The following is a 72,089-nucleotide window of genomic DNA, read 5'->3' as shown; positions in this document are numbered from 1 at the left end:
TAACTTAATGACGATCATTGTCCTGTCTCGTGGAAAGTGCGGACTCTCCAAATGTGTCACTCGCTATCTGGTGGCCATGGCAGCTGCGGATCTCCTGGTCGTTATCACTGATCTGATATCGAGGCAGATCCCCATTACTTATCGTTCACAATTCACTTTTCTATACCACATTGACGTGTGCAATATTCACGCCGTCCTGCTTTATACAGTCACGGACTGTTCTGTCTGGTTCACCGTCACTTTCACCTTCGATCGATTTGTGGCCATTTGTTGCCAGAAGCTGAAAACTAAATATTGCACCGAGAAAACGGCGGCTGTGGTTTTAGGAACAGTGACTGTGCTGTTCAGTTTAAGGAACATTTTTTGGTACTTTTTCTATACCGGTGATTATATTTTATACAATAGCCCCTGGTTCTGTGCTGTGGCAAGCGGTGGTCTATATTCGCAAACTTGGATAGGCATTGAATTCCTTCATTATCTTCTCACTCCGGTTGTCCCATTTGTTCTGATTTTGCTGCTCAACACTTTAGCTGTCAGACACATTTTAGTGGCCAGCAGAGCCCGCAGGAGACTCCGGGATCACAGCAATAGGCAGAGTGCCAGTGACCCAGAGATGGAGAACCGCAGGAAATCCATCATTCTACTGTTTGTTATCTCGGGGAATTTTATCCTGTTATGGGCGCTGTTCCTGGTGTTTGTAGTTTCTGAGCGAATGTTTTTGATGGGGGATTCCTCTGTATATCTCCCCACATTCGGAGAAGAAATGGGATTCATGCTTCAGCTTCTGAGCTGTTGCACAAACACCTGTATTTATGTAATAACACAAACTAAATTCAGAGAGCATTTGAAGAATGTGGTGAAATATCCATTCATTGTGATTGTCAGATTAATTAAATAATTTACAGTGCGGAAGAATTCCTGACATTAGATTCTTTCTTGGACGCTATTCGATTCATCCTCTCCCTTGAACATCCATTCTCCCAAAATGACGCAGTGTGGTTACTGTATATACAACCCACATAATGTCCACTTTCATCTTCCCAGGTAACTGGGAGTGGACAATGACGGAGCCTTTTCATCTTCATCCATATTTTGCAGAATTTTTCTTTGAAATGTGGTCTGTTAGGTTGTCCAACCGAATCACTGCGCTCTCTGCGATTACAAATGAACAATGTTCGATATTCCAGGAAGAAGTTTGTAATTATCCGAGAGTCATAGAATCATAGACTCGTGGAATGGTTACAGCACAGAAGGAGGGCATTTGGCCCATCGAGCCGGTGCCAGCTCTTTGTAAGGCCAATCCATTTCGTCCCATTGCCCCGCTATTTCCCTGAGGCCGTTCAAGTGTTTTCCCTTCAATTATTTTCCAGATTCCTTTTTGAAAGTCACGATTGAATCTGCTTCCAACAACCTTCTAGGCAGCGTAATCTCGTTCACAATTACTCGCTGTGTTAAAAAGTTCTTACTCATGACGTCTTTCGTTCTTTTGCCAAACACCTTATATCTGTGGAGTCTGGTTCTCGACCCGTCACCAATGGGAACAGTTTCTTATTATTTCCGTTGTCGAGAAACTTCATGATTTTGAACGCTTCCATCAAATCTCCTCTTAACCTTCCCTGCTCTAAGGCGAATAACCTCAGCTTCTCCAGTCTATCCATATGACTGAAGTCGCTCATTCCTGGAACTTTTCTAGGAAATCTTTTCTGCACCCTCTCTCAGGCCTTCACATCCTCCCTAAACTACAGTGCCCAGAATTGGACACAATACTCAAGTTGTTGCCGAACCAGTGTTTAATAAGGTTTAGCATAAGTTACTTGCTTTTATACTCGAAACTCTACACCTCGATTTATAAAGCCAAGTCTGCTTTATTTAATACTTTCACAGCCTGTCCTGCCGCCTTCAAAGATTTGTGTACATATCACACCAGGCCTCTGCTCCTGCACCCCTTTAGAATTGTAACATTTAGTTTGTATTGCCTCTCCTCATTCTTCCTGCCAAAAAATAATCACCTCGCATATCTCTGCGTTCAATTTCAGCTGCCATGTGTGCGTCCGTTACACCAGCCTGTGTATATCCTCTTGAAGTGTATTACTATCTTCCTCAATGTTTACTGCACGTCCAAGATTTGTGTCATCTGCAATTTGAAATTGTGCCCTGTACACCGAAGTTCAAGTTATTAATATATATCAAGAATCAGGGGTCCGAGTACCAACACCTGGGGAACATCCCCATATACTTTCCTCCAGTGAAAACAACAGTTCACCACAACTCTCTGTTTCCTGTCACTTAGCCAATTTAGTTTCCATGCTGCCCCCGCTCTTTTACAATTTTCAAACGTTGACCAAAGTTAATAATGAGTTCAGGAGACAGGAGAGCAGAGAGCAAATGCAGGTTGGAGCTCACAGTCATTGGAATACTTGGATGAGCACGTCATTTCAGACAGTTCTCTGCCATGCGTTTCATACCATCACTGAATGTGGTTTACGGGGTAGAAAACTCAGTAGTTTGAGTAACAAAGGCATGTTATCAGCAGAAATTAATTTCCGCAATCTGGTCTCAGGGAGTTTATGTCCAGATTAAAAAGGATAAATGCTGGCACTGATGCAAGAGGGAAGCCATTGATTTGGTATCTCCAAAGCGTGCTGCAGCAGGCCGTGTGCACTCTGAAACTTCGGCAGAGGGCCCAGTTTGCAAGTATAAACAAAAAGAGTGATTGAGCACGTTCGGGGAGTGAACATGTGAGTAAACCGGAACAGATGCAGTTCATACGGGCAAAGAGAGAACGAGGACCCGAACCAAATTAGATAATAAGAAGCATTCAGTGAACTGAGCTGGAAAACCTGTAAAGTAGAGGAAGGGGTCTGAATATCATAGTTTCATAGGATCACAGCATGGTACAGCACAGAAGGAGTCCCTTCGACCCATCACGCCTGTGCCAGCTCACTGAAAGTGCTATCCAAATAGTTCCATTCCCCTGCTCTTTCCCCATAGCCTTGTGCATGAATTGCCCTCATGTTTTTATCAAATTCCCTTTGGAAGATATTATTAAATCTGCTTCTACCGCCCCTTCAGACACTACATCCCAGATCATAACAACACTCTGCATAAAAACATGTTTCCTAATATCACCTTTTTTTCTTTTACCAACCACTGGGTCCTCTGGTTACCGACACTTCTGCCACTGGAAACGGTTTCTCCTTATTTACTTTATCAAAACCTTTCATGATTTTGAACAACTCCATCAAATCTCCTCTTTACCTTCTCTTCTCGAAGGAGAACAATCCCAGCCTCTCCAGGGGTCGACGCGTTTTTATTATATATTCATGGGATGTGGGCGTCGCTGGAAAGGCCAACATTTATTGCCCATCCCGAATTGCCCTTGAGAAGGTGGTGGTGAGCCGCCTTCTTGAACCGCTGCAGTGCGTGTGGTGAAGGTTCTCCCACAGTGCTGTTAGGAAGGGAGTTCCAGGATTTTGACCCAACGACGATGAAGGAACGGCGATATATTTCCAAGTCGGGATGGTGTGTGACTTGGAGGGGGACGTGCAGTTGATGTTGTTCCCATGTGCCTGCTGCCCTTGTCCTTCTCGATGGTAGAGGACGCGGGTTTGGGAGGTGCTGTCGAAGAAGCCTTGGCGAGTTGTTGCAGTGCATCTTTTAAATGGCACACTCAGCAGCCACAGTGCGTCGGTGGTGGAGGGAATGAATGTTTAGGGTGGTGGATGGGGTGCCAATCAAGCGGACTGCTTTGTCCTGGATGGCGTCGTGCTTCTTGAGTTTTGTTGGAGCTGCACTCATCCAGGCAAGTGGAGAGTATTCCATCACACTCCTGACTTTTGCCTCGTAAATGGTGGAAATGCTTTGGGGAGTCAGGAGGTGAGTCACTCTCCGCAGAATACCCAGCCGTTGACCTGTTCTTGTAGCCACAGTATTTATATGGCTGGTCCAGTTAAGTTTCTGCTCAATGGTGACACCCAGGATGTTAATGGTCAGGATTTGGCGATGGTAATGCCGTTCAGTGTCAAGGGGAGGTGATTAGACGGTCTCCTGCTGGAGAGTTTCATTGACTTGCAATTGTCTGGTGCGAATATTACTTGCCACTTATCATACCAAGACTGGATGCTGTGCAGGTCTTGTTGCATGCGGGCACGGAGTGCTTCATTATCTGAGGGGTTGCGAATGGAACTGAACAGAGTGCAATCTTCAGCAAACATCCCCACTACTGATCTTATGATGGAGGGAAGTTCATTAATGAAGCAACTGATGATGTTTGGGCCGTGGACACTGCCATGAGGGACTCCTGCAGCGTTGTCCTGGGGCTGAGATGAAGGTGCGTGTTTGTGTCAGTATGTTTAAACTCGTTGTCTCACTGTGCAGGTGTTTGAAGTGTATTGGAGAATGATGTGTGATTGTGTGTATCTTGAAACTCGCTGTCTCACTGTGCAGGCATTTAAAGTGTATTGCAGGATGGTGTGAGTATCTCTGTATCTTGAAACGCCCTATCTCACTGCCCTGGTATTTAAAGTTTATTGGAGGACCGTGTGAGTGTCTCTGTATCTTCAAACTCTCTGTCTCATTGTGGAGGTATTTAAAGTGTATTGGAGAATGATGTGTGATTGTGTGTATCTTTAAACTCTCTGTCTCACTCTGCAGGTATTTAAAGTATATTGTACGATGGTGTGTGATTGTGTTTATCTTTTGACGACCGGTCTCACTGGGCAGGTATTTAAAGCGGTTTGGAGGATGCTGTGTGATTGCGTGTATCTTTAAACTCTCTCTCGAACTGTGCAGGTATTTGAAGTGTATTGGAGGAGAGTATGAGTGCCTCTGTATCTTTGAACTCTCTGTCTCACTGTGCAGGTATTTGAAGTGGATTGGAGGACGGGGTGACTGTCTCTGCATCTTTAAACTCTCGCTCTCACTGTGCAGGTATTTCAAGTGTATTGGAGGACGGGGTGACTGTCTCTGTATCTTTAAACTCTCTCTCACACATTGCAGGTATTTCAAGTGTATTGGAGGACGGGGTGACTGTCTCTCTATCTTTAAACTCTATGTCTCACGGTACAGGTATTTAAAGTTTATTGGACAATGATGTGTAATTGTGTGTGTCTTTCAACTCTCTGTCTCGCTGTGCAGATATTTGAAGTGTTTTGGAGGACCGTGTGAGTGTCTCTGTATTTTAAACGCCCTGACTCACTGTGCAGGTATTTAAAGTGTATTGGAGAATGATGTATGAGTGTGTGCATCATTAAAGGCACTGTCTCACCGCCCTGGTATTTAAAATGTGTTTGAGGATGTTTTGGTTGTCTTTGTATCTTTAAACGCTCTGTTTCACTGTGCAGGTATTTCAAGTGCATTGGAGGATGATGTGATTTAATGGTCCTGTCTCACTGCCATGGTATTTAAAGTGTATTGGTGTACAAAATTATAAGGGGCACAGATAGGATGGATACTAAGGAGCTTTTTCCCTTCGTTGTGGGTACTATAACAAGGGGACATAGGGGACATAGATTCAAGGTAAAAGGCGGGAGGTTCAGAGGGGATTTGAGAAAGAACTTTTTCACCCAGAGGGTGGTTGGAGTCTGGAACTCACTGCCTGAAAGGGTTGTGGAGGCAGGAACCCTCACAACATTCAAGAAGCATTTGGATGAGCACTTGAAATGCCATAGCATACAAGGCTACGGACCAAATGCTGGAATATGGGATTAGAGTAGACAGGGCTGATGGCCGGCGCGGGCACGATGGGCCGAAGGGCCTCTATCCGTGCTGTATATCTCTATGACTCTATGACTCTAACTGTGTGAGTGTCTCTGTAGCATTAAACTCTGTGTCTCACTGTGCAGGTATTCTGAATGTATTGTAAGACGGTGTGTGAGTGTCTGTGTACCTTTAAACTCGCTGTATCACTGTACAGGTATTTAAAGCGTATTGGAGGATGAAGTGTGATTGTGTGTATCTTTAAACACTCTGTATCAATGTACATTTATTTAAAGTGTATTGGAGGATGATGTGTAATTGTGTGTATCTTTTAACTCTCTGTCGCACTGTGCAGATAATAACAGTGTTTTGTAGGACGATGTGAATGCCTCTGTATATTTGAACTCTCCGTCACACTGTTCAGGTATTTCAAGTGTATTGGAGGATGATGTGAGTGTCCCTGAATGTTTAACCTCTCTGTCTCAATGTGCAGGTATTTCAAGTGTATCGGAGGATGATGTGTGAATGTGTGTATCTTTATAATCTCTGTCTCACTGTGCAGGTATTTAAAGTGTATTGGAGGATGATATGTGATTCTGTGTATCTTTATAATCTCTGTCTCACTGTGCAGGTATTTATAGCGTATTGGAGGATGATGTGTGATTGTGCGTATCTTTAATGGCCCCATCTCACTGCCATGGTATTTAAAGTGTATTGGAGGACTGTGTGAGTGTCTCTGCAGCATTGATCTCTCTGTCTCACTGTGCAGATATTTGAAGTGAATTGTAGAATGATGTGTGATTGTGTGTATCTTTAAACTCTCTGTCTCACTTTGCAGCTATTTAAAGTGTATTGGAGGATGACGGTGTGAGTGTCTCTGTACCTTTAAACTCTCTGTCTCACTGCTCAGGCATTTAATGTGTATTGTGTCTATCTTTAAACTCTCTGTCGCACTGTGCAGGTAGTTCAACTGTATTGGATGATGAAGTGTGATTTTTTTTTATCTTGAAAGGCCCTGTCTCACTGCCGTAGTTTTTAAAGTGTAACGAAGGACTCTGTGAGTGTCTCTGTTGCATTAAACTCTCTTTCTCACTGTGCGGGTATTCAAAATGTATTGTAAGATGGCATGTGAGTGTCCCTGTCTCTTCAAACTCTCTGTCTCACTGTGCAGATATTTAAATTGTATTGGAGGATGATGTGGCCTGAAAGTTGCTGTGCGAGGGAGGGGTTTTAATTCCTGATTCAATGGGACCGATTCTGGGAAAGGCGGGACCTGTAGAAGCTGGACGGGTTGCACCCAAGCAGAACCGGGACCAATATCCTCGCGGGGGCATTTGCTAGTTGTGTTGGGGAGGGTTTAAACTAGTATGGAAAAAGGATTGGGAACCAAAGGGCAGGTACAGATAGGAGAAATTCAGACCAGGAGACGGGAAGTCGAAAAGCAGTTAGTGACATTTTTTAGCGACACGGAAAGGCAAAAGAAGCAAAGGTTAAACAGTGTTCAGCACAGGAATTTGACGGGGTTACAGGGTATATACTTCAATGCAAGGAGTATTACAAACAAAGCAGATGAGATAAGGGCACAGATAAGCACATGGCAGCATGGTATCTTTGCTATAACGGAAACTTGGCTGAAAGAGGGGGATAATTGGCAGCTCAATATCCCTGGATATCGAGTTTTTCAGGCAGGATAGAGTGGGTGATAAAAATGGAGGGGGGGGGGGTTACAATATTGGTTGAAGAATCAATTACAGTTGTGAGAAGTGATGATATGCTAAATGGATCATCAATCCATGCCATATGGGTTGAGCTGAGAAATCAAGAAGTTGCAGTCACCCTACTAGGAGTGTACCATAGACCCACCAATAGCGAAATGGAAGTGGAAGAACAAATATGTAAGCAAATTTCTAATAAGAGGGCAATAATAGTAGGGGACTTCAACTACCCTAACATCAACTGGGATTCAAAGAGTGTGAGGGGCACAGAGGGCCCAAAATTCATAATCGGTGTCGAGGAATATTTTTTAGCCAGTACGTGACAAGCCCAACAAGATGGGATGCAATTATAGATTTAGTCCTGGGAAATGAAGATGGGCAAGTGGGTGAAGTGACAGTGTGTGACCATATTGGGGAGCGTTACCACAATTCAGTTAGTTTTAGCATTATTATGGAAAGGGGCAGAGTTAAATCAGGAGTAAACGTTTTAAATTGTGGGAAGGCAAATTTACAGAACTAAGGTGATTTGGCAGAAGTGGACTGGACACAATTACTTGAGTAGTAATCAGTGGCAAGCCAGTGGGAGGCACTAAAAGCGAAATTCTACGGGTACAATGCAGGCATGTCCCCTCAAACAAAAATTGTGGCACTGCCAAATTTAGAGCCCCCTGGGTGTCTTGAAGTATACAGGGCAAGATATCGCAGAAAGGCATGGTTTAATCAGGGATAGTCAGCATGGGTTTGTTCAGGGAAGGTCATGCCTTCCAAATCTGCTTGAATTATTTGAGGAAGTGACAAGGAGGATTGATGAGAGCAGTGCAGTGGATGTTGTCTACATGGATTTTAGTAAGGCATTTGACAAGGTCCCACGTGGCAGACTGGTCAGAAAGGAAAAGAGCCCATGGGATACATGGAAATGTGCCGAATTGGATCCAAAATTGGCTCAGTAACAGGAAGCAAAGGGTAAAATTCGATGGATGTCTTTGCGAATCGAAATCCGTTTCCAGTGTTGTGCCACAGTGCTCAGTGTTTGGTCCCTTGCTGATTGTGGTATATATTAATGATTTAGACCTGAATGTAGGGGGCATGATTGGCAAATTTGCAGATGACACAAAAATTGCCCGTGCAGTTGGTCGTGAAGAGGATAACTGTAGACTCCAATAAGATATCAATGAGTTGGTGGAGCGGGCAGAAAAGTGGCAAATGGAGTTCAACCCGGAGAAGTGTGAGGTAATGCACTTCGGGACGGCAAACAATAAAAGGGAACACGCTGTAAAAGGAAATATATTGAGAGGGGTAGAGAAAGTGAGAGGCCTTGGAGTGCATGTGCACAGGTCCGTGAAGGTGGCAGAATAGGTAATTAAGGTTGTGAAAAGGCATACCGAATGCGCTCCATTATTAGCCGCGGTGTAGAATACAAAAGCAGGGATGTAATGATTGAACTGTATAAAACGCTGGTAAGGCCACAGCTGGAGTATTGTGCGCAGTTCTGGTCACTACATTACAGGAAGCACGTAATTGCTCTGGAGAGAGTGCAGAGAAGATTTACAGGAATGTTGCCAGGGCTTGAAAATTGCAGCGACGAGGAGAGATTCGATAGGCTGCAATTGTTTTTCCTGGAGCAGAGGAGGCTGAGGGGAGACTTGATTGAGGCGTACAAAGTTATGAAGGACGGAAATAGAGTAGACAGGAAGTACCTGTTTCCCCGAGCGGAGAATTCAAGAACTAGAGATCATAGATTTAAGCTGATTGGCGGAAGGATCAGAAGGGACCTGAGGAAAAACTATTTTACCCAGAGGGTGGTGGGTGTATGGAATTCGCTGTCCGAATTGGTGGTAGAGGCAGGGACCCTCAACTCTTTGAAAAGTACCTGGACCTGCACCTAAAGTGCTGTAAGGTGCAGGGCTAAGGAACGGATGCTGGAAGGAGGAATGAAAATGGGCATCTGGTTGTTCTTTGAGCCGGTGCGGACACGATGGGCCGAATGGCCCCCTTCTGTGCTGTATCTTTTCTATGGTTCTATGGTTCTATGGAAATGAGGGAAGGAGGGTGGGTCGCTGAATAATTAGGGAACGGTGTGTTAGGTGGAATACACTTTCCCTTTGGCCGATGTTGTCTTATTGTGCGGAGTGGACGGGTGGAGGAGATCTGTTTACCTCAGACAGCTGGAACAGCCCAGGCTCAGTACTCCACAGGATGGGTTTTGCAGCAAAACTTCGGCCAGGCAATGGGGGTTTTGATTAAATATGATTCACGCTCCCTTTTCAGGCCTTGTTGTGTCGTATTTCCTCCCCCTACCCCTCTTCAAACTCTTCCGAGTTCTTTTCTTTTCAATGCTAAGCAAAAAAGTGCAAGAGAAGATACAGAAAATTGCCCAAAACGCAGACCTCTTCTTCCTCTTCCTGTAATGTGTATATAGATATATCCACCCCCATGCAATCGAGGTTGGGATGAATCAGAATGAGTCAAGTCAATCTAATTCCTTCCAGGTGGATGTATTTTTCCTTCGTCCTTTCCCTTCCCTCTCCTCCAATTTTGAGAGCAAAAAGCCCGCTCTCCTTGAACCCATCTCTTTGACCGAGGTTTTGGCCACCCCTCCTAATATCTCCTCCCTCGGCTTATCTTTTCCCTTGCCCCACCCTGAAGCCCCTCAGGTTGTTTTTTTTCCCACTTTTAAGGCGTTGTATTATACAAGTTGTTGTTGCTGTTATAATAACTAAGCCTGAATGGCTGCACACAGTATTTGGCAGGTCGTGGGAACAGAATCTGGTTGAATTTTGACTGATATCTCCGTGTCAAGGTGCCTTTCACCCTTTTAATGACAGCATCCCTGCTCTGGCCAACTGTTTAACATTTCAACTCACACGCTAAATCTCAAGAAATGCTTAATATTAAGAATGGTCCTTGGAAATTCGCAGTTGCTTGAGTATTGTAATATTAATAGAATATAGTTCATCGATTTAAATATAGTTCTAAAATATTACTTAGCCTCCTCCTCAGCTTTCTTCCATACTCTCGAATTGATCTATTTATCTCTTTCATCTTGTTTTTAGTTGTGTCTGTTCCATCCATTTTAGGCCACATTCCTTTCAATCTCTACCGAACTGGTTGCTTCAGCTGAGCAATCAATGAGCTGATTGGCAGCTTTCTAAAAGAGCTGAGATTGATGGGAATGGTTTCTTTGATTGATATCAGAATGGGTTGCCGTGTGGATCGAGCGCTCGAAGAACTGCGAGGGTGAAGAAGGGTGATTCCAGGGAAGGAGAGTGGTGCAGGATGTGTAAAGCTGATATAAGCCGAGAATAAGTACTGGGAAAATTTGCTCAATTTTGGTTTGGGTGTTGAAGAAAAAAGTTTCAGGCCTCTTGCTCCCCCCTCAAAATAATACCATTGAGATTAGGTGTTGGAGCAACTTCTTTGCTTTTGTATTAATAAAGCCCATATTAATATGGCAAAGTTCCATATGCTTTTTTAACAGACTTCTCAACTTGTCCTTCCACCATCAAAGATTAGTCTACATACTGCTCCAGGTCTCTCTTTTCCTGCACCCACGTTAAAATTGACCCATTTAGTTGATATTGCCTCTCCTCATTGCCCCGACCAAAATCCATCACTTCACACTTCTCTATGTCAAATTTCAGCTGCCATCTGTCTGTCAATTTCCCCAGTCTGTCGATGTCCTCCTGAATCTGTTACGATCCTCGACATTATTTCCTACATTTCCGAGTTTCGTATTCTGCAAACTTTGAACAGATTCGTAAAATAGAAGTGCATGGGATTAAAGGGACGTGGTTACTTTAGCACATTATTGGCTGATGGATAGGTTGCAGAGAGTAACATTGAACGGATGTTGATCTGACTGGAGAGAAGCAGTGGGGTCCCCCAAGCATCGGTATTGGGAAAATTGCTTTTCTTGTTACATGGAAAAAACCTGCACTTGTGTTTCAGTCGCACAATTCCCAAGTCTGCGGGTAATACAGAACTTGGCAACGTAGTATATAGTGTGGACGATAGTAGCAGACATCATGTGGACACAGACAGACTGGTGAAATGGGCAGACACATGGCAGATGCAATTTAATGAGTGTGAAGTGATGCACTTTGGGATTAACAACATGGCGAGGCAGTTTAATCTAAATGGGACTATTTTGAGGAGGGAGCAAGAACAGAGGGACCGGGAGCGGAGAGGAATTCCAAATCTTTGAAGGTGGGAGGGCAAGTTGAAAAGGCAGTTAAGAAAGCGTATGGGATTTTTGGCTTTGTAACTAGAGGCATACAGGAAAAAACAAGGAAGTCAAGCTCAACCTTTATAAATCACTGGTTAGGCCTCAGTTGGAGCATTGTGTCCAATTCTGGGCACCTCACTTTAGGAAGGATGTCAAGGCCTTGGAGAGAGTACAGAGGAGTACAGAGTAGAGAAGCTGGGGTTGTTCTCCTTGGAGCAGAGAAGGTTAAAGGGGAGACAAAACAAAGGCATTCAAAATGATGAAGGGTCTTGATAGAGCAAGTAGGTAGGAGCTGTTTCCTTTGGCAAGTGGGTCAGTAACAAAAGGTCTCAGATTTCAAATAATTGACAAAAGAACGAGAGGAGAAATTAGGAGAATTTTGTCACCAGCTGAAAGGGCGATGGAAACTGGTGCCGGAGGATGTTTGAAAAGGCAATCGGACATGTCGTCGAAGCCAACTAAATTGCTGGGTTCGGTTGTGAGACTAAATTAGACGGCTCTTTCAATGAACAGGCACAGACACGAAGACGCTGAATGGCCTACAGCTCTGCTGTTAGAATCTAAGATTCCATTGTTGTCTGATCACCTCGATAGCCGCCCCATTAACACACTGATCACCGACACCTACAGTCCTGGGTTCTCCTCAACCTCATGATCCATTAACACACTGATCACTGATACCTACAGTCCCGGGATCTCCTCTACCTCCCTCCCCATTAACACACTTATCACCGACGTCTCCAGTCCCGGGATCAACTCTAAACCCGCCCCATTAACACACTGATCACCGACACCGACAATCTCAGGTTCTCCTCAACCTCACGCCCCATGAACAGACTGATCACTGACACCTGCATTCCTGATCTCTCCTCTCCCCCCGCCGCGCCCCCCCCCCCCCCACGCCACAAGCCCCGTAAACAAATTGATCACAGTATGTAAAAATAAAAAGATTCGTGAAGACAAATGTAGATCCCTTACAGTCAGAAACAGGAGAATTTATAATGGGGAGCAAGGAAATGGCAGAGTAATTAAAGAATATGCTTTCGTTCTGTCTTCACGGAAGAGGACACCAATAACTTCCCAGGAATGCGAGGGAACCAAGGGACTGGTGAAAAGAAGGAATTAAAGGAAATTAGTATTTTAAAAAAAAATAGTGCTGGTGAAATTAATGGGACTGAAAGCCGACAAATCCCCAGGGCCTGATAACCTGCGTCCCAGAGTACGAAAAGAATTAGCCATGGAAATAATGGATGCATTAGTTTTCATCTTCCAAAATTCTATAATGTGGAGATGCCGGTGATGGACTGGGGTTGACAATTGTAAACAATTTTACAACACCAAGTGAAAGTCCAGCAATTTTATTTTAAATTCACAAGCTTTCGGAGGCTTCCTCCTTCCTCATGTGAACGTTTGTTGGAAAATGTTCCAACAAACGTTCACTGAGGAAGGAGGAAGCCTCCGAAAGTTTGTGAATTTTAAATAAAATTGCTGGACTATAACTTGGTGCTGTAAAATTGTTTACAAAATTCTATAGATTATGGAACAGTTCCTGCGGATTGGAGGGTGGCAAATGTAACCCCACTATTTAAAAAAGGAGGGAGAGAGAAAACAGGGAAGTGCAGACCGGTGAATCTAACGTCAGTAGTCGGGAAAATGCTACAGTCTGTTATAAAGGATGTGATAACAGCACAGTGAAAACATGCCAACGGGATTAGACAAAGTTAACATAGATTTATGAAAGGGAAATCACGTTAGACAAAACTACTGGAGTTTTTTGAGGTAGAACAGAAAAGGGAGAACCAATGAATGTGCTTTATTTGGATTTTCAGAAGGCCTTTGAAAAAGTCCGAAATAAGAGATTAGTGTCCAAAATTATGCACATGGGATTGGTGGTAATATACTGGCATGGATTGCTAATTGGTTAACAGACAGGAAACAGTGAGCATAAATATATGGGTCTTTTTCGGGGTGGCAGGCAGTGACTATTGGGGTACCGCAGGAATCAGTGCTTGGACCCCAGTTATTCTCAATATATTTCAATGATTTGGACGAGGGAATATTTCCAAGTTTGCGAACGACACAAAACTAGGTGGGATCGTGAGTTGTGAGGAGGATGCAAAGAGGCTTCCAGGCGATTTAGACGAGTTGATTGAGTGGGCAAATACATGGCAGATGCAGTATAATGTGGATAAATATGAAGGAAGTAAAAACAGAAAGGCTGAGTATTATTGAAATGGTGATAGATTGGGAAATATTGTTGTAGAAAGGGACCTGGGTGCCCTTGTACAACAATCACTGAGAGCAAACATGCAGGTTCAGCAAGCGGTTAGGAAGTCAAATGGGATGTTGGCCTTCATTGCAAAAGGATTTGAGTACAGGAGCGAGGATGTCTTCCTGCAGTTATACAGGGCCTTGGTGAGACCATACCTGGAGTATAGTGAGTAGTTTTGGTCTCCTTACCTAAGAAAGTATATACTTGCCATAGAGGGGGTGCAGCGAAGGTTCACCAGACCGATTACTGGGATGGCAGGGCTGTCGAATGAGGAGAGAATGAGTCGACTTGGCCTGTATTCATTCGAGTTTAGAAGAATGAGAGGGGATCTCATTGAAACATATAAAATTCTGACAGGGCTAGACAGACTAGATGCAGGGAGGATGTTTCCCCTGGCTGGTGGGTCCAAAACGAGGGGTCACAGTCTCAGGATACGGGCTGAGATGAGGAGACATGTCTTTAATGTGAGGGTGGTGAACCTGTCGAATTATCAACCGCAGAATGTTGTTGAGGCCAAGTCACTGAATAGATTTAAGAAGGAGCTAAATAGATTTCTGGACAGAAAAGGCATCAAGGGGTACGGAGACAGAGAGTGGGAAAATGGTATTGAAATCGATATTCAGATCAGCCATGATCATATTGAATGGCGGAGCAAGCTCGAAGTGCCGAAAGGCCTTCTCCTGCTCCTGTTTTCTCTGTTTCTCTGTTTCTCCCGCCCCATTCACACACTGACCACCGGGACCTACAGTCCCGGGATTTCGTGTATTTCCCGCCCCATGAACAGACTGACCACCGGCACCAACAGTACCGGGGTCTCCTCTACCTCTCACCCCATTAACACATTGATCACCGACACCAACAGTCATGGGATCTCCTCGACCTCCTGCCCATTCACGCTCTGGTCACCGTCAGCGTGTGTTGCTGTTTACTTAATTACCTTTTAATTTATCCCATATGGAAAAACATTTTTTGCGATAGATGACCACATGTTATTTTACAACTTGTCCTTGCATGTGACACACACTTTGACAAGATCTGTACAATGTGTCTATCAATAGCCTCAGGATATAAACGTTTCAGCACTTACATTGTTGGCTTTTATTGCGAGGGGGATAGAATATAAAAACAGGGAGGTATTGCTGCAGTTATATAAGGTATTGGTGCGACCGCACCTGGAATACTGCATAGAGTTGTGGTCTCCTTCCTTAAGAAAAGACAATACTTGCTCTCGAGGCAGTACAAAGAAGGTTCACTCGGTCAATCCCGGGGATGAGGGGGCGGACATATGAGGAGAGGTTGAGTAGATTGGGACTCTACACTTTGGAGTTCAGAAGAATGAGAAGCGATCTTATTGAAACAATTCAGATTGTGAAGGGGCTTGATCGGGTGGATGCGGTCAGGATGTTCCCAAGGATGGGTGAAACTAGAACGAGGGGGCATAATCTTAGAATAGGGGCTGCTCTTTCAAAACTGAGATGAGGAGAAACTTCTTCACTCAGAGGGTAGTAGATCTGTGGAATTTGCTGCCCCAGGAAGCTGTGAAAGCCACATCATTAAATAACTTTAAAACAGAAATCGACAGTTTCATGGAAGTAAAGGGAATTAGGGTTTACGGGGAGCGGGCACGAAATTGGACATGAATTTAGTTTTGAGGTTAGGATCAGATCAGCCATGATCTTATTGAATGGCGGAGCAGGCTCGAGGGGCCGATTGGCCTACTCCTGCTCCTCTTTCTTATGTTCTTATGTTCTTATGTACATAAATACCCAATGTTTGCAGCACCGCTGCCTTTCGGAATGACACAGATCTCACTCTGAAGTCTTGAGATCTTCGCACTATTTAATTAATTTAACAATTACAGTAAAGGGGTATTTCACCACGTTCTTCAACTGCTCTCTGAATTTAACCTGGGTCACGGCATAAATACAGGTGTTTGTGCAGCAACTCAGGAGCTGGAGCATAAATCCCAGTTCTTGAACAAGTGGATGCAGAATTACAGACGTTCGCGCCAAATACAACAATCGTCGATTGATAGAATACAACTTAAACACCACCCATAACACGATAAAGTTTCCTGATATAACAAACAGTAAAATCATTGATTTCCTGCGACTCTCCATCTCTGGGTCTCTGGGACCGTCCCCACTGCTGTGACTCCGGAGTCTCCTGCGAGCTCTGCTGGCCACTAAAATGTGTCTGACTGTTAAAACATTGAGGAACACAATCAGAATAAATGGGACACACGGGTTGAGGATATAATGAAGGAGTTCGATTGCTGCCCATATCGGTGACGTTGAAACACCCGTTACATCAATACAAAACCAAGGGTTATTGGAAAGCAAATATCGACCTTCGAACATAAAGTACCAGAAAATATTCTTTAAACAGCTCAGCACACTCACTGTTCCCAGAACCAGATTTGCCGTTTTCTCGGTGCAATATTTAGTTTTCAGCTTCTGGCAACAAATGGCCACAAATCGATCCAAGGTAAAAGTTACGGTGAACCAGACAGAACAGTCCGTGACTGCATAAAGCAGGACGGCGTGGATATTACACACGGGAATGTGGCGTAGAAATGCGAACAGTTTACGATAAATAATGGGAATCTGCCTCAATATCAGATCGATGATAACGACCAGTCGATCCGCCGCTGCCATGGGCACCAGGTAGCGAGTGACACATTTGGAGAGACCGCACTTCCCACGAGATAGGATCACCATTGTCAATAAATTAACTGTAATAGGGGAAATAAAGATGGAAATTTTAGATCAAGTTGGGACCCTCTGTAAACAATAATAAAATCTCTGGAACCACCTATAGATACAAGTACAGTCTCTGGATCCCCTGTAAATATTAGTGCAGTCTCTGGATCCCCTGTAAATATTAGTACAGTCTCTGGATCCCATATAATTAATAGTACAGTCTCTAGATGCGCTGTAAATATTAGTACAGCCTGTGGATCCGCTGTAAATATTACTACAATCTCTGGATCCGCTTCAACTATTATCAGTCTCTGGATCCCCTGTCGATATTAGCACCATCGCTGGATCCCCTGTAAATATGAGTATAGTCCCTGGAACCACTGTAAATATAGGTACCGTCTTTGGACCCTCTGTAAATATCAGTACCGACTCTGAATCCCATGTAATTATTTTACAGTCTCCGGATTGTCCGAAATAATAGTATGGGTTGTGGAGCCCTTGCAAACATTTGTCCCATCTCAGGACGCCTGTAAATATTAGTGACATCTCCAGCACACTTTAAATATTAGTACCGTCTCGGGAACACTTGTAAAAAAAAGTACAGCCTAAAAAAACACGTGTAAATATTAGCACCGTCTCTGGGTCACGTGTAAATATTAGCCCCGTCTCTGGAACATGTGTAAATATTAGCCCCGTCTCTGGACCACGTGTAAATATTATTACTGTCTCTGGACCATGTGTAAATATTAGCACCGTCTCTGAAACATGTGTAAATATTAGCCGCGTCTCTGAAACATGTGTAAATATTAGCCCCGTCTCTGAAACATGTGTAAATATTAGCACCGTCTCTGGAACATGTGTAAATATTAGCACCGTCTCTGGAACATGTGTAAATATTAGCACCGTCTCTGGAACATGTGTAATTATTAGTACTGTCTCGGGAACATGTGAAAATATTAGTCCCTCCTCTGAATCCCTTGTAAACATTAATACAGTCTCTGTAATTTCTGTAATTTTAGTATAGTCTCTGGGACCCATGTAAATTTTAGTAAATTCTCTGGATCCCATGTAAATATTAGTACAGTCTTTGGATCTTCTGTAATTATTAGTACAGTCTCTGGATCCCATGTAAATATTAGTACAGTCTCTGGATCTCCTGTAATTATTAGTACGGTCTCTGGGTCCCCTGTAATTATTAGTACAGTCTCTGGATCCCCTTTCAATATTAGTACAGTCTCTGGGTCCCCTGTACATATTAATACCAACTCTGGTTCCCCTGTAAATATTAGTACCATCTCCGGATCCTCTCTAACTGATAACACAGTCTATGGTCCAGCTGCAAAATTGGTATAGTCTCTGGATCACCTGGAAAGAATAGTACCACATCTGAATGCTCTATCAGGACTGTTCCCGGACCCCTGCAAATATTGTACCGTCTCTGGACGACTTTTAATTAGTACCAACTCGAGACCCCTTCCAAATATTAGTACCGTCTCTTCGCCCCCTGTAAATATTAATACCGCCTCGAATAAATTGCAAGTATTGGTACTGAATTTGTGTCCCCTGTAATTATTAGTACCATCGCTGGACCTCCTCTAAATATTAGTACCATCGCTGGAATCCCATGTAAATATTAGTACCGTCTCTGGATCCCCTGTAATTATTTGTAAGTCTCTGGATCCCCTGTAAATATTAATACCAACTCTGGATCCCCACGAAATATTACTACCGTCTCTGAATCCACTGTAAATATTAGTATTGTCTCTGGATCCCCTGAAAATATTACTTTCGTCTCACGAATCCCCTGTCATTAATTGTGTTGTCTCTGGATCCCCTGTAAACATTAGTACAGTCTCTGGACCCCCTGTAAATATTAGTAAAGACTTTGGATCCCTGTATATATTGGCACCGAGACTGGATCCCCCGTAAATATTAGTACAGTCTCTGGATCCCCTGTAATTCTTAGTACAATCTCTGGATCTCCTGTAAATATTAATACAGTCTCTGGATCCACTGTAAATAGTAGTACAGTCCCTCTACGCCTTGTAAATATTAATACAGTATCTGGATCCCCTTTCAATATTGGCACCGTCTCTGGATCCCCTGTAAATATTGTACAGTTCCTGGATCACCTGTAAATATGTGTATAGTCTCTGGATCCCATGTAAATAATGATACAGTCTCTGGATCCCCTGTAAATATTAGCACTGTCTCTGGGTCCCCTGTAAATATCCATACCGTCTCTGGATCCCTGTAATTATTAGCACAATCTTGGATCCCCTGTAAATATTAGTACCGTCTCTGGATCCCCTGGAAGTATTGACAACGTATCTGGATCCCCTGTAAGTAATAATACCATCTCTGCTTCCACTGTAAATATGATTAACGTCATTCCATTCCCTATAAATATTAGCAACACATCTGGAATGTACTTGTAAATATTTGTACAGTCTCTGGATCCTCTGTAGATATTAGAATCGTCTATGAATCCCCCATAAATATTAGCACGTTCTCTGGAATCCTTCAAAATATTTGTACCATCTCCGGATCCCCTGTAAATATTAATACCATCTCTTAATCCCTTGTACTTATTAGTACGAACTCCTGATCCCCTTAAATAATAGCACCATCTCAGGAATCCAGTGTAAATATTAAAACTGTTAGCGGAACCCTTTAGAATATTAGTACAGTCTGTGGATCCCGTGTAAATAGTAGTACCATCCCTGGATCCCCCTGTAAATAATGGTACCATCTCTAAATGCCCGATACATATTAGTACATTCTCTGGATCCCTCTGTAAATATTAATACCAGCTCTGGATACCCCTGTAAATATTAGTACATTCTCTGGATCCCTCTGTAAATATTAATACCAGCTCTGGATACCCCTGTAAATGTTAGTACAATTTCAGGATCCTCTGTGACTATTAGCACAGTCTCTGGATCCCCTGAAAATATTAATACTGCCTCTGGATACCCCTGTAAATATTCGTTCAGTCTCTGGATCCCCCTGTAAATATTAGTACTGTTTCTGGATCCCCCTGTAAATATTAGTACTATCTCTGGTTCCCCTGTAATTATTAGTTGACTCCCTGGATCATCCTGCAAATATTAGTAGCATCTCTGGGCTCCCCTGTAAATACTGACACACCCTAAGGGCCCTGTAAAAACAGGCACATGCTAGGGCTCCCTGAAGATACAAACTCATCCCAGGGACCCATTGTAAATTAACCCTCACACCGAGCAAATCCCCGTAAATATTTTCCTATCCATGTTCCCCTGATCGCTATATTTCCCATACCACGTTCACCCTTTAATTATAAAGGCTTACCGGAAACTCGAAGAGAAGAGATTATTACACAGGGAATGACAAGGAGAGTAATACAGTGGAACACGGTTTATAGAATTAACAGCTGCATATAGAGACTTACCAGGAACACCGACAGCAGCGAGGAGCGGATAGTATATTAATTGTATACTCCGAAGCATAACATGTGTCCGCCCCTCTTGCTGTTTGTGGTCTACATTTATGACTTGGATATGAATGTAAAATGTATGATCAGTAAGTTCGCTGATGATACAAAGATTGGTAGGGTGGTAAATAGCGAGGAGGATAGCCTCAGTCTGCAGGACGATATAGATGGGTTGGTCAGATGGGCGGAACAGTGGCAAATGGAATTTAACCCGGAAAAGTGCGAGGTGATGCACTTTGGAGGGACTAACAAGGCAAGGGAATACACAATGAATGGGAGGACCCTAGGCAAGACAGAGGGTCAGAGGGATCTTGGTGTGCAAGTTCACAGATCCCTGAAGGCGGCGGAACAGGTAGATAAGGTGGTAAAGAAGGCATATGGGATACTTGCCTTTATTAGCCGAGGCATAGAATATAAGAGCAATGAGGTTATGATGGAGCTGTATAAAACACTGGTTAGGCCACAGCTGGAGTACTGTGTGCAGTTCTGGTCGCCACACTACAGGAAGGATGTGATCGCTTTGGAGAGGGTGCAGAGGAGATTCACCAGGATGTTACCAGGGCTGGAGCGCTTCAGCTATGAAGAGAGACTGGGAAGATTGGGTTTGTTTTCCTTGGAGCAGAGGAGGCTGAGGGGGGACATGATTGAGGTGTACAAAATTATGTGGGGCACAGATAGGATGGATACTAAGGAGCTTTTTCCCTTCGTTGAGGGTTCTATAACAAGGGGACATAGATTCAAGGTAAAAGGCGGGAGGTTAAGAGGGGATTTGAGAAAGAACTTTTTCACCCAGAGGGTGGTTGGAGTCTGGAACTCACTGTCTGAAAGGGTTGTGGAGGCAGCAACCCTCACAACATTCAAGAAGCATTTGGATGAGCACTTGAAATGCCATAGCATACAAGGCTACGGACCAAATGCTGGAATATGGGATTAGAGTAGACAGGGCTGATGGCCGGCGCGGACACGATGGGCCGAAGGGCCTCTATCCGTGCTGTATAACTCTATGACTCTATGACATTGAACCATAATATACATGCTGGTATTGAAATACCCAGAATGGACTGTCCCAATCTATTGTTCTAAGATTCCGACCCATTGCTGTAACATTCCAATCTGTTGTTCTAAGATTCTGACCCATTGTTTAACATTCCAATCCATTGTTCCCAGGTTCCGACCGATTCTCTCCCACTCTGCAGAGCCCTGATCCCTGCCTGTTAGTGCCGGAGGTGATGCTCCCATTGACACTATGGGATAATACATTGAAAGTAGTCGCTTATTTACAGCACAGGAAAACATTCCAGTGAGACAATTAGGACCCATGGAGACTGACATTAATTCCAGTCACTGAACAAACAGATTTGGTTAAAACTTTAAACTCAAGGAATAAGACATCAAAACATATATTTAATCAAATATTAGACAGATGGAAAGCCCAAAGCCCAGTATATTATTTTAATAAATAGTTGGAACAACAGAAACTATGAGACCCGCGGTCTGTGAGCATTGAAGCTAGATTATTGCTTCTGTTTGCTGGTACAATTGTACTTGTTTCTTGAAGCTTCCGATACTTGGATAGAATTGCTACAGCGTATAAAGAGCGGGTTGGCAGGTCTTACATTGTTGGTGTTTACAACAGTGCGCTGAACAATATTCCTGTCAGCCATGGGTGGCCTGCTGGGGCTCCCGATGGACATTGAAGACAACTCGGAGCACGCAGAGAGGTCACGCAGAGCAGATCAAGCTGCGAGGAGAGGGAGGAGGAGGAGGTCCAGGGCACTAAGCAGGAGGCCGTATCTCATCAGGGCCATCAGGGAACAATACTCTTACCTCAACATAAGCGGAGATCAATGCATCCGATGGCTGCAGTTCACGAAAGAGTTCGTGACGGAGATTTGTCAACTGCTGCGGCCACAATTGAAGCCTCAGGGCAGGGTAAGGACCGCATGGCCTGTGGTTGTCAAGTTAACCGTGGCGCTGAACCTTTACGGCGCTGGATCCTTTCAGGCCTTTGCTGGCGATATCAGCAACATCTCACAGTTTGCTGTACACTGCTGTATAAGGGACGTCACTGAGGCACTGTCCGAGCTGAATAAAAGGTTCATCACATTCCCTCTTGATAGAGAGAAGCTAAATGAGCGAGAGCGAGGCATTGCTCGCATTGCTCCCCTATGGTGCCATTGACTGCAAGCATATTGCCATGTGTGCTCCAAATATCAACTCGGCCATCTTCATGAACAGAAAGTGGTTCCACTCCTTCAATATACACCAGGTGTGCGACCACACGCAATGCATCATGCAGATCAATGCCCGCTACCCTGGCAGCAGTCATGACGCGGTAGTCCGAACAGCATGGCAGGTCAAAGTCTAGCTATTGGGTGACCAGATCTATCCCTTCATGAAGTGGCTCACGACTCCGGTCAGGAACGCACGCATGCACGCAGAGCAGGCCGACAGAGTGAGCCATGCAGCCACACAACACGTCATGGAGCATACTGTATCTGTCCAAAAGCAAAGCTTCCGCTCCGTGGTCCATACTGGAGCAGCACTCCGTTGATTGGGTGTCAAGATTCGGCGTTGTATGCTGCACAACCTCGCCCTTATATGGGAACAGCCCTGGCCACTACCGATTCGGCGAGAATCTGAGCAGTAGGCAGAGGAAGAGGAGAGAGAGGAGGAAGTGGAGAAATGGAGGAAGAGCCCAAGAGGCAATAAGGTGAACAGGCCATATCTGCCAGGACTCTGCGTGCTCACCTTATTAATGAGTGACATCAGTAACCTCAACAACACGGCCCAAGCCATCAACAAAAGTCATACATTCCCCACCTGTACTCTCACAATCATTCTCCTCATGATGACGCATCGCTTCCACCCGCAGCGCATAAAGCTTGGGCTGATAAGCGGCAAGTAACATTCGCTCCAGACAAGTGCCAGACAATGACCATCTCCAACAAGAGAGGGTCTCACCACCTCGCCTTGACATTCAACGGCATTACCATCGCCAAATCCCCACCATCAACATTCTGGGGATCACCATTGAACAGAAACTTAACTGAGCCGGCCACATAAGTACTGTGGCTACAAGAGCGGGTCAGAGGCTGGTTATTCTGCCGTGAATGACTCACCTCCTGACTCCCCAAAGCCTTTCCACCATCTATAAGGCACAAGTCAGGAGTGTGATGGAATACTCTCCACTTGAATGGATGAGTACAGATCCAAAAACACTCAAGAAGCTCGACACAATCCAGGAAAAAACAGTCCGCTTGATTGGTACCCCATCCACCACCCTAAACATTCACTCCCTTCACCACCGGCGCACTGTGGCTGCAGTGTGTACCATCCCAGGATACACTGCAGCAACTCGCCAATGCTTCTTCGACAGCACTGCCCAAACCCGCGACCTCTACCACCTAGAAGGACAAGGGCAGCAGGCACATGGGAACAACACCAGCTGCACGTTCCCCTCCAAGTCATACACCATCCCGACTTCGAAATATATCGCCGTTCCTTCATCGTCGCTGGGTCAAAATCTGGAACTCCATACCGAACAGCACTGTGGGAGAACCTTCACCACACGGACTGCAGCGGTTCAAAAAGGCGGCTCAACACCACCTTCTCAAGGGTAGTTAGGGATGGGCAATAAATGCTCGCCTTGCCAGCGAAGCCCACATCCCATGACCGAATAAAAAAATACTGCGACTTCAAACACAAATTTATAAACGAACACATGATATCATGTAAACAACATTACCCATGTGCATTATTTCAGTGCCTGTCACTCGTATGCCTTCACCGATCCGAGTGCTCCGACAAGGTGCATCCCTAGAAGCTGGAGCATGGTTGGTAGGAGGCTGCTGACCTTCAATGGAGGAGAGTGCAGATGGCCTTGGAGATCGACCTTGAGCATTTCGGGGTGAGAGGGCCCGGCTTCAGACTGCACCATCCCGGCATGGGCTGCAGCATTCTGGCCTGGTTGGCTGACAGGCAACGGCAAGGGCATTGGCAGAGTGGCAGGGGTGGGAGCAGGAATGCTGTCGCCCGGAGAGCGGACAGCAGTCTTCTTTGGAGAACAGATTATTGGAGTGCTGTAACGCCCTGGAAGTCCTGTTCCACGGTTGTACCCACAGCCTCGATAAGAGCAGTCTGAGCCTTGAACGCTGCAGTCTGGGCTTCTAAAGCAGCAGTCTGAGCTCCAATGCAGACATCCAGCACCGCCAGTTTCCATGGCCGCAGCAACGGCCCATCCAATGATGGCCAGCACTGGCTCCTCCATGGGGGTAAGGACGTATCGGCGTGCTTGTCCTCCTCCAGTTCTTTTTGCTGCGTCCCGAAATGCGCCACCTTCTCCTTCAAGATTGAGGGAAGTGTCTCAGTGAGTGTCCTGCAAAATGTTTGGATAATGTGGCTGTTGTGGATGAATAGTTGGCAAGTGTGTGTGACCTGTGAGTTGGGGGTGTGCGGCTTGCAGCAGTGATCATGTGTGAGGGTGAGAGGAGGATTGGAAGAGTTGACTGCTACTTGAAAGAATGTGTTGGTATGTGGGTGATGAGGGTTTTAGTGTGTTGAACAGTGGATGAGGGAAATTGGACAGTTCATAGAATCATATAAAATAACGGAACAGAAGGAGGCCATTCGGCCAATGCTGTTGGGAGCTGAAGTTGGGTGAAATGATGGGCAGACTCGTTCCTTGTCGTGCCATTATTTCAGTGTTACAGTGCGATAAGCAGGATACAGTCAAGCCGAGGCACGAGCTCTTTAGACAGTACCCCCCAAATCAGCCAATGCGTGGCCCTGGTCCCTTTATGCTACCTTTGCTCACACCTTGGACAGGCCCACCGAAACCCACTTAATACACACAGACTGGGTATCTTTGTCAGCCACTCAACACCACTTAAAAATAACTGGCTTTGGAACAGTCATTTCCCCCACAAAGAACAGTTTGTCTTTGTTCACCTCAATGAGGTATGAGTTTTCTCCCATCAAACTCAATCTTGCCCCAATTGCTGTGTCCTGTTTAGAGTAACGTGTGCCTTCCCTGAATTTGACTGTTCTTTTTTTTCCGAGACTGGTTGTCTCCATTCATCGTTCACCAGGCAGCAACTTCAATCTTATGTATATTTTCCCCAGGCTTTGAGTAATACCAATTTGCATCTGTACAACAGGAAGTCAATTGTTAGGCAAGGACATGGACCCGACTTGACTTTCTTTGGATGGCTGTTCAACCCTTTCAGTCTTCATTGCATCTCTTTCCCTCATTCATGTCTCAACAGTAGTAGACGCCACTTGACAGTTGTCCTCACTCACCTTGACTAGTCGTGTCAAATCATTTAACTTCTTCCTGCACTGCATCCATGTTCTTGGTGCTTCACTCCTGGCATTGACCTCGTTCACTGCTTCCTCCGACTGCTACTTGAGCATATGCCTGGAGGGCCTCTTGACCAACCTCCCACCAACCCAGCGGATACAGGATGACCCTCCTCCTCTTCACCTCTTCCATCAGAGAACCTTGGAACACACTTTCACAGGCGCAGCCATTCACAGTGTCAGCTGGGGCTCAGTGGGTCGCCCTCTCATGAGTCAGAAGGTCGTGGGTTCAAGACCCACTCCAGAAACTTTAGCACCAAATCTAGGCTGACACTCCAGTGCAGTACTGAGGGAGAGCAACATTGTTGGAAGAGCCGTCTTTCGGATGAGACGTAAAACCATGTCCCCGATCTGCCCTCTCAGGTGGACATAAAAGGTTCCATGGCACTATATCGAAGAAGAGCAGAGGAGTTCTCCCCGGTATCCTGGGGCCAATATTTATCCCTCAACCAGCATCACTAAAACATAGATTATGTGGTCATTATCAAATTGCTGCTTGTGGGAGCGTGCTGTGCGCAAATTGGTTGCCAGGTTACCTACATTACAATAGTGACACTTCATTGGCTGTAAAGCGATTTGGTACATCCTGAGGTTGTGAAAAGCGCTATATAAATGCAAGTCTTTTTTTTCCTTCAATATATTCCAGCATAGATTTACTTCCCAATGGGCTTCCACCAATTCCTGCTACCACATTGCACCTTTCCTTTAAGAGGTGCAGGCTGCCTTCAAGTCGAACGAGCCACTCCCGGTATCTGGACACCCTGCTGGTGCCTGCAGCTAATCAACGTAGCAATCATTGAAATCAGAAGGCACCAAGAATGTTAGGTGCTGCCTGCATCGCCACCAACGGGTGCGGGTTAATCGCGCACCGCGTCCGTTTTTGATGGTTATCCAACAAAGGCACCTCTGTGTTTATAAACACCTCAGTGTATTTCACCCAGTGTCCAGAACTGTGAGGTCTCCGCCGATGTGACAGCTTTCTGTGTTTATAAACTTCTGTAGCAATGGCGAGGCCGACGTGCACCAACTTTCTCAGACTACGCACTGGAGGCCTCGGTGTAGGAGATGGACGCATAGAGGGGCTTCCAGCATCCGCAGAGCCGGTGGGGTGGGGGTGGAGGGGGCGGCAAGAGGCCCACCAGACAAATACTGCGCTAGAATTCAATGCCAGGAGCATTGCACCACACACATGGATGCAGTGCAGGAATAAGTTCAACGATTTGACACGAATGGTCAACGTGAGTGAATTCAACTGTCAAATGTCGTCTCCTACCAACTGCACCATTAAACAAGACCATGACAGTCACATCACCCAAACAACTTGCAGGACACTCACTGGACGAGACAGTGCTGGCCATCATTGGACGGGCCGTCGCTGCGGACCTGGCCACTGGGGGTGCTAGAGGCCTCGACGAAGGGGGTCTCGACAATCCATACCTCATGCTCCTTCTCGTTTCCCACTTCTCCCTCACCTCACAAGCTGTTCTGGCTCACGTGCTGCAGATGATGCAAGCACGCACATCTTACTGTCTCCTCTCCCCGCACCACAACTCAACCCGTGTCCCGTTGACATTGTAGATACCCAAGAACCGGAACCTGCCCAGTCGGAGGAGGAAGAGGAAGATGACAGTGATGATGTAGACACATCGTCACTCGATCTTATATTCCCAGCCACCAACTCAAGGACTCACTCTGCGCGTAGCTTAGGGGAGGCATCGGCACATGGTGAGACACCGGGCACAAGTGCACAGGAGCCTGGGCAGGGGGAACGGATACCACAGGTGCCAGATCGCCGGAGGGCACTAGTTCTGCTGCCGAGGAGTCAAATGAGGACTTCAATGGGCCCGGCTACAGAAGGCGGCTGATGGGCGTACAAAACCTATTGCTCGGTGCACTGGAAAGAATGAACACAATATCAAGGGGCATCGAGGAGTCCACTGGAACTTGGAACAGGGCTTTACACAGATCTTGGAGCCCATCCTTTCCTGCAGAGAACGGGTGATCACCTCCAGCAGCACACCTGTGGAACCAACCATGACGCAGAGCCTGTTGACCAATGTCACAGCTTCCACTGCAGCACAAACCAATGTCAAAGGTGTGTTTGCTTCATTTGGAAGCTCAGACTGCTGCGTTACAGGTTATATTCTCCAGCAGATCTCCAGGATTGCTGAGGCGCTTTCAGCATTCGGTGCGCCGGACGCCATCTTGGTAAAGGGTTTCGCGTGCCCGCAGATAACGAAAGCCTGTGACATGAAAGTAGGGACAATATGCGTTAGATCAGTGTGCAACGCGGATTTAAAGTGATGGACAACATTTTGGGACTTAACGCTCAACTCAAAGACCAGACTTAACCCCAACCATCAGCACGTATCTTAGAGTGACTGAAGGACCCCCACCAGCCCTATTTAAAGGGACCATGCAGGATTTAAAGTTTAGTTGCTGGATTATTGCTTCTGGCCACTGATGCATTTGGAGGTCTCCTATAATTGAATACTCGGACATGGGGACATCGCCTAACATTTGGAGACAGGACATGCAGGAGTGAAGTTAGGACTCGCTTCTACACGCAAAGGTTAGGAGAAGTTTGGAACGCTCTTCCGCAAACTGCAGTTGATGCTCGCTCAATTGTGAATTGTCAGTCTGAGATTGATAGATTTCTGTGAACCAAGGATATTAAGGGATATGGGACTAAGACGGGTATATGGAGTTAGGTCAGAGGTCCACCATGATCTCATTGAATGGCGCAACAGGCTCGAGGAGCTAAATGTCACTGCCACTCGCTGTCTCCTGTTATGCATCACCTCCTCTTGCAAGAACGCGAGAATTGTGTCGGTGAGTGTCCTGCAGGATGTCTGGGTGATGTGCCTGGCATGGTTGAATGGCTGCCAGTGTGTGTGACCTTGCAGCAGTGGTAATGTGTGATCGTGAGTGGAAGCATCTGGTAGGAAGAGTTGAATATTGCTTGAAAGAGTTTGTTGGTAGGTGGTTGATGGGGGGTGTAGTGCGTGGAGCAGTGGAAGCGGCGAGTGGTGCAGTTGGTAGGAGGAGCCAGTTGACAGTTGACCTCACTCACCGTGGCCACTCATGCCAAAGCATTGAACTTTTTCCTGCATTGCATCCATGTTCATGGTGCTATGCTCCTGGCATTGATTTCGTCCCCGTTGCCTCCGACTGCCTTGGGAGCATTTGCCTGCAGGGCCTCTTGCCCCTCTGCGGATACAGGATGCCCCTCATTCTGTCCACATCTTGCACCAAGGCTTTAGTGCATCATCAGAGAATCTTGGTGCACGCTCTCTCGCAGGCCTGGTACAAATTCAGATCGGCAGATTGGTGAGGTCTGGCGTGCAGCTTGAAGGATGTGTGATTTAGTGGTGTGCAACCTTTATTTAATGATTTAACATAACTAATCAGTTTGTAAACAGGGACGGTACCTTCATCTATGTATCACGTGTGTGATTTCTGACCTCCGTTCAGATTCTCTGCAAATAAGAGATGCAGAATGTCACGAAGAGGTGCAGCCTGGCTTTAAGAGGTGGGAGTAAATCATGCCATTCGGGATATATTCAATTTAACTCCCATTCTCCTCACTTTACATGATGCCGGTGTTTGTTATCCACACGTGCGCAAACGTCTTTGTCAAAATAGCGTCCAGCGCACGTCACACGAGATGCGTGCATTACGGAATCCATTTTGAGAACTTAAGAGGCAGCAGAGTGGCTGAAAATTGGGCGCTGCACGGGCCAATTCCTGGATGCATTATGTATATCGCATAGAATACAGCACGGCACAGATAATCGCCATTCGGCCCATCTGGGTAAAAAGTTCCCCTGAAACCGTTATTTAACAACAACAACAACAACTTGACTAAAGTGGCAGAAAACCTCAACTCATTTAAAAAGTACCTGGATGTGCACTTTTGGTTCCGGAACCGACAGGGCTACCGACCAAGTGCTGGAAAGTGGGATTGAGCTGGACAGCTCTCTTTCGGCCAGCACAGACACGATGGGCCGAATGGCCTCCTTCTGTGCCGTTACTGTCTATGACAAATATGTAATTCTATTATATTTTGTATATTTTGCATCGAATGCACACTACAACACAGAGGCCATTCGGCCCAACTGCTATTTCTATTTTACAACTTCTTGTCCACAGAATATCCCTTTTTATATTGTCAGAGTCCGACCATCTCATAACCTTCCTCATACAAACTACCATCGAGTTGGACTAATTCAGACTTCAGACCACGTTTCTTTTTTTTCTCTCACCAAACAAATTCACACTACAGTCCCTTTGGCGACGTCATTACACTTTTCAATACTACGTACCTTTGCTGATGCCAAGTCCACTTTCCCCAATTCACCGTCCCTTTGGCGACGACTGGCATAATTTCCAATACACCGTCCCATTGGCGACACCGAGTACACTTTCCCCAGTACACCATCCTTTTGGCGACACCGAGTACACTTTCCCCAATACACCTTCCTTTTGGTGACGCCGAGTACACTTTCCCCAGTACACCGTCCTTTTGGTGACACCGAGTACACTTTCCCCAATACACCGTCCCTTTGGTGATGCCTAGTACACTTTTCATTACTCCGTGCCAACCCCAGATACTTTCCAGCGTCCTCTCTGGGCTGTTTTCAGGGAGCTGTGTCTCAGCAAGAGCAGCAGCCTTCTTCCTCTTGTGTCTCACCCTTTTAACTCTCAGCTAACTGGGGAAGGTCTTCACCCACTCCAGACTTAATTACTTCCTAAAGGTGAGGTCCATTAAAAGAACCATACCTCTCCTCTTAAAGTGGAGGTTTCTTAAAACGGCCACACACTTACTCGGGGATCTGGACCCTCAGATACCGTGCTACAAGGAGCATACAGGGCTGAGTGCAGAATGAGAGGGAGCCTTACAGAGGGGTATGAGGGACAGAGTGGGGTATGAGAGGGAGCCTTATAGAGGGGTATAACGGACTGAGTGGTGAATGAGAGGAGTCCTTATAGAGGGGTATACGGGACTTCGTGAGGAATGAGAGGGGCCTTGACAAATGTCTGTTCCACCCCATCCCTAATTGAGACTCAAACCCTCCACCCCTATTGCTCGCACCCACATGAACCCTGCCACTTTCCTTCCCTCCATGTCCTAGTTTGGGTATCAGTTCTCAGGTGCTGGTGAGATCAGTCTGCTCCCTGTTATAGTACGTGAGGTTGAGTGTGTTTGTGAGTGTCAGTGTCTGTGTGTGTGTCGGTGAATGTCGATGTTAGTGTGTGGGTGTGTCTGTGAGTTTTTTCTGTGAGTGTGTGAATGTAGCTGTGATTGTGTCTGTGATTGTTTCTGAAATTGTGACTATGATGGTGTCTGTGAGCGTCTCTGTGAGTGTGATTGCAATTGTGTATGTTAGCGCCACAGTGATTGTGTCTGTGAGTGCGGCTGTGTGTGTGTCTGCAAGTGTGGCGGTGTGTGTGACTGTTTGTTGCTGTGAGTGTATCTGTGTGTGTGGCAGTGAGTGTCGCAGTGTGTGTGTCTTAGTGTGACTGTGATTGTGTCTGTGTGTGAATGTGATTGTGTCTGTGAGTCTGGCTGTGTGTGTGGCTGTGTGTGGCTGTGAGTGTGTCTGTGAGTGTGGCTTTGAGTGTGTCTGTGCGTGTGACTGTGATTGTGTCTGTGTGTGTCTGTGAGTGTGGCTGTGTGTGAGGTTGTGAGTGTGGCCGTGTGTGTGGCTGTGAGTGTGGCTGTGAGTAAGGCTGTGTGACTGTGATTATGTCTGCGAGTGTATCTGTGAGTGTGGCTGTGTGTGTGCCTGTGTGTGGCTGTTTGTGGCTGTATGTCTGGCTGTTTGTTGCTTTAAGTGTGACTGTGATTGTGACTGCGTGTGTGTCTTTGAGTGTGACTCTGTGTGGCTGTGAGTGTGAGTGTGATAGTGTCTGTGTGTGACGGTGATTGTGTCTGTTAGTGTGTCTGCGAGTGTGTCTGTGAGTGTGGCTGTGTGTGTGGCTGGACGTGTGGTTGTGCGTGGCTGTGATTGTTGCTGTGGTTGTGACAGTGAGTGTGTCTGTGAGTTTGTCTGCGAGTGTTTCTGTGAGTGTGGCTGTGAGTGTTTCTGTGATTGTGTATGTGAGTCAAAAAACAGCCATGGAGAACTAAAGAGGTAAGGGACTGTATAAGACATAAGGAAAGGGCAAACAAAAAGGCAAAAAATGGCACCGATCCTGGCGAATGGGAAAGATACAAAGATCAACAAAGGGTCACAAAACAGATAGCAAGAGCTACAAAAACAGAATATGAAAAGAAACTTGCAAGGGATATCAAAACCAATACGAAGAACTTTTATAGTTATATTAGGTAAAAGAGAGTGGTCAGGAGCAGTATTGGCCCCTTAAAAACTGAAAATGGGGAAATGGCGGACATGTTGAATAATTACTTTGCTTCAGTATTTACATTCGAAAAAGAGGATAGCATGCCGGAAATCCCAAGAAAACTAATATTGAATCGGAGACAGGGATTCAATAAAATTAACATCAGCAAAGCAACAGTAATGAAGAAAATAATAGTACTAAAGAGTGACAAATCCCCAGGGCCAGATGATTTCCATCCCAAGGTTTTAAAGGAAGTAGGTGACCAGATTGCACTATAATCTTTCAAAGTTCTCTAGATTCAGGAACTGTCCCTCGAGATTGAAACTTGCACGTCACTCCGATTTTTAAGAAATGAGAGAGGGAAACCAGGGAATTATAGACTAGTTAGCCTAACATCTGTTGTGGGGAAAATGCTGGAGTCTATAATAAGGATAGGGTGACTGAACACATCGAGAATTTTCAGTTGATCAGAGAGAGCCAGCATGGATTTGTGAAAGGTAGGTCGTTCCTGACAAACCTGATTGAATTTTTGAAGAGGTGACTAAATTAGTGGACAGGGGAATGTCAATGGATGTTATTTATATGGACTTCCAGAAGGCATTTGATAAAGTCCCATATAAGAGACTGTTAGCTAAGATAGAAGGCCATGGAATCGAAGGAATAGTATGGACTTGGATAGGAAGTTGGCTGAGCGAAAGGCGACAGAGAGTAGGGATAATGGGTTGGTACTCACATTGGCTGGATGTGACGAGTGGAGTCCCGCAGGGATCTGTCTTGGGGCCTCAATTATTCACAATATTTATGAACGACTTAGATGAAAGCATAGAACGTCTCACATCTAAATTTGCCGATGACACAAAGATTGGTGGCATTGTAAGCAGTGTAGTTGAAAACATAAAATTACAACGGGATATTGAAATATTAGGTGAATGGGCAAAACTGTAGCAAATGACACCGGGGAGAACTTCCCCTGCTCTTGTTCGAAATAGTGTCATTGGATCTTTAATGTCCACCTGAGAGGGCAGATGGAGCCACGGTTTCATGTCTCATCCGAAAGACGGCTCCTCCAACAATGCTGCACTCCCTCAGTACTGCACTGGAGTGTCAGCCTAGATTTTGTGCTGAAGTTTCTGGAGTGGGTCGTGAACCCACTACCTTCTGACTCATGAGAGGTCGACCTACTGTGCCCCAGCTGACACTGTGAATGGCTGCGCCTGTGAGAGCGTGCACCAAGGTTCTCTGGTGGAAGAGGTGGAGAGCAGGAGGGGGATCATATATCCGTGCGGCGGCGGGGAGGTGGTGGGTGGGCAAGAGGCCTTCCAGACATATGCTCAAGTGGCAGTGGGAGGAAGTTATTAACGAGGTCAATGCCAGGAATGTAGCACCAAGAACATGAATGCAGTGCAGGATGAAGTTCAATGATTTGACACGACTAGTCAAGGTGAGTGAGGTCAACTTTCAAGTGTCGTCTCCTGCTGTTGAGACATGAAAGAGGGAAAGAGAAACAATGAAGACTGAGAGGGTTGAACAGCCACCCAGCCAAAGTCAAGTCGAGACCATGGTCTTGCCTAAAAATTGACTTCCTGTTGTACCGATGCAAATTGTGTATTATTCAAAGCTCGGGGGAAATATACATAAGATTGAACTTGCTGCCTGGTGAACGATGAACGGAGACAACCAGATCGGAAACAAAGACCAGTCAAATACAGGAGAGTCACACGTTACTCGAAACAGGACACAGCAATCGGGGCAAGATTGAGTTTGATGGGAGAAAACTCACACTTAATTGAGGTGAACAAAAACAGACTAGTCTTTGTGGGGGAAATGACTGTTCCAAAGCCAGTTGGTGTTAAGTATTGTTTGATTGGCAGACAAAGATACCCATTTTTTTATATTAATTGCTCGAGGTCGACCTCTATGGCCATCCGCACTCTCCTCCATTGAAGATCAGCAGCCTCCCACCACCCATACTCCAGCCACTGGAGATGAACCTTGTCGGAGCACGAGGATAGTTAAAGGCACACGAGTGACAGGCACTAAAATAGTACACAAGGATAAATATGGTAATGGTGTTTACATGATTTCATGTGTTAGTTTATAAATTGGTATTTGAAGTGTTTGATGTTGGATTTATTAACGTGCTGCGGGAGGAAGCAATCTTTAATCACGAGGAGGACGATTGGGATGTGGGAGAGGACAGGTGGGGAATGCAAGTGAGTTGGTGACTTGGGAGGTGTTGTTGAGGTTACTGATATCACGCATTAATAATGTGAGTAGGCAGAGCCCGAGCAGACAGGGTCTGTACAACTTATTGCCTCCTTGCCTCCTCCTCCAGTTCCTCCTCGCCCTCCTCTTCCTCCGCTCCCTCCTTTTCCTCTGCCTGTAGCTCAGTATCACGCCACATAGACAGTGGCCAGGGCTGTTCCGTTATGAGGGCGAGGTTGTGCAGCATACACCGACGAATCTTGACACCCGCTAATCGGAGTGCTGCAGGGCTCCATCAGAATGGACCAGCCAGCGGAAGCGTATCTTCAGGACACCGACAGTGTGCTTGATGACGTTTTGTGTGGCTGCATGGCTCCCTCTGCAGGCCTGCTCTGCGTATGTGTGTGTGTTCCTGACCGGAGTCGTGAGCCACCTCATGAGGGGAGCGATCTGGTCGCCCAATAGCCAGCCGTTGGCCTGCCATGCTGACAGGACTGACTGGTAATGAAGGTGTCATACTGCTGACAAGGTAGCGGGCATTGACCTGTATGATGCGTTGCATGTGGTCGCATACCAGGTGTATATTGAAGGAGTGGAACCCCTTTCTGTTAATGAAGATGGCCGAGTTGATATTTGCAGCACACATGGCAAGATGCTTGCTGTCAATGGCACCATTGGGAAGCAATGCGAGCAATGCCTCACTCTCGCTCATTCAGCTTCTCTCGGTCAAGAGGGAATGTGATGAACCGTTTACACAGCTCGTACAGTGCCTCAGTGACCTCCCTTATGCAGCAGTGCACTGCAAATTGTGAGATGTTGCTCACACCGCCAGCAGAGGCCTGAAAGGATCCAGAGCCATAAAAGTTCAGCGCCATGGTTACCTTGACAGCCACAGACCATGCTGTCCTTGCCCTGCTCTGAGGCTTAGTTGTGGCTGCAGCAGTTGAAAATCTATGTTGGAAACTCTTTCGTCAACTTCAGCAATCGGATGCATTGACCTCCGCTTATGTTGAGGTCAGAGTATTGTTCCCTGAAGGCCTTCATGAGATACAGCCTCCTGCTCAGTGCCCTGCACCTCCTCCTCCTCCTCCCTCTACTTGCAGCTTGATCTGCTCTGAGTGACCTCTTTGCGTGCTCCCAGTCGTCTTCTATGCCGAGCGGGAGCCCAAGCAGGCCACCCATGGCTGCCAGGAATCTTGTGCAGCGCACTGTTGTAAATGACACCAACAATGTAAGACCTGCCAAACCGCTCTTTATACACTGGAGCAAATCTATCCAAGTATAGGAAGCATGAAGAAACACGTACAATTGTACCAGCAGCCAGAAGCAATAATCCAGCTTCAATGCTGACAGACCGCGGGTCTCATAGTTTCTGTTGTTCCAAATATTTATTAAAATAATATACTGGGCTTTGGGCTTTCCATCTGTGTTATATTTGATTAAATATATGTTTTGATGTCATATTCGTTGAGTTTAACGTTGTTAACCGAATCTATTTGTTCAGTGACCGGAATTAATGTCAGTCTCCATGGGCCGTAATTGTCTCACTGGAATTTTTTCGTGTGCTGTAAATAAGCGAATACATTCAATTTGTTATCCAATAGTGTCAGTGGGAGCATCCCCTCCGGCACCAACAGGGATCAATGGCTCTACAGAGTGGGAGAGAATAGATCGGAACCTGGGAACAATAGATTGGAATGTAAAACAATGGGTCAGAATATCAGAACAATGGATTGGGACAGTCCATTCTGGATATTTCAATATCTGTATGTATATTATGGTTCAATGTCATTGGAGGGGCGGACATATTATATGCTTCGGAGCATACAACTAATTTAATATCCCCTCCTCGCTGCTGTTGGTGTTCCTGGTAAGTCTCTACATCCAAATATTAATCATATACACCATGTTCCACAGTATTACTGTTCTTATTATTTACTAGCCTCTCCTCGCTGCTGTCGGTGTTCCTGGTGAGTCTTTATATCCATCGTAAAAATTAAAGTGTTAACGTGGAATGGGAACAATAGCGATAGGGGGAACATGCATGGGAAATATATTTAAAGCGGCTTTCTATGTGTGAGGATTAATTTACAATGGGATCCTGGGAGTGAGTTTGTATGTACAGGGAGCCCTAGCATGAGCCTGTTTTTACGGGGCCTTGTGGTGTGTCAGTATTTACAGGGTGGTCCAGAGATGATACTAATATTTGCCGGGAGTCCAGGGCCGATAGTAAAATTTAGAGGTGATCCAGAGACAGTAGTGATATTTACAGTGGATCCGGAGGTGGTACTAATATTTACAGTGCAATACAGGGAGGCAACTAGTATTTACAGGGGAACCAGAGATGGAACTAAGATTTAAAGGGGGACCCAGAAACAGTACTAATATATACAGTGAATCCAGAGACGGTACTAATATTTACAGGGGGATTCAGAGACTGTATTAATATTTACAGTTGATCCGCAGGTGGTACTAATATTTACAGGAGGATACAGGGAGGCAACTATTGTTTGCAGGAGAACCAGAACTGGAACTTATATTTGCAGGTGGATACAGATACAGTACTAATATACACTGGAAATCCAGATATTGCACTAGTAATAACAGGGGATCCAGAGAATGTATTAATATTCACAGGGGATCCGGAGACTGTACGAATATTCACAGGGGATCCGGAGACTCGACCAATATTTACAGGGGATCCAGAAAGTGTACTAATGATTACAGGTGAACCAGAGACTGTACTAATAATTACTGGGGATCCAGAGAATGTACTAATATTTACAGGGGATCCAGAGAGTGTACTAATATTTACAGGGGATCCAGAGAGTGTACTAATATTTACAGGGAATACAGAGATTGTTCTAATATTTACAGGGGATACAGAGACTGTACTAATTGTTACAAGGTGTACAGAGACTGTACTAATATTTGCAGGGAATCCAGAGTCTGTACTAATATTGATAGGGGATCAAGAGAGTTTACTAATGTTTACATGTGATCCAGAGACTGTACTTATATTTATATGGGATCCAGAGACTGTACTAATATTTGCAGGGGATGTAGACACTGTATTAATATTCACAGAGGATCCCGAGACTGTACTAATATTTACGGATGATCCAGAGACTGTACAAATATTTACAGGGGATCCAGAGACTGTACTAATATTTACAGGGGATCCAGAGGCTGTACTAATAATTACAGAGAATCCAGCGATTTCACCAGAATATATAGTTGGTTCCAGAGACTTTATTATTGTTTACAGTGAGTCCCAGCTTGATCTAAAAATCCCATCTTTATTTTCCTTCCTTACAGTTAATTTATTGACAATGGTGATTCTATCTCGTGGAAAGTGCGGTCTCTCCAAATGTGTCACTCACTACCTGGTGTCCATGGCAGCGGCGGATCTACTGGTCGTTATCACTGATCTGACATTGAGGAAGATTCCCATTATTTATCGTTCACAGTTGACTTTTCTTGACCACTTTCCCATATGTGATATCCACACCGTCCTGCTTTATGCTGTCACGGACTATTCTGTCTGGTTCACCGTCACTTTAGCCTTTGATCGATTTGTGGCCATTTATTGCCAGAAGCTGAAAACTAATTATTGCAGCAAGAAAACGGCAGATGTGGTTCTGGGAACAGTGAGTGTGCTGAGCTGTTTAAAGAACATTTTCTGGTACTTTATGTTCAAAGGTCCATATCTGCCTTGGTTTTGTAATGATGTAACGGGTGTTTCAACGTCACCGGTATGGTCAGCAATCGAACTCCTTCATTATATCCTCACCCCATGTGTCCCATTTAATCTGATTGTGTTCCTCAATGTTTTAACAGTCAGACACATTTTCGTGGCCAGCAGAGCCTGCAGGAGACTCCGGGGTCACAGCAGTGGGGAAAGTCCTATACACCCAGAGATGGAAAGTCGCAGGAAATCAATGATTTTACTGTTCGTTATATCAGGAAACTTTATCGTGTTATGGGTGGTGTTCATGTTGTATTCTATCAATCGACGGTTGTTGTATTTGGCGCGAACGTCTGTAATTCTACATCCACTTGTACAAGAACTGGGATTTGTGCTCCAGCTCCTGAGTTGCTGCACAACCACCTGTATTTATGCCGTGACCCAGGCGAAATTCAGAGAGCAGTTGAAGAACGTGGTGAAATATCCCTTGACTGTAATTGTTAAATTCATTAAATAGTGCGAAGATCTGAAGACGGCAGAGTGAGAACTGTGTCATTCCGATCGGCTGCGGTGCTGCAAACACTGGGTGTTCATGTTAGTGCTGAAACGTTTGTATCCTGAGGCTATTGATAGACTCATTGTACAGATCTTGTCAAAGTGCGTATCACATGCAAGGGCAAGTTGTAAAATAATATCTGGTCATCTATCGCAAAAAATGTTTGTCCATATGGGATAAATTAAAAGGTAATTAAGTAAACAGCAACACACGCTGACGGTGACCAGAGTGTGAATGGGCGGGAGGTCGAGGAGATCCTATGACTGCAGGTGTCGGTGATCAGTGTGTGAGTGGGGCGGGGGGCAGAGGAGATCCCATGACTGTAGGTGTCGGTGATCAGTGTGTTAATAGGGTGAGAGGTAGAGCAGATCCCGGTATTGTTGGTGTCGGTGGTCAGTCTGTTAATGGGGCGGGAGATACACGAGATCCCGAGGCTGTCGGTCCCGGTGATCAGTGTGTTAATGGGGAGGGAGGTAGAGGAGATCCCAGGGCCGCAGGTGCAGGTGTTCAGAGTGTGAATGGGGCGGGAGAAACATAGAAACAGAGAAATAGGAGCAGGGGTATGCCTTTCGGCCCTTCGAGCCTGCTCCGCCATTCAATATGTTCATGGCTGATCTGAATATCTATTTCAATACCATTTCCACACTCTCTCTCTCCATACCCCTTGATGCCTTTTCTGTCTCGAAATCTATTTAGCTCCTTCTTAAATCTATTCAGTGACTTGGCCTCAACAACCTTCTGTGGTTGATAATTCCACAGGTTCACCACCCTCACATTGAAGAAATTTCTCCTCATCTCAGTCCGAAATGTCCTACCCCGTATCCTGAGACTGTGACCCCTCGTTCTGGACCCACCAGCCCGGGGAAACATCCTCCCTGCATCTAGTCTGTCTAGCCCTGTCAGAATTTTATATGTTTCAATGAGATCCCCTCTCATTCTTTTAAACTCGAATGAATACAGGCCAAGTCGACTCATTCTCTCCTCATTCGACAGCCCTCCCATCCCAGCAATCAGTCGAGTGAACCTTCGCTGAACCCCCTCTATGGTAAGTATATACTTTCTTAGGTAAGGAGACCAAAACTACACACTATACTCCAGGTGTGGTCTCAACAAGTCCCTGTATAACTGCAGGAAGACATCCTCGCTCCTGTACTCAAATCCTGTTGCAATGAAGGCCAACATCCCATTTGCCTTCCTAACTGCTTGCTGAACCTGCATGTTTGCTCTCAGTGACTGTTGTACAAGGACACCCAGGTCACTTTGTACATCAATATTTCCCAATCTATCACCATTTCAATAATACTCTGCCTTTCTGCTTTTACTTCCTTCACATTTATCCACATTATACTGCATCTGCCATGTATTTGCCCACTCAATCAACTTGCCTAAATCGCCTGGAAGCCTCTTTGCATCCTCCTCACAACTCACGATCCCACCTAGTTTTGTGTCGTTAGCAAACTTGGAAATATTACATTTGGTTCACTCGTCCAAATCATTGATATATATTGTGAATAGCTGGAGTCCAAGCACTGATTCCTGCGCTACCCCACTCGTCACTGCCTGCCACCCCTAATAAGACCCATATATTCATGCTCACTGTTTCCTGTCTGTTAACCAATTATCAATCCAAGCCAGTATATTACCACCAATCCCATGTGCTTTAATTTTGGACACTAATCTCTTATTTCGGACTTTTTCAAAGGCCTTCTGAAAATCCAAATAAAGCACATTCACTGGTTCTCCTTTATCTGTTCTACCTCAAGAAACTCCAGTAGTTTTGACAAACATGATTTCCCTTTCATTAATCTGTGTTGACTTCGTCTAATCCCGTTGACATGTTTTAACTGTGCTGTTATCACATCCTTTATAACAGACTGTAGCATTTTCCCGACTACTGACGTTAGACTAACCGGTCTGTGCTTCCCTGCTTTCTCTTTCCCTCCTTTTTTTAAATAGTGGGGTTACATTTGCCACCCTCCAATCCGCAGGTACTGTTCCATAATCTATAGAATTTTGGAAGATGACAAATAATGCAACCATTATTTCCATGGCTACCTCTTTTATTACTCTGGGACGCAGGTTATCAGGCCCTGGGGATTTATCGGCTTTCAGTCCCATTAATTTCACCAGCACTATTTTAAAAAAAAATTAAAATTCCTTTAATTCCTTCTTTTTGCTAGTCCCTTGGTTATTCTCGCATTTCTGGGAAGTTATTGGTTTCCTCTTCCGTGAAGACAGAACGAAAGCATATGCTCAATTACTCTGACATTTCCTTGCTCCCCATTATAAATTATTCTGTTTCTGACTGTAAGGGATGTACATTTGTCTTCACGAATCATTTTATTTTTATATACTGTGATCAATGTGTTAACGGGGTGATGGGGAGGTGGGGGTGTGGGGGTGTGGTGGGTGGAGGAGATCCCGGGACTGCAGGTGTCAGTGATCAGTGTGTTAATGGGGCAGGATGTAGAGGAGATCCCGGGACTGCAAGTGTCAGTGATCAGTGTGTTAATAGATCATGAGGTGGAGGAGAACCCAGGACTGCAGGTGTCGGTGATCAGTTCTTAAGGGGGCATGAGGTAGTGCAGATCCCGGGACTGTGGGTGTCGGTGATCACTGTATTAATGGGGCGGCTATCGAGGTGATAATAGAATAATGGAATCTTAGATTCCAACAGCAGAGCTGTAGGCCATTCGGCGTCTTCGTGCCTGTGCCTGTTCATTGAAAGAGCCGTCTAATTTACTCCAACAACCCGAACCCAGCAATTTAGTTGGCTTCGACTACATGTCCAATTGCCTTTTCAAACATCCTCCGGCACCAGTTTCCATCGCTCTTTCATCTGGTGACAAAATTCTCCTCATTACCCCTCTAGTTCTTTTGCCAATTATTTGAAATCTGAGACCTTTTGTTACTGACCCATTTGCCACAGGAAACAGCTCCTACCTACTTGCTCTATCAAGACCCTTCATCATTTTGAATGCCTTTGTTTTGTCTCCCCTTTAACCTTCTCTGCTCCAAGGAGAACAACCCCAGCTTCTCTACTCTGTACTCCTCCAAGGCCTTGACATCCTTCCTGAAGTGAGGTGCCCAGAATTGGACACAATGCTCCAACTGAGGCCTAACCAGTGATTTATAAAGGTTGAGCTTGGCTTCCTTGTTTTTTACTGTATGCCTCTAGTTACAAAGCCAAAAATCCCATACGCTTTCTTAACTGCCTTTTCAACTTGCCCTCCCACCTTCAAAGATTTGGAATTCCCCTCCCCTCCCGGTCCCTCTGTTCTTGCTCCCTCCTCAAATTAGTCCCATTTAGATTGTACTGCCTCGCCATGTTGTTACTCCCAAAGTGCATCACTTCACACTCATTAAATTGCATCTGCCATGTGTCTGCCCATTTCACCAGTCTGTCTGTGTCCTCATGATGTCTGCTATTATCGTCCACACTATTTACTACGTTGCCATTTTTGTGTTTCCTGCAGGCTTGGGAATTGTGCGACTGAAACACAAGTGCAAGTTATTTCCATATAACAAGAAAAGCAAATTTACTGATACCGATGCTTGGGGGACCCCACTGCTTCTCTCCAGTCAGATCAACATCCGTTCAATGTTACTGTCTGCTCCCTATCCATCAGCCAATAATGTGCGAAAGTAACCACGTCCCTTCAATCCCATGCACTTCTATTTTCCGAATCTGTTCAAAGTTTGCAGAATACGAAACTCGGAAATGTAGGAAATAATGTCGAGGATCGTAACAGATTCAAGAGGACATCGACAGACTGGGGAAATGGGCAGACAGATGGCAGCTGAAATTTGACATCGAGAAGTGTGAAGTGATGACTTTGTCGGGGCAATGAGGAGAGGCAATATCAACTAAATGGGTCAATTTTAACGTGGGTGCAGGAACAGAGAGACCTGGAGCAATATGTGGGCTAATCTTTGAAGGTGGAAGGACAAGTTGAGAAGTCTGTTAAAAAAGCATATGGAACTTTGCCATATTAATATGGGCTTTATTAATACAAAAGCAAGGAAGTTGCTCCAACACCGAATCTCAATGGTATTATTTTGAGGGGGGAGCAAGAGGCCTGAAACTTTTTTCTTCAACACCCAAACCAAAATTGAGCAAATTTTCCCAGTACTTATTCTCGGCTTATATCAGCTTTACACATCCTGCACCACTCTCCTTCCCTGGAATCACCCTTCTGCACCCTCGCAGTTCTGCGTGCGCTCTGTCCACACGGCAACCCATTCTGATATCAATCAAAGAAAACATCCCCACCAATCTCAGCTCTTTTCGAAAGCTGACAATCAGCTCATTGATTGCTCAGCTGACGCAACCAATTTGGTCGAGATTGAAAGCAATGTGGCCTAAAATGGATGGAACACACACAAATAAAAACAAGATTAAAGAGATAAATAGATCAATTCAAGAGTATGGAAGAAAGCTGAGGAGGAGGCTAAGTAATATTTTAGAACTATATTTAAATCGTTGAACTATATTCTATTAATATTACAATACTCAAGCAACTGCGAATTTCCCAGGACCATTATTAATATGAAGTATTTCTTGAGATTTAGCGTGTGAGGTGAAATGTGAAACAGTTGGCCAGAGCAGGGATGCTGTCATTAAAAGGGTGAAAGGCACCTTGACACGTAGATATCAGCCAAAATTCAATCATGATTCTGTTCCCACCATCTGCCCAAATACTGTGTGCAGCCATTCAGGCCGAGTCATTATAACAGCAACAACAACTTGCATAATACAACGCCTTAAATGTGGAAAAAAACATCCTGAGGGGCTTCAGGGTGGGGCGAGGGAAAAGATAAGCAAAGGAAGGAGATATTACGAGAGGTGACCAAAAGCTCGGTCAAAGAGATGGGTTTAAAGAGAGCGGCGTTTTGCTCTCAAGATTGGAGGAGAGGGAAGGGAAAGGACAAAGGAAAACTACATCTACCTGGAAGGAATTATAGAATCATAGAATCATAGAAGTTACAACATGGAAACAGGCCCTTCGGCCCCCCAACATGTCCATGTCGCCCAGTTTATACCACTAAGCTAGTCCCAATTGCCTGCACTTGGCCCATATCCCTCGATACCCATCTTCCCCATGTAACTGTCCAAATGCTTTTTAAAAGACAAAATTGTACCCGCCTCTACTACTGCCTCTGGCAGCTCGTTCCAGAAACTCACCACCCTTTGAGTGAAAAAATTGCCCCTCTGGACCCTTTTGTATCTCTCCCCTCTCACCTTAAATCTGTGCCCCCTCGTTTTCGACTCCCCTACCTTTGGGAAAAGATTTTGACTATCGACCTTATCTATGCCCCTCATTATTTTATAGACTTCTATAAGATCACCCCTTAACCTCCTACTCTCCAGGGAAAAAAGTCCCAGTCTGTCGAACCTCTCCCTATACGTCAAACCATCAAGTCCCGGAAGCATCCTAGTAAATTTTTTCTGCACTCTTTCTAGTTTAATAATATCCTTTCTATAATAGGGTGACCAGAACTGTACACAGTACTCCAAGTGTGGCCTCACCAATGCCCTGTACAACTTCAACAAGACATCCCAACTCCTGCATTCAATGTTCTGACCAATGAAACCAAGCATGCTGAATGCCTTCTTCACCACCCTATCCACCTGTGACTCCACTTTCAAGGAGCTATGAATCTGTACTCCCAGATCTCTTTGTTCTATAACTCTCCCCAACGCCCTACCATTAACGGACTAGGTCCTGGCCCGATTCGATCTACCAAAATGCATCACCTCACATTTATCTAAATTAAACTCCATCTGCCATTCATCGGCCCACTGGCCCAATTTATCAAGATCCCGTTGCAATCCTAGATAACCTTCTTCACTGTCCACAATGCCACCAATCTTGGTGTCATCTGCAAACTTACTAACCATGCCTCCTAAATTCTCATCCAAATCATTAATATAAATAACAAATAACAGCGGACCCAGCACCGATCCCTGAGGCACACCGCTGGACACAGGCATCCAGTTTGAAAAACAACCCTCTACAACCACCCTCTGTCTTCTGTCGTCAAGCCAATTTTGTATCCAATTGGCTACCTCACCTTGGATCCCATGAGATTTAACCTTATGTAACAACCTACCATGCGGTACCTTGTCAAATGCTTTGCTGAAGTCCATGTAGACCACGTCTACTGCACAGCCCTCATCTATCTTCTTGGTTACCCCTTCAAAAAACTCAATCAAATTCGTGAGACATGATTTTCCTCTCACAAAACCATGCTGACTGTTCCTAATTAGTCCCTGCCTCTCCAAATGCCTGTAGATCCTGTCCCTCAGAATACCCTCTAACAACTTACCCACTACAGATGTCAGGCTCACTGGTCTGTAGTTCCCAGGCTTTTCCCTGCCGCCCTTCTTAAACAAAGGCACAACATTTGCTACCCTCCAATCTTCAGGCACCTCACCTGTAGCTGTGGATGATTCAAATATCTCTGCTAGGGGACCCGCAATTTCCTCCCTAACCTCCCATAACGTCCTGGGATACATTTCATCAGGTCCCGGAGATTTATCTACCTTGATGCGCGTTAAGACTTCCAGCACCTCCCTCTCTGTAATATGTAAACTCCTCAAGACATCACTATTTATTTCCCCAAGTTCCCTAACATCCATGCCTTTCTCAACCGTAAATACCGATGTGAAATATTCATTCAGGATCTCACCCATCTCTTGTGGTTCCGCACATAGATGACCTTGTTGATCCTTAAGAGGCCCTACTCTCTCCCTAGTTACCCTTTTGCCCTTTATGTATTTGTAGAAGCTCTTTGGATTCACCTTTGCCTGATCTGCCAAAGCAATCTCATGTCCCCTTTTTGCCCTCCTGATTTCTCTCTTAACTCTACTCCGGCAATCTCTATACTCTTCAAGGCATCCACTTGATCCCAGCTGCCTATGCATGTCATATGCCTCCTTCTTCTTTTTGACTAGTGCCTCAATCTCCCGAGTCATCCAAGGTTCACTACTTCTACCAGCCTTGCCCTTCACTTTATAAGGAATGTGCTTACCCTGAACCCTGGTTAACACACTTTTGAAAGCCTCCCACTGACCAGACGTCCCTTTGCCTGCCAACAGACTCTCCCAATCAACTTCTGAAAGTTCCTGTCCAATACCATCAAAATTGGCCTTTCCCCAATTTAGAATTTTAACTTTTGGGCCAGACCTATCCTTCTCCATAGCTATCTTAAAACTAATGGAATTATGATCACTGGTCCCAAAGTGATCCCTCACTAACACTTCTGTCACCTGCCCTTCCTTATTTCCCAAGAGGAGGTCAAGTTTTGCTCCCTCTCTAGTCGGGCCATCCACATACTGAATGAGAAATTCCTCCTGAATACACTCAACAAATTTCTCTCCATCCAAGCCCCTAATGCTATGGCTGTCCCAGTCAATGTTGGGAAAGTTAAATTCCCCTACTATTACCACCCTATTTTTCTTGCAGCTGTCTGTAATCTCCTTACATATTTGCTCCTCAATTTCCCGTTGACTATTTGGGGGTCTGTAGTACAATCCTATCAAAGTGATCTCTCCCTTCTGATTTTTCAGTGCTACCCATACAGACTCAGTGGGCGAACCCTCGGATATATCCCCTCTCACTACTGCCGTGATGTTCTCCCTAATCAAGAACGCAACTCCCCCTCCTCTCTTACCTCCTGCTCTATCTTTCCTATAGCATCTGTACCCTGGAACATTGAGCTGCCAGTCCTGCCCCTCCCTTAGCCATGTTTCAGTAATAGCTATAACATCCCAGTCCCATGTACCCATCCATGCCCTGAGTTCATCTGCCTTGCCCATCAGACTTCTTGCATTGAAATAAATGCAGTTTAATCTAGACTTCCCTTGGTCTTTGCCCTGCTTTCTCAGACCATCTGTCCGGTCATGTTCTGTACACTCTCCCTTACTGCCTTTTGTTTCTGTCACCACTTTATTTCCCACTGACTTCCTGCATCGGTTCCCATCCCCCTGCCACATTAGTTTAAACCCTCCCCAACAGCACTGGCAAACACTCCCCCTAGGAAATTGGTTCCAGTCCTGCCCAGATGCAGACCGTCCAATTTGTACTGGTCCCACCTCCCCCAGAACCGGTTCCAATGGCCCAGGAATTTGAATCCCTCCCTCTTGCACCATCTCTCAAGCCACGTATTCATCTTAGCTATCCTGTCATTCCTACTCTGACTAACCCGTGGCACTGGTAGCAATCCTGAGATTACTACATTTGAGGTCCTACTCTTTAGTTTAACTCCTAACTCCCTAAATTCAGCTTGTAGGACCTCATCCTGTTTTTTACCTATATCGTTGGTGCCAATATGCACCACGACAACTGGCTGTTCACCCTCCCCCTCCAGAATGTCCTGCAGCCGCTCCGAGACATCCTTGACCCTTGCACCAGGGAGGCAACATACCATCCTGGAGTCTCGGTTGCGTCCGCAGAAACGCCTGTCTATTCCCCTTACAATCGAGTCCCCTATCACTATAGCTCTGCCACTCTTTTTCCTGCTCTCCTGTGCAGCAGAGCCAGCCACGGTGCCATGAACCTGGCCACTGCCACCTTCCCCTGGTGAGCCATCTCCCCCAACAGTATCCAAAACGGTATACCTGTTTTGGAGGGAGATGACCGCAGGGGACCCCTGCACTGCCTTCCTACTCTTCCTCTGTCTGTTGGTCACCCATTCACTATCTCCCTCAGTAATTTTTATCTGCGGTGTGACCAACTCACTGAACGTGCTATCCACGACTTTCTCAGCATCGCGGATGCTCCAAAGTGAATCCATCCGCAGCTCCAGAGCCGTCAAGCGGTCAAACAATAGCTGCAGCTGGACACACTTCCCGCAGGTGAAGGAATCAGGGATACAGGAAGGAGCCCTGAATTCCCACATCCCACAAGAGGAACATGACACGGCCCTGGGATCTCCTGCAATGACTTAACCCTTAAATTAGCTGAAGAACAACTACAATGTCAAGAGAAAAAAAAGGAAAGAAAAACTACTTACCACTCCCTTTAAGGAGTTTACTCCTTTAAATTGTTCTCAATTTAGAGAATGTTAACTACACTAGGGACCTTGATTCACTAAAAAATAAACGCTCCTTCCTTTCAGACCTGCAGACCTTCCCTTTCCTTTTCCTTCAGTTGCTGTCGATAAGGAGAAATACTCACCTGAACCTATTCCCCAATCAGGTGCCTCCCCTGTGTCGCGTCCCGATCTGATTCCTGACGTCACTTCGAACTCGGTCGCAGCTCCCTCTGAAATCCCGCCTTTTATCGGACGCTCCCTCCGCTCCGCTCCTCTCAGCTGTTCTCAGCGCTCTGAAATCCCGCCTTTTATCGGACGCTCCCTCCGCTTCGCTCGGCTCCTCTCAGCTGTTCTCAGCGCTCTGAAATCCCGCCTTTTATCGGACGCTCCCTCCGCTCCGCTCGGCTCCTCTCAGCTGTTCTCAGCGCTCTGAAATCCCGCCTTTTATCGGACGCTCCCTCCGCTCGGCTCGGCTCCTTTCAGCTGTTCTCAGCGCTCTGAAATCCCACCTTTTATCGGACGCTCCCTCCGCTCCGCTCGGCTCCTCTCAGCGCTCTGAAATCCCGCCTTTTATCGGACCCTCCCTCCGCTCCGCTCGGCTCCTCTCAGCTGTTCACAGCGCTCTGAAATCCCGCCTTTTATCAGACGCTCCCTCCGCTCGGCTCGGCTCCTCTCAGCTGCATTCAGCGCTCTGAAATCCCGCCTTTTATCGGACGCTCCCTCCGCTCGGCTCGGCTCCTCTCAGATGACTTGACTCATTCTGATTCATCCCAACCTCGATTGCATGGGGGTGGATATATCTATGTACACATTACAGGAAATGGAAGAAGAGGTCTGCGTTTGAGCAATTTTCTGTAACTTCTCTTGGACTTTTTTGCTTAACATTGAAATGAAAAGAACGAGGAAGAGTTTGAAGTGGGGTAGGGGGAGGAAATAAGACACAACAAGGCCTAAAAAGGGAGCGTGAATCATACTTAATCAAAACCCCCGTTGCCTGGCTGAAGTTTTGCTGCAAAACTCATCCTGTGGAGTCCTGAGCCTGGGCTGTTCTATCTGTCTGAGGTGACGAGATCTCCTCCACCCGTCCAGTCCGCACAAGAAGACAACATCGGCCAACGGGAAAGTGTATTCCACCCAACACACCGTTCCCTAATTCTTCAGCGACCCACCCTCCTTCCCTTGTTTCCATAGAACCATAGAACCATAGAAAAGATACAGCACAGAAGGGGGCCATTCGGCGCATCATATCCGCATCGGCTCAAAGAACAAGCAGATGCCCATTTTCATCCCACCTTCCAGCATCCGGTCCTTAGCCCTGCAGCTTTTAGCACGTTTGGTGCAGGTCCAGGTACTTTTAAAAGAGTTGAGGGTCCCTGCCTCGACCACCAATTCAGGTCCTCTCTAATCCTTCCGCCAATCAGCTTAAATCTATGACCTCCAGTTCTTGAACTCTCCGCTGGTGGAAACAGGAACTTCCTGTCTGCTCTATTTCGGTCCTTCATAACTTTGTACGCCTCAATCAAGTCTCCCCTCAGCCTCCTCTGCTCCAAGAAAAACAATTCCAGCCTATCGAATCTCTCCTCGTCGCTGCAATTTTCAAGCCCTGGCAACATTCTTATAAATCTTCTCTGCACTCTATCCAGAGCAATTACGTCCTTCCTGTAATATGGTGACCAGAACTGCGCACAATACTCCAGCTGTGGCCTTAACAGCGTTTTATACAGTTCCATCATTACAACCCTGCTTTTGTATTCTATACCGCGGCTAATAATGCAGCGAATTCCGTATGCCTTTTCACAACCTTATTTACCTATTCTGCCACCATGAGGGATCTGTGCACATGCACTCCAAGGTCTCTCACTTTCTCTACCCCTCTCAATATATTCCCTTTTACGGCATGTTCCCGTTTACTGTTTGCCCTCCCTAAGTGCATTACCTCACACTTCTCCGGGTTGAACTCCATTTGCCACTTTTCCGACCGCTCTACCAACTTATTGATATCTTCTTGGAGTCCACAGTTATCGTCTTCACGACCAACTGCACGGCAAATTTTTGTGTTATCTGCAAATTTGCCAATCATGCCCCCTACATTCAAGTCTAAATTAATGTATACCACAATCAGCAAGGGACCAAACACTGAGCACTGTGGCACACCACTGGAAACGGATTTCCATTCGCAAAGACATCCATCGAATTTTACCCTTTGCTTCCTGTTACTGAGCCAATTTTGGATCCAATTCGCCACATTTCCCTGTATCCCATGGGATTTTTTCCATCCTGACCAGTCTGCCATGTGGGACCTTGTCAAATGCCTTACTAAAATCCATGTTGAAAACATCCACTGCACTACCCTCATCAATCCTCCTTGTCACTTCCTCAAAGAATTCAATCAGATTTGTAAGGCATGACCTTCCCTGAACAAACCCATGCTGACTATCCCTGATTAAACCATGCCTTTCTGCTATATCTTGCCCTGTATACTTCAAGGCACCCAGGGGGCTCTAAATTTGGCAGTGCCACAATTTTTCTTTGAGGGGACATGCCTGCATTTTACTAGGAGAATTTCGCTTTTAGCGCCTCCCACTGACTTGCCACTGATTACTGATTTGGCAGTAGTGTCCAGTCCACTTCTGCCAAATCACCTCTTAGTTCTGCAAATTTGCCTTCCCACAATTTAAAACGTTTACTCCTGATTTAAATCTGTCCTTTTCCATAATAATGCTAAAACTAACTGAATTGTGGTAACGTTCCCCAATATGGTCACACACTGTCACTTCACCCACTTGCCCATCTTCATTTCCCAGGACAAAATCTAGAATTGCATCCCATCTTATTGGGCTTGTCACGTACTGGCTAAAAAATATTCCTCGACACCGATTAAATATTTTGGGCCCTCTGTGCCCCTCACACGCTTTGAATCCCAGTTGATGTTAGGGTAGTTGAAGTCCCCTACTATTATTGCCCTCTTATTAGAAATTTGCTGACATATTTGTTCTTCCATCTCCCTTTCACTATTGTTTGGTTTTTAGTGCACTCCTAGTAGGGTGACTGCAACTTCTTGATTTCTTAGCTCAACCCACATGGCATGGATTGATGATCCATTTCGCATATTATCACTTCTCACAACTGTAATTGATTCTTTAACCAATGTTGTTACCCCACCCCCCTCCCTCCATTTTTATCACCCACACTATCCTGCCTGTAAAACTCTATATCCAGGGATATTGAGCTGCCAATTATCCCCCTCTTTAAGCCAAGTTTCCGCTATAGCAAAGATACCATGCTGCCATTTGCTTATCTGTGCCCTTAGCTTATCTGCTTTGTTTGTAATACTCCTTGCATTGAAGTATATACCCTGTAACCCCGTCAAATTCCTGTGCTGAACACTATTTAACCTTTGCTTCTTTTGCCTTTCCGTGTCGCTAAAAAATGTCACTAACTGCTTTTCTACTTCCCGTCTCCTGGTCTGAATTTCTCCGATCTGTACCTGCCCTTTGGTTCCCAAACCTTTTGCCATACTAGTTTAAACCCTTCCCAACACAACTAGCAAATGCCCCCGCGAGGATATTGGTCCCGGTTCTGCTTGGGTGCAACCCGTCCAGCTTCTACAGGTCCCGCCTTTCCCAGAATCGGTCCCAGTGACTCAGGAATTTAAACCCCTCCCTCGTACACCAACTCTCAAGCCACATCATCCTCCAATACAATTTAAATGTCTGCACAGTGAGACAGAGTTTGAAGAGACAGAGACGCTCACATGCCATCTTACAATACATTTTGAATATCCGCACAGTGAGAAAGAGAGTTTAATGCAACAGAGACGCTCACAGCGTCCTTCAATACACTTTAAAAACCACGGCAGTGAGAAGGGCCTTTAAAGATACAAACAATCACACATCATCCTCAAATACACTTGAACTACCTGCACAGTCAGAAAGAGAGTTTAAAGATGGACACAATCTCACACCATCCTCCAATACACTTTAAATGTCTGAACATTGAGACAGAGAGTTTAAAGATACAGAAGCACTCACACCGTCTTCCAATGCACTTTAAATACCTGAACAGTGAGACAGAGAGTTTAAAGGTACAGAGACACTCACACCATCATCCTCCAATACACTTTAAATGCCTGTAAAGTGAGACAGAGAGTTTAAAGATACACACAATCACACATCATTCTACAATTCACTTCAACGATCTGCAATGTGAGACAGCGAGTTTATATGTACACAGTCCTCCAATACACTTTAAATACCATGGCAGTGAGATGGGGCCATTAAAGATACGCACAATCACACATCATCCTCCAATACAATATAATTAGCTGTAAAGTGAGAGAGAATTTAAAGATACACACAATCACACATCATCTTCCAATACAATATAATTAGCTGTGAAGAGAGAGAGAGAATTTAAAGATACACACAATCACACATCATCCTCCAATACAATTTAAATACCTGCACATTGAGACATAGAGGTTAAACATACAGGGACACTCACATCATCCTCCAATACACTTTAAATACCTGCACAGTGAGACAGAGATTAAAAAGATACACACATTTACACATCATCCTCCGACACATTTGAAATACCTGCACATTGAGACTGAAAGTTAAAAGATACCCACAATTACACATCATCCTCCAATACACTTTAAATAAATGTGCATTGATACAGAATGTTTAAAGATACAAACAATCACACTTCATCCTCCAATACGCTTTAAATACCTATACAGTGAGCAGAGAGTTTAAAGATACACCCAATCACATTTCATTCTACAATTCACTTCAACTATCTTCACTGTGAGACAACGAGTTTAAAGGTACAGAGACAATCACACACCGTCTTACAATACATTCAGAATACCTGCACAGTGAGACACAGAGTTTAATGTTACAGAGACACTCACACAGTTCTCCAATATATTTTAATACCATGGCAGTGAGACAGGGCCATTAAAGATACGCACAATCACACATCATCCTCCAATACACTTGAAATACCTGCACATTTAGACAGTGAGGTTAAACATACAGGGACAATCATATCATGCTCCAATACACTTGAAATACCTGCACAGTGAGACAGAGCGTTTAAAGATACAGAGACAAACAAAACATCCTCAAACACACTTTAAATACCAGGGCAGTGAGACAGTGCCTTTAATGATGCACACACTCATACATCATTCTCCAATACACTTTAAATACCTGCACAGTGAGTCAGGGCGTTTAAAATTCAGAGACACTCACACGGTCCTCCAAAACACTTTAAATATCTGCACAGTGAGACAGAGAGTTTAAAGACACAAACAATTACACATCATTGTCCAATACACTTTAAATACCTGCACAGTGAGAGAGAGAGTTTAAAGATACAGAGACAGTCACCCCGTCCTCCAATACACTTGAAATATCTGCACTGTGAGAAAGAGAGTTTAATGACACAGAGGCTCTCATACTGTCCTCTAATACACTTCAAATACCTGCACAGTTAGAGACAGAGTTTAAAGATACACGCAATCACACACCATCCTCCAAACCGCGTTAAATACCTGCCCAGTGAGACAGGGCGTCTAAGGATAAATACAATCACACACCATCGGACAATATACTTCAAATACCTGCAGAATGAGACAGAGAGTTCAAAGATACACACAATCACACATCATTCTTCAATACACTTCAAATACCTCCACAATGAGACAGAGAGTTTGAAGATACAGAGACACTCACACGGTCCTCCAATAAACTTTAAATACCAGGGCAGTGAGATAGGGCGTTTCAAGATACAGAGACACTCACACCATCCTACATTGCACTTTAAATGCCTGCACAGTGAGACAGAGAGTTTAAAGATACACACAATCACACATCATTCTCCAATACACTTTAAACACCTGCACAGTGAGACAACGAGTTTAAACATACTGACACAAACACACACCATCATCTCAGCCCCAGGACAACGCTGCAGGAGTCCCTCATGGCAGTGTCCACGGCCCAAACATCATCAGTTGCTTCATTAATGAACTTCCCTCCATCATAAGATCAGTAGTGGGGATGTTTGCTGAAGATTGCACTCTGTTCAGTTCCATTCGCAACCCCTCAGATAATGAAGCAGTCCGTGCCCGCAGGCAACAAGACCTGCACAGCATCCAGTCTTGGTCTGATAAGTGGCAAGTAATATTCGCACCAGACAATTGCAGGTCAATGACACTCTCCAGCAGGAGACCGTCGAATCACCTCCCCTTGACACTGAACGGCATTACCATCGCCGAATCCTCACCATTAACATCCTGGGTGTCACCATTGACCAGAAACTTATCTGGGCACGCCACATATATATTGTGGCTACAAGAACAGGTGAAAGGCTGGGTATTCTGCGGAGAGTGACTCACCTCCTGACTCCCCAAAGCATTTCCACCATTTAAGAGGCACAAGTCAGGAGTGTGATGGAATGCTCTCCACTTGCCTTGATGAGTGCAGCTCCAACAAAACTCAAGAAGCTCGACACCATCCAGGACAAAGCAGTCCGCTTGATTGGCACCCCATCCACGACCCGAAATATTCACTCCCTCCACCACCGACGCACTCTGGCTGCTGAGTGTGCCATTTGCAAGATGCGCTGCAATAACTCGCCGAGGCTTCTTCGACAGCACCTCCCAAACCCGCGTCCTCTAACATCGAGAAGGACAAGGGCAGCAGGCACATGGGAACAACATCACCTGCACGTTCCCCTCCAAGTCACACACCATCCCGACTTGGAAATATATCGCCATTCCTTCATCGCCGCTGGGTCATGATCATGGAACTCCCTTCCTAACAGCACTGTGGGAGAACCTTCACCACACGGACTGCAGCGGTTCAAGAAGGCGGCTCACCACCACCTTCTCAAGGGCAATTCGGGATGGGCAATAAATGTTGGCCTTTCCAGCGACGCCCTCATCCCATGAATATATATAAAAAACGCGTCGACACCTGGAGAGGCTGGGTTTGTTCTCCTTAGAGAAGAGAAGGTAAATAGGAGATTTGATGGAGTTGTTCAAAATCATGAAAGGTTTTGATAAAGTAAATAAGGAGAAACCATTTCCAGTGGCAGAAGTGTCGGCAACCAGAGGATACAGTGGATGGTAACAGAACCAAAGGCGATATTAGCAAACATGTTTTTATGCAGAGTGTTGTTATGATCTGGAATGCAGTGTCTGAAGGGGTGGTAGAAGCAGATTTAATAATAACTTCCAAAGTGAATTTGATAAACACTTGAGGGCAATTCGTGCACAAGGCTATGGGGAAAGAGCAGGGGAATGGAACTTTTTCGATCGCACATTCAGTGAGCTGGCACAGGCGTGATGGGTCGAACGGACTCCTTCTGTGCTGTACCATGCTGTGATACTATGAAACTATGATATTCAGACCCCTTCCTCTACTTTACAGGTTTTCCAGCTCAGTTCACTGACTGCTTCTTATTATCTAATTTGGCTCGGTTCCTCGTTCTCTCTTTTCCCGTATGAACTGCAACTATTCCGGTTTCCTCACATGTTCAATCCACGAACGTGCTCAATCACTCTCTTTTTGTTTATACTTGCAATCTGTGCCCTCTGCCGAAGTTTCAGAGTACACATGGCCTACTGCAGCACGCTTTGGAGATACCAAATCAATGGCTTCCCTCTTGGATCAGTGGCAGCATTTATCCTTTTTAATCTGGACATAAACTCCTTGAGACCAGATTGCCGAAATTAATTTCTGCTGATAACGTGCCTTTCTCACTGAAACTACTGATTTGTCTACCCTGTAAACTACACTCAGTGATGGTGAGAATCCCTTCGTGGTCAGTTTTCGGTAAAATATTAAAATGTCTACGTGGCAAAGAAGCAGAATGCAAAATGATTCGAAAGGGTTAATTAGTTAGTAACTGAGATTGGTACAGGTGGCCTGGCCCTCCTGCTGGGCCATATGTTTGCGTAGTCAGCAGGGTTGCATGGTCTTATCAATGTAGAGTCTTTGATGTGATTCAAGGACTGGTCTGAATGTCTGCATGTTTATGGCAGATCAATATAGGTAACGAGCTTAGCCAAAGTTGAAAGACATTCCAGGTTGGGAGATAAGGAACAGAAGGAACAGGGAAGAACATTCCAAGTTGGAAGGTGAGGAAGTATCCCCTTTGATGTCTAACAGCAACATGGTCAGCACAGGATTATTCATGATTGGCCGGAAATAATGTAACCTCGCATGGCAACCTATGCCCGGCTTATGATTGGTGTTGACCCTCGTTAAGTATGTTCCAACCCTATTCATCTGTATAAAAACGTGTGGATTTCTGTATGTTTTTGTTCTTGCTCTGCCAGCATAGAGGGACTCTATCAGGAGTCCAAATCAATGCTGCAGACTAAGAACCCTGCTATTAAAGATGTGTTGAACTTTAAAATGTATTCGACTTCAGTTTTTACTGAACCAGAGTGAGGGGAAAGAATCCGGATCATCATTTGGTGGCGGCGGTGGGATCTTAACGGTCGTTCACCGAGAGTTCGCGGAGTAAGAGGCGGATTGTCTCAGACACGGAGGAAGGAAATGGCGCCCCGATGTAAGTAGTCTTAATTTACTATGTCGGTTTTCCTCCAATCCGTCAGTCTGACGACGAATCGTCCAATCGCTAACACTCGTGTGGCGTCCTTACAAGATTCAGGTCAGTCTGGCGAATACACAGAAATAGCAGGAAGAGGTCAGTGGTCGAATACCACTGAGGGAATAACTTGTAAGCGGTAGGTCAGTGGTTAATGTCACTGAGGGTAGTCAGGGTTTAAGTTCCTGATGATTGGATATAAACAGGAACTATTGATAAAACTTAGATGCCGCCAAAAAGGCTCAGGAATTAATTTGGAAAAATAACAGAGGTACCACAGCCAAAGAACTAATTGCTTTATGGAGACAGTACTGTAAAAAAATATGGATAGAATTAAGTGACTAGACAAATGTTTAAACGACAGAGACCCGAAAAAGAAAGGTTTTGTTGTTTAAGTGTACTGTCCCTTTAAAAAGCCTGTCTTGATCAGTGTTTTTTTTGTCGGTGTTGTGGGCCACGCCCCCTTCTTACTGTGTCTTGCGTGTTTTCTTCCTTTGTGTAATGTATCTGTCTTGTCGTGTGTTTAATTCTGATACTGCTGAATTAAAATTGGAGTTATTGAGGTTAAGTGACCTGTTAAATTCTGGTTCTTATAAAGTGTGGGCATGTTAAATTCCAGACATGGGATCTTCAAAAAATTGGCATTTTGAATGTTTATTTTGTGATTGGCTGTGGTTTAAAAAGAGGTTAAAAATTAACGGGATACATTAAAAAACTATCAGGATCATTGTGATAGGAAAAGTCGGAAAGCTGGAACAGCTCGGAGCGTTGATTATAATCACATCCACTAAAAGTATGTGAAAAAATAGTGTGCAAAAATATAGTGTAACGCAATCCACAAATGTGAGAAGTAAAAAAATCAGTCAAACCTGTGTGAAGTGAAATTTTGAAGGTGGGAACTTAATCTCAAAAGGGAGAAGGATCAAGTTACTCCTACCACAAGAGCAAGTTAATATTAACCCCTTCCATCCCAAGAAGCCAGACTGTCATGCCAAGAGCAGTACAAACAGATAGAAATGACCCAGTCGGTTGAGAACTGTCTGAGGCTTGCCCAGAACACAGGTGAACATGAGGTAACAATTGGTATCGGTTATATTAGTAAAATTGTCCCAATCACTCGGAAATGCCAAAGGCTACAATTGACTGAGATATAAGTTTTCACGCTACAGTGAAAAATTGATAAGAAAGGAATGTAAAACAAATCATATGAAAAGGAAGCATAGGTTAGACAATTGGAAGTCCATTACTTGAGCTATGTACTGGCACAGGGTACTAAACGCCTATCAGTTTTACCCTGCCACAGTATGATAAAGGATGTTTTGACAAGTTCTGGGGCTATTCAATTTTATTTGAAATTAATAGTAGAATACAAGATCTGACCAAAGAGGGGAGACCTTCCCTGACAAATTATATAACTCGCATTGAGACTGCTAAGAAAACTCAACAATTAGATCAACACCTCCTAACTCAAGTGTTAAAACAAAGAGCCACGTGGAATGAAGGTGGACATCGTAAAAAGAGATAGGCAAATATGGAGACGTAAAGATCTGTGATAAGTGATATAGCAACTGCCTTTGCCTCCGTTTTAACACCATTGATTTGACAACATTAAATCAAAAGGTCAGAGATTTAGGGTCTCGCATTAAAGATATTTGTGGTTGGGATCAGATCAGCCATGATCTTATTGAATGGCGGAGCAGGCTCGAGGGGCCGATTGGCCTACTCCTGCTCCAATTTCTTATGTTCTTATATATTAAAAGATAAATGAAAATACAGATAAGGAATTGTCTGAGGATCAAATGCTGACCATATATTTGCAAAGGATAGCTACAGTGCTAGAAACACATGCCCAGACCATTAATAAATTAATAAAAGAGGAATATAACGTATCTTAGCAGGCGGCTGCTAATGATATCTGCTTAATGTGGTTACATCTTGAAAACACAGAGATTAGGACTTGGAGTTAGAAATTCCAGTCTGCAGCCCTGCGTACATCTGTATGTGGGAGAGACAGTGTTTATTTCAGACAGGCTGCGTGCTTCAGAGAGAGGGCGAGAGTGGAACTAGGCAATTTCTCTCTCCTGTTTTGTTTTCTGAATTTGTTTTGGGTATAGGGATTATTCCTTTGGATAAATAAATAATAAATGAAGATTTGACAAATTAATCACTTGGGCTCTCAAGAAGAGCCGCAATGGATTTTCTGTGTTTCTTTTAAAACAGGTGACCCTGTTTTTTTCTGGGACCACGTGAGTGTTGATGGTGCAGGATTACCAAGAGGAGTTACAAAGTTACGGTGCAACCTTTGCTGGAGAAATTTGGTGCAGGAAACGATCCAGTGGTGTTAAAGATTTAAGACTTTAGCTGCAGACATCAGCAGATACCAAATGCCACAGCGTGGTGATATCAACCTGATTCTCTTCTTTTGAAAACATTTTGATTTGTTTTGTTTTAGCCTATTTGTTGTCTTCCGAGACAGAGTGCTCGAGGTGGGGAGATATGGGAATTTCTCTAAAGTCATTGAATTGGGCATGATAAAAAATCAATCTGGCATAAATATACAATCTAGTGGAAGTCAGGAAAGTGTAGTTGAGAATAGTAAATTGATAGCTTTCTCGTGGAGATATTTGTGTCCTTGCCTATAATGAATAATGAGAAAACTACACTCAATAGCCTGGCCACTACCCTGACATCGGGACCATGCAGGGGGAGATAAGCACTCTAGATACCCCTGATCTTTTTGATAAGATAACCTGAAAACCTAAGAGTGGCTACAGTGGACATAAAAGATACAAATGTATGTTGCCATCATCTGAAACGGAGATCAGGATGAAGAACATGATTACAAAGGCCTATGGCCTGGTGAGCTATTGCAACCACTCTTTAAACAAACCAGTTGCTTTTACAGGACTGAATCCTACAGGACATATGATGTGTGCCATGGAAAATGTTCGGAAATACCATGAGGAAGAAGAGACTGGCCAGCAGAAAGTTAATATCCAAGAACACTAAGCTCATTCCTATGAGATGCTGCTAGTATGCGGAGATACATGAAGAAGATACATTGAAGAATGAGTCTCCGCCAGGCTCAGTTACTTGACAACAGCACAACAGGAAAATGGTTAATGTGGTCCAGGCGAGTGAGAAATCCTTTTAAACAAGGCACTGACACATGGTCCATAGAGAAACCAACTAATTAATGAAACAGTCAGGAAACACTGGTATCAATCAAAAGGACTGAAATTAAAGTAAAGAGGGACACAGTAATTTGTATTTCCAAAATTCAGGGTTAGGTTCCCGTCAGTTAACAATAAAATTGGGAGAAACAATATTTAGAAGATATCCGCACAATGGATACAAAATTACAAAATTATGAGGGGCCCAGATAAAGTAGACAGGAAGTACCTGTTTCCCCTAGCAGAGGGTTCAAGAACTAGAGGACGTAGATTTAAGCTGATTGGCTAGAACAAAATTAAAGGGATGTGTTACTAGACATGCTGTCACTGTGTGTCCACATAGTGTTGGACACAGCCTAGAAGCACAGTGTGGGTTTAATAATACCGGTACCAATCGGGATATTAACTGTACCATGGAGGCCCTAGAGGCGGATCTAAAACCCACTTAAGTGGTATATGCCGGAGAGGGCGAATACTGTGTTACAACTAATTTGAAAACGTTTAAATATGCCAATCTAACTTGTGATATTTTAAGTCCAGAATTCTACTCCATTTCTGAAGTCCTGGTTCGGATTGGACCCGAGGAACTGGTAGAGATACATCGGCATAACCTCACCACCTTACAAGTTTCTGAGAATGTCAGAAAGGACTTAAAAGAATATCAGGACACATTTGGGTATCTGACACCCCTGTTGCCTAAATACTTGAAAGCATTGCGAATGGAGATACGCCTCTCCCAGAAGGTTTATTATAACCTACAACAGGACAATAACAACATTAAGCATGACACTGACCAAATTAAGTTCACCACCTGGTGAAATGACCTCTGGAATTTGGGACTGAATATACAGATCCATCTTTGGATTAGATTAATTTCATATGTATTAGTCGTAGTGCAGTTTGTTGTAATGTGCTTCTTGATTTTCATTGCATGTAATAAATGTAAGCAGAGGATGAAGGGTTTGGCAAAGGTAGTAAAACAGAGCCTGGGTGAGAATGTCCCCATTGTCTCTGTGGTTTCAACTAAGAAAACATCTTAATGGTACCGGGAGTATTACCCGCTGGGGTAAGGTGCATGTAAAAGGGAAGACAATTATAGTTTGATAGGATTATCAGATGCTCTGCCTCTCTTCCACCCGGACTGGTGGCCAACACGAAGGGAACCTGGTTAAGATGAGGTACAGCATCTAACGGGATATTGTAGGGAGAATTTGGATTAAGGGATATAATGGGGAGGGCACCAATTCACAGGTGTAAAATGGTCTGAAAGGTACCATTCAGTCTAGTTAGGCTGGAAACAAAATATAAAGCACCATAGGACATTTGACTATGTTAGCCTTTTCAAACTAACATGAATAGGTTTAGCTGACCAAGGACATTCGCAGCTTACTTGAGAGATGTTTAGAAGGAGTCTGTTCCTGAGCACAGATAAGATACAAAGGCGTATTGATGAAACATGTCTGTGTTCTATTGGGACTTCTCTAGTTCAAGGGCTAGTCATATTCATTGTTATAATTCTTATAGTTTATTGCTTACTTAAATGTTGCTGCACTGCAGAACCTGCAGAACCAGTGAGCACCGTAATAATTGGTTATCATAAAATGATAAAAGGGGGGAAGGAGAATCCCTACGTGGTCAGTTTTCGGTAAAATATTAAAATGTCTACGTGGCAAAGAAGCAGAATGCAAAATGATTAGAAAGGGTTAATTAGTTAGTAACTGAGATTGGTACAGGTGGCCTGGCCCTCCTGCTGGGCCATATGTTTGCGTAGTCAGCAGGGTTGCATGGTCTTATCAATGTAGAGTCTTTGATGTGATTCAAGGACTGGTCTGAATGTCTGCATGTTTATGGCAGATCAATATAGGTAACGAGCTTAGCCAAAGTTGAAAGACATTCCAGGTTGGGAGATAAGGAGCAGAAGGAACAGGGAAGAACATTCCAAGTTGGAAGGTGAGGAAGTATCCCCTTTGATGTCTAACAGCAACATGGTCAGCACATGATTATTTATGATTGGCCGGAAATAATGTAACCTCGCATGGCAACCTATGCCCGGCTTATGATTGGTGTTGACCCTCGTTAAGTATGTTCCAACCCTATTCATCTGTATAAAAACGTGTGGATTTCTGTATGTTTTTGTTCTTGCTCTGCCAGCATAGAGGGACTCTATCAGGAGTCCAAATCAATGCTGCAGACTAAGAACCCTGCTATTAAAGATGTGTTGAACTTTAAAATGTATTCGACTTCAGTTTTTACTGAACCAGACTGAGGGGAAAGAATCCGGATCACCAATGGTATGAAATGCATGGCAGAGAACTGTCTGAAATGACGTGCTCGTCCGAGTATTCCAAGGACTGTGAGCTCCAACTTACATTTTCTCTCTGCTCGTCTCTCTCCTGAACTCATTATGAAATTTGGTCAACGTTTGAAAATTGCAAAATTGAAGCCCACGGAATCAAAGAGCGGAGGCAGCACGGAAACTAAATTGGCGAAGTGACAGGAAACAGAGAGTTGTGGTGAACTGTTGTTTTCACTGGCGGAAGGTGTATGGGGATGTTCCCCAGGGGTTAATACTCGGATCACTGATCTTTTGATGTATATTAATAACTTGAACTTGGGTGTAAAGGGCACAATTTCAAATTGCAGATGACACAAAACTTGGACGTGCAGTAAACTTTGAGGAAGATAGTGATACACTTCAAGAGGACGCACACATGGCAGCTGAAATTGAACGCACACATGGCAGCTGAAATTGAACGCAAGGATATGCGAGGTGATTACGTTTTGGCAGGAAGAATGAGGAGAGGCGATACAAACTAAATGTTACAGTTCTAAAGGGTTGCAGGAGCAGAGACCTGGGGTTATATGTGCACAAATCTTTGAAGGTGGCAGGACAGGCTGTGAAAGTATTTAATAAAGCATACTTGGCTTTATAAATCGAGGTATAGAGTATAGAGTATAAAAGCAAGTAACTTATGCTAAACCTTTATAAAACACTGGTTCGGCCACAATTGAGTATTGCGTCCAATTCTGGGCACCGCACTTTAGGGAGGATGTGAAGGCCTTAGAGAGGGTGCAGAAAATATTTCCTGGAATAGTTCCAGGGATGAGCGACTTCAGTTATGTGGATAGACTGGAGAAGCTGAGGTTGTTCGCCTTAGAGCAGGAAAGGTTAAGATGAGATTTGATAGAAGCGTTCAAAATCATGAAGTTTCTCGACAACGGAAAGAATAATAAACTGTTCCCATTGGTGACGGGTCGAGAACCAGACTCCACAGATATAAGGTGTTTGGCAAAAGAACGAAAGACGTCATGAGTAAGAACTTTTTAACACAGCGAGTAATTGTGAACTAGATTACGCTGCCTGGAAGGTTGTTGGAAGCAGATTCAATCATGACTTTCAAAAAGGAATCTGGAAAATAATTGAAGGGAAAACACTTGAACGGCTTCTGGGAAATAGGGGGGCAATGGGACGAACTGGATTGGTCTTACAAAGAGCTGGCACCGGCTCGATGGGCCCAATGCCCACCTTCTGTGCTGGAACCATTCCACGAGTCTATGATTCTATGACTCTTGGATAATTACAAACTTCTTCCTGGAATATCGAACATTGTTCATTTGTAATCGCAGAGAGCGCAGTGATTGGGTTGGACAAACTAACAGATCACATTTCAAAGAAAAAATCTGCAGAATATGGATGAAGATGAAAAGGTTCCGTCATTGTCCACGCCGAGTGACCTGGGAAGATGAAGGTGGACATTTTGTGGGTGTATATACAGTAACCACAGTGCGTCATTTTGGGAGAATGGATGTTCAAGTGAGAGGATGAATCGAATAGCGTCCAAGAAAGAATCTAATATCAGGAATTCTTCCGTTCTGTAAATTATTTAATTAACCTGACAATTACAATAAATGGATATCTCACCACATTCTTCAACTGCTCTCTGAATTTAGTCTGCGTTATTGCATAAATACAGGTGTTTGTACAACAGCTCAGAAGCTGAAGCATGAATCCCATTTCTTGTACGAATGTAGGGAGATATACAGAGGAATACCCCATCAAAAACATTCGCTCAGAAACTACAAACACCAGAAACAGCGCCCATAACAGGATAAAATTCCCCGAGATAACAAACAGTAAAATGATGGATTTCCTGCGGTTCTCCATCTCTGGGTCACTGGCACTCTGCCTATTGCTGTGATCCCGGAGTCTCCTGCGGGCTCTGCTGGCCACTAAAATGTGTCTGACAGTTAAAGTGTTGAGCAGCAAAATCAGAACAAATGGGACACCCGGAGTGAGAAGATAATGAAAAAATTCAATGCCTGTCCATATCTGCGAGAATAGACCACCGCTTGTCACACCACAGAACCAGGGGCTATTGGATAAAATATAATCACCGTTGTAGAAAAAGTACCAAAAAATGTTCTTTAAACAGAACAGCACAGTCACTGTTCCTAAAACCACAGCTGCCGTTTTCTCGGTGCAATATTTGGTTTTCAGCTTCTGGCAACAAATGGCCACAAATCGATCGAAGGTGAAAGTGACGGTGAACCAGACAGAACAGTCCGTGACTGCATGAACCAGGACGGCGTGAATATTGCACACGTCAATGTGGTATAGAAAAGTGAATTCTGAACGATAAGTAATGGGGATCTGCCTCGATATCAGATCAGTGATAACGACCAGTAGATCCGCAGCTGCCATGGCCACCAGGTATCGAGTGACACATTTGGAGAGTCCGCACTTTCCACGAGACAGGACAATGATCGTCATTAAGTTCACTGCAATTCAGCGGAAGACAAGCAAATTATAGTAAACTCTCAGAACAAAGGAGCCCGTTTGACAGAAATAATCATAGAATCACAGTATTATAGAATCATAAAATCATAGCGTCTTTGGAACACTGAATCATCGAATCATAGATTCCAGAAGAACAGAGTGAGGCACTTCGGCCCATCGTGTTCCTGCCAGCTCTCTGAATGGGCAATCCTGTAAGACCGCTCTTTTCTTTCCCCATAATTCTGCATTTTTTTCTTTTCAGGTATATTTCCAATTGACTATTGTATCTTAATTAAATGTGATTAATATACGTTCTTTCATTGCACCAGTAATATTTTTGTTAAGTAGTGAAAACCAGGTCAATGTCTGGTGTCGTCCGATTCCATGGAGTCCATGCAGGATCATTTGACAGTGCTGATGAAATCAATAGTAGCAGCATTCTAAAGAAGCTCTTTATTAGTTTGATGGGCGTGCTCAGAATTAGACTGTGATATTTGGGCTAGAGAAATCTTTCGATGCGAGAAACAGACCACAGGGTCAAAGATATATCAATGTGAAACTGACAAGACAAATATTTCCAGAATTAAAAGGAGCGACGAAGTCGTAAACACATCGCAACCACACCCAGACGTAATTATGGGATTCAGAACGGTTGCGATGTAAAGTGACAGTGGACATGAGGCAGGGACAGGAGAGAAACTATTAAGGACTTTAAGTTGATCGTTTATAGTAACTTCAACCAGTAATTGAATAATTAGTAAAATCAGAACCTGCACATCCAGTGTGGGCAATGTGCAAATTTTAATTAATTTCAAAGACCGACTGTCAAGTTATATTTCAACTAACGTTCACAAGAATTATCAGTTATTTCAAACAGTCTGACAACATTAAAACTTTAAAGATCTGAACACAGGAGCAGCGCTGGGCTTCTGGGTTTTATCTGTTGGTGATCATCAAATAGTTTCACGAATTGAAACAGGGAATGTGGGAGAATAAATTATGAAATGAATTTATGATTCATCGCAGTCCAGTAAGAATCGTGTGGTTACATATCCACATAATAAACAGGAAACAAATGAAATGAACTCATTTGTATTGCGGAATAGCAGGAGATGGTAGAAAATCAGCCTGAGACTCGCTGATAGATCCTTTGAACTGTGCCAGACAGGTCTGGGACTAAATGGTTATTTCACAGCAATGATTGGAGATCGATCCACTGCAATATAATAAAATGAAGAATTGATCCTGATACATGTTGCACTTGCATTTCTTCCCTCAGTATCCTGGGGCAGTGACACTGGTGCAGTGAGGGAGATGGGGAGAAGTGAGGCAGCTGGCGGGAACTGAATCATTCCTCCCACAACCTGAACCACATGGAGCTGGAGTTAAAGGTCCCGGGCAAACTCATGCTGAGAATTTGTGAACTGACACAGGGTTCAGTGGAGACCGAAGGCAGTAATCTGATGAAGGCAGGGAATCGTTCATGAAATTGCCGATTCTTGAACCACGTGGAGCAAACAGCGTGAAAAAAGGGTGGAGTATTCATTCAGCTGAGAACAGTGAATGGGAGACTGTCCAATAATCGCAGCGAGGAATCTCGAGTATTGTAGAAACACAGGAAGGGGAGCGCGGTATTAAACCAAACACAATAAGAGGAGTGCGGTATTTTACCAAACACAGTAAGAGGAGCGCGGTATTGTACCAAACACAGCAAGAGGAGCGCGGTATTATACCAAACACAGTAAGAGGAGTGCGGTATCATATCAAACACAGTAATAGGAGCGCGGTATTATACCAAACACAGTAAGAGGAGCTCGGTATTATACCAAACACAGTAATAGGAGCGCGGTATTATACCAAACACAGTAAGAGGAGCGCGGTATTATACCAAACACAGGAAGGGGAGCGCGGTATTATACCAAACACAGGAAGGGAGCGCGGTATTATACCAAACACAGTAAGAGGAGTGCGGTATTATACCAAACACAGTAAGAGGAGCGCGGTATTATACCAAACACAGTAAGAGGAGCGCGGTATTATACCAAACACAGTAAGAGGAGCGCGGTATTATACCAAACACGGTAAGAGGAGTGCGGTATTATACCAAACACAGTAAGAGGAGCGCGGTGTTATACCAGACACAGTAAGAGGAGCGCTGTATTATACCAAACACAGTAAGAGGAGCGCGGTATTATACCAAACACAGTAAGAGGAGTGCGGTATTATACCAAACACAGTAAGAGGAGCGCTGTATAATATCAACCACAGTAAGAGGAGCGCGGTATTATACCAAACACGAAAGGAGGAGCGCGGTATTTTACCAATCTCAGTAAGAGGAGTGCTGTGTTATACCAATCAGAGTAAGAGGAACAAATATTTCTGCAATAAAAAAGAGCGACGAAGTCGTAAACACATCGCAACCACACCCAGAGGTAATTATGGGATGTGGAACGGTTGCTATGTAAAGTGACAGTGGACATGAGGCAAGGACAGGAGAGGAACTATTTCGGACTTTAAGTTCATCGTTTACAGTAACTTCAACCAGGAATGGAATAATTAGTAAAATCAGAACCTTCACATCCAGTGTGGGCAATGGGCAAATTGTAATTAATTTCAAAGACTGACTGTCCAGTTATATTACAAATAACGTTTACAAGAATGATCAGTTATTTCAAACCGTCTGACAACATTCAAACATTAAAGATCTGAACACAGGAGCAGCGCTGGGCTTCTGGGTTTCATCTGTTGGTGATCATCAAATAGTTTCACGAATTGAAACAGGGAATGTGGGAAAATAAAACATGAATTTAGTTTATGATTCATCGCAGTCCAGTAAGATTCGCGTGGTTACATATCCACATAATAAACAGGAAAAAATGAAATGAACTCAGTTGTATTGCGGAATAGCAGGAGATGGTAGAAAATCAGCCTGAGACTCGCTGATAGATCCTTTGAACCGTGTCAGACTGGCCTGGGACTAAATGGTTATTTAACAGCAATGATTGGAGATAGATCCACTGCAATATAATAAAATGAAGAATTGATCCTGATACATGTTGCACTTGCATTTCTGTCCTCAGTATCTGGGGCAGTGACACTGGTGCAGTGAGGGAGATGGGGAGAAGTGAGGCAGCTGACGGGAACTGAATCATTCCTCCCACAAACTGAACCACATGGAGCTGGAGTTAAAGGTCCCTGGCAAACTCATGCTGAGAATTTGTGAACTGACACAGGGTTCAGTGGAGACTAAAGACAGTAATCTGATGAAGGCAGGGAATCGTTCAGTGAAATTGCTGATTTTAGAACCTCAAAGAGTTATTGAACTACGTGGAGAAAACAGGAGCAAATAAGGGCGGAGTATTCATTCAACTGATTCCAGTGAATGGGTGACTGTCGAATAAACGCAGCGAGGAAGCTCGAGTATTGTCTGAAACACAGGAAGTGTAGCGCGGTATTATTCCAAACACTGAAAGAGGAGCGCGGTAATATACTAAAAACCCAAAAGGAGCGCATAATTATACCAAATACAGTAAGAGGAGCACGGTATCATACCAAAGACAGTAGGAGGCACGCAATGTTACACCAAACAAAATAAGAGGAGCGCGGTGTTATACTAAACACAGTAAGAGGAGCGCCGAATTATACCAATCATCGCAAAGAGGAGCGTCATATTATATCTAACACAGTGAGATGAGTGTTCTGAATGTAACAGTTCGCTGGATGTCATGATGTACATTACAAGACCAGTGTTGCAGTGTTACATTGGTCACAGAATCAATAAATGGAAATAAAGGCTTACTATGATCCCCAAAAGCGGCGACGAGGGGATTGTAAATAACAAGATCATTAATACAGTGAAACATGGTTTTTTGAATTAATAACCAGATATAAAATCTTACCAGGAACACCAACAGCAGCGAGGATGGGATAGTAAATCTTTTGGAGATCGTAAAGTGTCCAGAGTATCAGATATTTTATTATCAAGAACGAACCCATTCGTTCAGTTTGTTGGTGGACTGATGATTCCAGTTGATGCTGGAGGCGATGCTCTCCTGACACATTGAGACAAGCTGATGAATTCAGCGCCGTATTTATTGTAGAGAAAACCTCTCCTGGGAGAATTGTATTCCATAGTGACGGATTTTAATCATGTCATTGAACAAACAGGTTACACTAACCACTGTTACACTAACAATTTTCACAGGCATTGCAGAAAGGTATAACCCAGCGCTATGATGATCAGAATATAATCTTGGTAACTTTTAAAAGAACAGAACATGAATGTGAAAGTCACGGTCTTGCAGCAATTATACCAAGTGACACGTTAGAATTACGAGATGATCAAAGACCAAGGTCCATCTAGTTCACCATCTATCATCCTGATACAACGATAATGGTGTTGTTTACTAATCATAACAATTAACCTCTATCAATTAGACTACAACAGACCCAGAAATAACACGAGGAAAACCCCAGTGGTGGAGAGCTTTGGGACCCATCGGTCCAATGTCACCCTTTGAGCCTAAATATGCTACACTTACCGCATGTCATGTCTCAAATTATTCTTACATTGCACACCAAAATACTATTTTAAGATTTAAATCTATCAAATTTACATTTGAATGAATCAATACTGACTGCTTCACCGTCTCCATAGTGCGTCTGTTCCATCGAGGTATCACTCACACACTGAAATATTATTTCTGCAGTTTAGTTTTGAGTACACCACCCTTCAAGCACAGGCCACGTCCTCTGATACTATGGTTCTGGAAAGGTGCAATACCTTTTCATGGTCCGTATTATCTAGTCCATTTAGAATCCTAAAAACTGGAAACAAATAAACTCTCAACCTTTTCTGTTCCAGTGAGAACATATACAATTTACATAAACGCTCCTCAGATCTGAATCGCTCCATCCGCTCACTCATTCTGCTTGCTCTCCACTGTATCCATTCATCAGCTGCAGTATCCTTTTCCTACTGTGGCGACCAGTACTGCAAACAATATTCTAATTGAGATCGCAGTAATGATTTATGAAATGACAGGGTGACCTCACCATTTCAGCTCAATGTTGACCTTTTAATCCATCCCAACAGTTAGATTATTCAGTGTCACCGAGCATTTTTGCGACAGCTTCAATTTATTGTCAATCAGGGCTGACAGATCTCTTTCATTTTCCATGCTTATTATTCATCGTACACTGATAGAATCACAGAATGACACAGCACAGGATGCAATTCGCCCCATCGTGCTGTGCTGTCTCTTTGACAGAGCCATTCAATTAGTCCCAGTAATCTGCTATTTCCCCATAGCCCTGCAAAATTGTTTACTTCCAGTATTTATCCAATTCGCTTTTGAAAGTTATTATTGACTCTGCTTCTACCATTCCAGTTCACAACAAATAACTGCGGATTTTTTTTCCTCAAGTCACATCTGGTTCTTTTGTCAATTACCATAAATCTCTGTCTTCTGCTTAACAACCATTCTGCGAATGGGAAGAGTTTCACATTATTTTCTCGACCGAAACGCTTCATTATTTTGAAGAACTCTCTCAAATCTCCCCTTAATCTAATCTGCTCCAAGGAGAACAAGCTCAGATTTTCCAGACTCACCACGAAAGACTACCTCATAACTGGTACCATTCCAGTAAATCTTCTCTGCACCCTCTCCAAGGCCATGTTATAATTCCTAGGGTATGGTGCTCAGAATTTGAAACAATGCTGCAGCTGGGGCCCAACAGGTCCTTTGTAAAATTTTTGCAAAACTTTCTTGCTTCAGAACTCTATGCCTCTATTTATAAAGCCAAAGATCTCATGTGTTTTTTAACAGCCTTCTCAACTTGTCCTGCCAAGTCTTGTACAGGTATACCATTTCACTTGTCTGACGATATCGTCCTCAAATCTGTCACTATCTTCCTCACTGTTCACCACATTTCCGAGTTTCCTGTCATCTACAAACTTGGAAGTTTTCGGAACATCGGAACAGGAGTAGGCCATTCAGCCCATCGTGCCTGCTCCGCCTTTTGATAAGACCATGGCTGATCTGTGATCTAACTCCATAGACCTGCCTTTGGCCCATATCCCTTAATACCTTTGGTTGCCAAAAAGCTATCGATCTCAGATTTAAATTTAGCAATTGAGCTATTATCAATTGCCGTTTGCAGAAGAGATTTTCACACTTCTACCACCCTTTGTGTGCAGAAATGTTTTCCAAACTCACTCCTGAAAGGTCTGGCTCTAATTTGTTAGACTGTGAACCCTGATCCTCGAATCCCCAACCAGCGGAAATAGTTTCTCTCTATCCATCCTATCTGTTCCCCTTAACATCTTATAAACTTCGATCAGATCACCCCTTAACCTTCTAAACTCTAGAGAATACAACCCCAATTTGAGTAATCTCTCCTCATAACTTAACCCTTGAAGTCCGGGTATCATTCTAGTAAACCTACGCTGCACTCCCTCCAAGGCCAATATGTCCTTCCGAATGTGCGGTGGCCAGAACTGCTCACAGTACTCCAGGGTTTTGTATAGCTGCAGCATAACTTCTGCCCCCTTGTACACTAGTCCTCCAGATATAAAGACGAGCATTCCATTAGTCTTATTGATTATTTTCTGCACCTGTTCATGACACTTCAATGATCTATGTACCTGAACCCCTAAGTCCCTTTGGACATCCACTGTATTCAACGTTTTACCATTTAGAAAGTACCCTGTTCTATCCTTTTTTGGTCCAAAGTGCGTGACCGCACATTTGCCTACATTGAATTCCATTTGCCACAGTTTTGCCAATTCACTTAATCTATCAATATCCCTTTATAATTTTATGTTTTCATCTACACTGCTTGCAATGCCACCAATCTTTGTGTCATCGGCAAACTTAGATATGAGACTTTCTATGCCTTCATCTAAGTCCTTAATAAATATTTTGAATAATTGAGGCCCGAAGACGGATTCCTGCGGGACTCCACTAGTCACATCCTGCCAATGTGAGTACCTACCCATTATCCCTCCTCTCTGTCGCCTTTTGCTCAGCCAACTTTCTCACCAAGTCTGTACTTTTCACTCGATTCCATGGGCTTCTATCTTAGCTAACAGTCTCTTATGTGGGACTTTATCAAATACCTTCTGGAAGTCCATATAAATTACATCCATTGACATTCCCCTCTCCACTACTTCAGACATCTCTTCAAAAAATTCAATCAGGTTTGTCAGGCACGACCTACCTTTCACAAATCCATGCTGGCTCTCGCTGATTAACTGAAAATTATTGAGGTGTTCAGTCACCCTCTCCTTAATTAGAGACTCCAGCATTTTCCCCACAACAGATGATAGGCTAACTGGTCTATAATTCCTTGGTTTCCATCTCTCTCCTTTCTTAAAAAGCGGAGTGACATGTGCAATTTTCCAATCTAGAGGGACAGTTCCTGAACCTAGAGGACTTTGAAAGATTATAGTTAGGGCATCTGCAATCTGCTCGCCTGCTTCCTTTCAACCCTGGGATGGAAACCACCTGGTCCTGGGGATTTGTCACTCTTTCGTGCTATTATTTTCTTCATTGCTGTTATTTTACTTATGTTAATTTTGTTGAGTCCCTGTCCCCGATTCAATATTAGTTATCTTGTGATTTCCGGCATGCTATCCTCTTTTTCTACTGTAAATACGAACGCAAAGTAATAGTTCACCATGTCCGCCATTTCCCCATTGTCAATGACAATATCCCCGCTTTCAGTTTTTAAGGGGCCAACACTGCTCCTGCCCACCTTCTTTTTCCTAATATAACTATAAAAGATCTTCGTATTTGGTTTTGATATACCTTGCGAGTTTCTTTTCATACTCTCTTTTGTTGCTCTTACTATCTGTTTTGTGACCCTTTGTTGATCTTTGTATCTTTCCCATTCACCAGGATCTGAGCCATTTTTGCCTTTATTTGTGTCCTTTCCTTATGTCTTACACTGTCCCTTAACACTTTAGTTGTCCCTGGCTGTTTTTTTGGCAAGTAGAGTTCTTGCCCCTCGGGGGAATACACCGATTCTGTATTCGTTAAATGTTTCTTTAAACATTTCCCACTGATCATCAGTCGTTTCACTCATTAACAGATCTGCCCAATTTACTGTGGACAGTCTCTGTCTCATCCCATTGAAGTCGGTGTTACCCAAGTCTAGAATCTTAGCAGCTGATTTAACTTTTTTTCCGTTTCAAACACTACCTTGAACTCGATCATCTTATGATCGCT

The 72,089-nt window shown here is 44.3% G+C and overlaps 3 protein-coding genes across 3 annotated transcripts; 1 reads left to right on the top strand and 2 right to left on the bottom strand.

Moving 5' to 3' along the window:
- Nucleotides 1-15,744: 15,744 nt before the first annotated feature.
- On the bottom strand, nucleotides 15,745-16,629 carry LOC137319836 (probable G-protein coupled receptor 139). Its single transcript, XM_067981754.1, has one exon. It carries the CDS (start codon nucleotides 16,627-16,629, stop codon nucleotides 15,745-15,747), a length of 885 nt encoding a protein of 294 aa, XP_067837855.1.
- A 20,697-nt stretch (nucleotides 16,630-37,326) lies between these two features.
- On the top strand, nucleotides 37,327-38,199 carry LOC137319835 (probable G-protein coupled receptor 139). The gene has a single exon (XM_067981753.1). The coding sequence runs from the start codon at nucleotides 37,327-37,329 to the stop codon at nucleotides 38,197-38,199; it is 873 nt and encodes a 290-aa protein (XP_067837854.1).
- Nucleotides 38,200-62,961: 24,762 nt separating this feature from the next.
- LOC137319834 (probable G-protein coupled receptor 139) lies at nucleotides 62,962-67,854 on the bottom strand. The gene is made up of 2 exons (XM_067981752.1): nucleotides 67,758-67,854; nucleotides 62,962-63,860 (listed from the first exon to the last, which is right to left on the bottom strand). Exons 1-2 carry the CDS (start codon nucleotides 67,852-67,854, stop codon nucleotides 62,962-62,964), a joined length of 996 nt encoding a protein of 331 aa, XP_067837853.1.
- Nucleotides 67,855-72,089: the final 4,235 nt, after the last annotated feature.

This window comes from Heptranchias perlo, unplaced genomic scaffold (assembly GCF_035084215.1).
Source record: "Heptranchias perlo isolate sHepPer1 unplaced genomic scaffold, sHepPer1.hap1 HAP1_SCAFFOLD_90, whole genome shotgun sequence".
NCBI lineage: Eukaryota > Metazoa > Chordata > Chondrichthyes > Hexanchiformes > Hexanchidae > Heptranchias > Heptranchias perlo.
Note: the sequence above shows the minus strand (reverse complement) of the source record. Positions and strands in the feature narration are given on the sequence as shown.

Bases quoted from the DNA above. Each gene is read 5' to 3' on its own strand.
- LOC137319835 (XM_067981753.1), top strand. From the start codon at position 37,327: ATGGTGATTCTATCTCGTGGAAAGTGCGGTCTCTCCAAATGTGTCACT.
- LOC137319836 (XM_067981754.1), bottom strand. From the start codon at position 16,629: ATGGTGATCCTATCTCGTGGGAAGTGCGGTCTCTCCAAATGTGTCACT.
- LOC137319834 (XM_067981752.1), bottom strand. From the start codon at position 67,854: ATGGGTTCGTTCTTGATAATAAAATATCTGATACTCTGGACACTTTAC. The intron at 63,861-67,757 runs GTAAGATTTTAT...GCTGAATTGCAG, and splicing joins CGCTGCTGTTGGTGTTCCTG to TGAACTTAATGACGATCATT.